This window comes from Zea mays, chromosome 3 (genome assembly GCF_902167145.1).
Source record: "Zea mays cultivar B73 chromosome 3, Zm-B73-REFERENCE-NAM-5.0, whole genome shotgun sequence".
NCBI classification, from domain to species: Eukaryota; Viridiplantae; Streptophyta; class Magnoliopsida; order Poales; family Poaceae; genus Zea; species Zea mays.
In genome coordinates this window covers 145787998-145858463 of record NC_050098.1, presented here as the reverse complement: position 1 = coordinate 145858463, position 70466 = coordinate 145787998, and the positions used below count along the sequence as shown (strand labels likewise).

General features: G+C 45.4%; 5 protein-coding genes and 1 long non-coding RNA gene across 6 annotated transcripts; 3 read left to right on the top strand and 3 right to left on the bottom strand.

The window, feature by feature from the left end:
• The first annotated feature begins 21446 nt into the window (after positions 1-21446).
• LOC100286180 (ring zinc finger protein) lies at positions 21447-23451 on the top strand. Its single transcript, NM_001159068.2, has 4 exons — positions 21447-21731; positions 21794-21937; positions 22013-22134; positions 22198-23451. The coding sequence occupies exons 1-4, from the start codon at positions 21561-21563 to the stop codon at positions 23018-23020; spliced, it is 1260 nt and encodes a 419-aa protein (NP_001152540.2). The 5' UTR covers positions 21447-21560; the 3' UTR covers positions 23021-23451.
• Positions 23452-23525: 74 nt separating this feature from the next.
• LOC103652245 (pectin acetylesterase 5) lies at positions 23526-30410 on the bottom strand. The gene is made up of 11 exons (NM_001414178.1): positions 29982-30410; positions 29704-29916; positions 29375-29454; positions 29177-29266; positions 28302-28426; positions 25287-25347; positions 25162-25212; positions 24978-25055; positions 24783-24888; positions 24544-24689; positions 23526-24303 (listed from the first exon to the last, which is right to left on the bottom strand). Exons 1-11 carry the CDS (start codon positions 30208-30210, stop codon positions 24178-24180), a joined length of 1305 nt encoding a protein of 434 aa, NP_001401107.1. The 5' UTR covers positions 30211-30410; the 3' UTR covers positions 23526-24177.
• LOC109944848 (E3 ubiquitin-protein ligase RHA2A) lies at positions 27088-28169 on the top strand. Its single transcript, XM_023301996.2, is given in 2 exon segments — positions 27088-27377; positions 27379-28169. Coding segments are annotated over 2 exon segments (687 nt in total). The 3' UTR covers positions 27776-28169.
• Positions 30411-32165: 1755 nt separating the features above from the next.
• On the top strand, positions 32166-33525 carry LOC103650683 (uncharacterized). Its single transcript, XR_002268098.3, has 5 exons — positions 32166-32522; positions 32602-32670; positions 32781-32882; positions 32972-33050; positions 33175-33525. It is a non-coding gene; the product is annotated as an uncharacterized lncRNA (long non-coding RNA).
• An 868-nt stretch (positions 33526-34393) lies between these two features.
• LOC100282740 (MON1) lies at positions 34394-40074 on the bottom strand. The gene is made up of 14 exons (NM_001155646.1): positions 39654-40074; positions 39486-39565; positions 39331-39402; positions 39201-39240; positions 38970-39071; positions 38716-38837; positions 38483-38615; positions 36921-37012; positions 36767-36848; positions 36019-36083; positions 35622-35909; positions 35454-35545; positions 34701-34765; positions 34394-34562 (listed from the first exon to the last, which is right to left on the bottom strand). Exons 1-14 carry the CDS (start codon positions 40014-40016, stop codon positions 34467-34469), a joined length of 1692 nt encoding a protein of 563 aa, NP_001149118.1. The 5' UTR covers positions 40017-40074; the 3' UTR covers positions 34394-34466.
• A 251-nt stretch (positions 40075-40325) lies between these two features.
• Positions 40326-52402, bottom strand: LOC103650682 (ABC transporter B family member 20). Its single transcript, XM_020550329.2, has 11 exons — positions 51635-52402; positions 51434-51488; positions 51173-51348; positions 50892-51092; positions 49863-50122; positions 49467-49777; positions 49151-49371; positions 48722-49062; positions 44077-44855; positions 43619-43860; positions 40326-42001 (listed from the first exon to the last, which is right to left on the bottom strand). Exons 1-11 carry the CDS (start codon positions 52022-52024, stop codon positions 40772-40774), a joined length of 4206 nt encoding a protein of 1401 aa, XP_020405918.1. The 5' UTR covers positions 52025-52402; the 3' UTR covers positions 40326-40771.
• Positions 52403-70466: the final 18064 nt, after the last annotated feature.

Sequence of the window (70466 nt, the reverse complement as noted above, 5' to 3'; positions counted from 1 at the left end):
AAGGACAGGGATAACAAAAGCTAGTCAATCCTTAGGTATAAAGGTGTAATGCGGGAGGTGAATTAAATAATGAATAGGACAGAGATAGGTCAAAGGACACTTGCCTCCACCAAACGACTGCTGCTCAGGGGCTTCTCCTGCGGGTTCCTCGGGCTCTTCAACTGGATCGTTCTCTATGCGAGCGCAAACATACATACATCCACATATTTAATACAAAAGAACAGTACACCATACAATAGAATGCAATAAGTAAACAGACGTTCTACGCAGGCTCGCGAGTACGGTTAAGAGAGAAAGAGGAAAAGACAGTCGAGAAACGATAACGTTACATGATTATAGATTTAGCCACTCGCTTAATGGAAGGAATTTAAGGTAGACACTATGTTTAGCATAAAGTAAAGTCATGTTTCATGTCTAATTATTATAAGCAGGTGGAGATAAATAAAAGGATGGTCGCGTGGCGAGACGCGCGACAAAGCTCTCTAAAACAAATTAAGAAGTTAACGAATCGTCGCGCGACCGAGCACGCAACAAAACACTTCGCCTTAGTTACGAGGAGACGTTAAGCGTCGCGCGACGAAGCGCACGACGGCATACGTCGACTAAACTGAGTCCAAAGTGGAACGTCGCGTGAATACACACGCGGCGCTACACCTTAAACAACCTGAAACAAAATGGATCGTCGCGCGACGAAGCGCACGACGCAGCACAAGATAGAATCTGAATTTAGACAAATCCGTCGCGCGGCGAAGCGCGCGACGCAACACGCTAATTAACGAATAATCATCGCGAACGCGGGCGAGCGAAAATACGGTCGGGCGAGACCGGGACGGGGAAACGAGCGGGCGAGCTGGGGCCAGGGCGGTTGAACCGGCCAGGGGGGCGGTTGAACCGGCCGGAGCCGAGCGGGCGAGCCGAGGGCGAGCCGGGGCGGGGCCGGGGAGGGGCAGGGGGCGAGGCCGAGCGCCGCCGGGGCCGGGGTCGGGCAGGGGGCGGGCGGGATCGCCGCCGGGGAGGGAGGGGGAGGGGAGCCGCGCCGAGGGCCGAGGGCCGAGCGGCCGAGCGCCGCCGGGGAGGTCGAGCGAGCGGGCGCCGCCGGGGAGGGGCAGGGGGCGGGCCGAGCGGGGGGCCGGGGCACCACCGCGCCGAGGGGCGGGCAGGGGGCCGCGCGGGGCCGGGCGAGGGCGGGCGGGATGCGCCGCCGACGAGGGGCGGGGACGGGGTCGGGCGCCGCCGCGCGGGCCGGGGCGGGGACGGGCGCCGCCACCGCGGGCGAGGGGGAGGGGCGGGCGAGCGCCGCCGCGGCCGGGGGGAGGGCGGGCGCCGCCGCGCGGGGTCGGGCAGGGGCGGGGGGCGCCGCGCCGCCGGCGAGCAGGGGCGGGCAGGGGCGCGCGCGAGCAGGGGAGAGGGAGGGCGCGCGTGGGGAAGAAGAGGAGGGGGAGGGAGAGAGAGAAGAGAAGGGGAGGGGAGCTCACCTCGGGGTCCAAAATCCGGTGATCGCCGTCTCCAAACCCTAGGGCACCACGGGGAGAGAGAGGTGGGAGAGGGAGAGGGAAGTTGTTGCGCGGGAGATCCAAATGAGGGAGAGGGAGAGGATGGGGGGCGCAGGGGGGGTTGGGCGCCAGGGGCGCGCAGGCCGAGGCGGGCCGGGCCGGCTGGGCTGGGCTAGGTTGGGCCGGGCCACCTCGCGGATCGAAAACCCACGACGGGCGCGACCACTAAACGAACTTAAAACGCGAATCAAAATCCGGAACGGAACGAGACGAACACTCAACATCAGACAAAGAAATGTGCTTCGGCATGATGCAACACCCATGACACTTAGGTTTTGGTTTATACATAACACGGACACATGCCGTTATACTGGTTTGAAATTGGGAAGAAGGGGCAAACGGGGAAAGAGAAAAGAGAGTAACGCCCGAATTTGGTGAGAGAAAAGAAGAAAAAATTCTACCCCCAAATTCAGGGCGTTACATAGACTAAGGCCAGAATAAGTTAACACGAAATGGGCGTGGAGCGGTGGCGAGAGTAGCGTGTACCCTCCGTGGCAAGAGGCTGGACGGTGGTGTATCTGTGCTCTCGGTTTGCGTGAACCTGATCTGGTCTTAAGAACCCCGGTGGCGGGTTGACATATGCAAGGGTTAAGTGCTACATATGTCGTGTGATTGGAGATCCTTAGCTGAGTATAATCGATTCGGATCGCCGTACCTTCGCGGTTATGAAGACTTGGTCACTGCCCTACACGTTGCAATCTAGTGAAGATAAAGGAAGAATTAAGAACTTGGCTAGTTCAGGATAAGTGTTTGAACTAGGTTAGAGAGAACTCTAGAGATAAGTAAGTTTACTTAACTTGACAAATAAAACTGGATTTTTAAGGATCCACTTTAGTAAGCATTTTTGCAAAACAGGGTCTTTGATTATTGAGAAGCCTTACCTTGACTCCCTTAAACCAGCATACCCTTGAGAGTCTTTTCTTTAGTCGGGTAAGACTTGCTGAGCAAATTCCATACTCAGGGTTTATCCCTTCGTTGTTTTTAGGTGAGGAAGTAGCAGATTTCTGTTGCTTCTGTACCAAGGTGGTTCCTAAGGAGGAGAAACAAGAGTGAAGATGCGGGAGGACTTGGTCCTCCATATAGAACTTTTGTGAAAAACTTATCGGGAGGAGTTTTTGCCTCCCTTGCTTATGTAATAATACTACTCTGCACTCGCTTATATTTCTGGTCTGTAATAAACAACTTGAGCTTACTTTTTTAAATAAATGTAAGTTATGTAATCGCTTCCGCATTTCTTTATCTCTGATGTTCTGTAATGTCTGCAAGACGGGTGAAACGTTCCTAGAAAGGTAAGAAAGAAGATATCGAACTTGTCAAGTAGTTCAGGGGCACCTACAGGGTTGTCTGAGGTCCGTGGGACAAGGACAACTGTAGGTGGGCCTAATTACTTGGGAGGTTCCGTCACAGCTGGTATCGGAGCGTAGCCCTTCTTTGTAGATATTATGAGGCATCTTCAAAAGGATTTTCTAAAAGTCTTACCTAAAAACTCTTTTCTCTTCTTACCTAAGTATTCTGAAGAGTTTATCTTAAAGACCAGATAGGAAGAGTGCAATGTATAGAAGGATGAATCAACTAAGGTTGATTCTGTACTTACACATGCATCATGCTAAGAATTATACTAATAAAATTTTCCCCCTTAGAAAGATGCCGCCACGTACAAGGAGAACGGCGCGCAAGTCAACTGGCCCAATCGGTGTGCCCCGACATCAACTGGCCCCTCAACATGAGGACAGTAGCAGCGGGAGTAATGATCCCATAGGGGATCTTGAAGCACGAGTAAATCAACTTCAAGCAGAAGTGCAACACAGGACCAACATATGGGTTGCGGATGGAGATAGAATAAATGAATTAAGAAGGGACATCCGCCACCTGCGGGATCAGCTTGCTGATCGGGACTTGGCGCTCGACTGGGCAGTTCAGTCTCGTTTGCTGGCTTGTGCTAAGGAAGCAAGGGCTCAAGCCCGAATCAAGGAACTTAGCTCAGCGGTCGACAACCTGCAGGTCTATTGCAATACTTTACATGAGGAAGTCCATGTACTGTATTCGCAATTACACCCTAGTGCACCTGCGCACCCTGTTGAATCGGAAGCCGGACCCTCGCATGTTGCAGGACACGCGTTTGGTGGTGAGTTAGACCTTTTTCAGCCCCCTCCTTCTATGAGGCTGGTCGACAAATGGTCTCCCACACCCGATGATGAGGCCGCCAAAAGCAATGGGAAGCAGGACTAGTGGTATAGTAGAAGTAGTGTAGCGTATTGTAGGTTGTACTAGTGTATAATAGGTAGTGCTATTGTATACTAGGTATTGTATCCTGTTGTAAGAGTCTTGAGTCTGTAACATTGCTTTTGGTAATGTAAAATGGATGGCTTTTTCTTTGGCATATCATATTGCTTTCAAATGTTGTTGCCACAGATGCCTTCCAAGACTCGAGCTCAGGACGGAGCTGGTACCTCCCTGGGGAGGGAATCTACACCCAATCCACCTCATGTTCCTCCCACACTGGCTGAGGTGATTGCCGCCTTGGTGAACGCAACTGCTGACAATACCCGCTTTCTAAGAGAAATGGCGGGCCAACAGTTCCAGCAGCCTGGTGGGCGGGGTTATCAACAGGGCCCCCGCGAAACTTCTTATCTGGACTTCTCGGAGACACGTCCGCCCTTGTTTGTTAAAGCTGAAGATCCATTGGAAGCCGATGAATGGCTTCGAGTGATTGAACAAAAATTCAGACTGCTGCGCTGTTCAGAAATTCAGAAGCCTTTATTCGCAGCTCAGCAACTGCGCGGACCTGCCAGCACTTGGTGGGGTAATTTTGTGGTCGTTCAACCGGCCAATCATCAAATAACCTGGGAAGAATTCAAAGTAGCCTTCCGCGAGCATTATATACCCGAAGGTGTTCTACATATGAAGCAAGAAGAATTCATGAAGCTGAAACAAGGAGGGGATACTGTTAACCAGTATCTCAATAAGTTCAATCATCTATCACAATATGCAATCGATCAGGTGAACACTGATCTGAAAAAGAAAAATTGCTTTATGAGAGGATTAAATGATCGACTGCAGAGAAAAATGGCTACCTGCATTGACTTGACTTATGGAAGAGCTGTCAGTACAGCACTGGCAGTAGAAGCGAAATATGCAAGTTCTGGAAAGATCAAGGGGAGTGGAGAAAACAGGCCTAGTCAGGGCCCGGTAAAGAGGCAACAGTTTATTCTCCGGCCTTCTAACCAGGGTCATCCACGTGCACCATCCTTCCCTTTCAAGCAGCCAATAATTATTCGTCCCAATAATGCCCCCACTGCCCCAAGTCAGTCGGGTGCCCCAAGCACTCGATTCCCTGCTTTGCCCAGCTCTTCAACCGGATGTTTCAACTGTGGCAAGTCTGGGCATTTCATCAAAGATTGCCCCTATCCCAAGCAAAATCAGGCAAATAATCAGCATGGATCGGGGAATTCATCTCAAAGCAACGGAAATGTTAAGGGCAAAAATTTCAAGAAGACGGGACACGTATACTATACACAAGTGGCCACTACACCGGACGGAGAGCCGATAATGATGGGTATGTTCCTCGTGGCCAATCACCCTGCAGTCATTCTTTTTGATTCTGGTGCTTCGCATACGTTCATTAGCAAGAAATTTGTGGAGCAACATCACATTGCATGCCATGAATCAAAAGAGGGATTTGAAATACACTCACCTGGGGGACAGATCTTTACTAGAGAAGTGGCCTATCAAGTGCCCGTATCATTGGCCAGACGGGACTTTCCTACCAATATGATCGTCCTGAAAGGCCAAGACATAGATGTTATTTTGGGTATGAATTGGTTGGCCAAGCATAAAGCAACACTCAATACTGATCAAAGAACCATCAGGTTGAGTCATAATCAAGAAGAAATTCTTTTGCCCATCCCTATTCCAAACAAAATTACTGGCAGAGTTTACGAAGTCATGGTACCGGAAATCAAGGATATCCCGGTAGTATGCGAGTTCCCTGATGTCTTTCCCGAGGATTTGCCGAGATTGCCACCTGAGCGGGAGGTAGAGTTTGTAATAGATTTGAAGCCCGGTACGGCTCCAATATCTAGAAGATCGTACCGGATGCCTCCTAATGAGTTGGCAGAATTGAAGATTCAATTACAAGATCTCCTGGAGAAAGGATTCATCCGGCCAAGCTCATCGCCATGGGGTTGTCCAGCCATATTCGTCAAAAAGAAGGATCAAACCTTACGAATGTGTGTGGATTATCGACCCTTGAATGAGGTCACCATCAAAAACAAGTACCCTCTTCCAAGGATTGGTATTCTATTTGATGAACTGACTGGAGCAAGGGTATTTTCAAAGATTGATCTCCGATCGGGCTATCACCAGATCCGTATTCGGCCTGAAGATATACCAAAGACCGCCTTCACTACGCGGTATGGGTTGTTTGAATATCTGGTAATGTCTTTCGGGTTAACAAATGCTCTGGCCCACTTCACATATTTGATGAACTCAGTGTTCATGCCCGAGCTAGATAAGTTTGTGGTGGTCTTCATTGATGACATTTTGATATATTCCAAGAATGAAGAGGAGCATGCCCAACATTTACGGATCGTGTTAACGCGCCTGAGGGGACATCAGTTGTATGCCAAGTTCAGCAAATGCGCGTTTTGTTGGAGGAAATTCAATTTTTGGGACATGTTCTATCTGTCAGAGGGATTGCGGTAGACCCCAGCAAAGTCAAGGACATTTTGGAGTGGAAACCCCCGACCACCGTTCATCAGGTCCGAAGTTTCCTTGGACTGGCGGGATATTACCGCAGATTTATACCGGACTTTTCTAAGCTTGTGAAGCCAATCACAAGTTTATTGAAGAATGATGTTAAATTCAATTGGTCTTCGAAGTGTGATGAAGCCTTTGAATAATTGAAGACATTATTAACCACTGCTCCGGTATTGGCTCAACCGGACATCACCAAGCCTTTTGATGTATATTGTGATGCATATGGCAGTGGACTCGGCTGTGTATTAATGCAAGAGGGCCGAGTAATTGCATATGCTTCAAGGCAGTTGCGCCGACATGAGGAGCATTACCCAACTCATGATCTGGAGCTAGCTATTGTGGTTCATGCCCTGAAAATTTGGCGTCACTATCTGCTGGGAAATGTCTGTCATATCTATATAGATCATAAAAGCTTGAAGTACATCTTCACCCAGTCAGAATTGAATATGAGACAGAGGCGATGGCTTGAGCTTATTAAGGACTATGAACTGGAAATTCATTATCACCCAGGCAAAGCCAATGTTGTGGCAGATGCACTAAGCCGTAAGGTTTCATGTCATTGTCTTACGGTGAAGACCTCTGACAACACTTTATGTCAAGAGATGGAGAAGCTAAACCTGGGAATGGTCCAACAAGGAACTCTAAATCAGTTAAAGCTTGAGTCAGTTCTCTTGCAAAGGATAATTGATGCCCAAAAGGATAATGAGGGTATGAAACACATTCGTGAGAAGTTAAGGGCTGGAAAAGCCAAATGTTTCAAAGAAGATGATCAAGGCATTGTATGGTTTAATAACCGCATAGTGGTGCCAAAGAATGAAGAGCTCCGCCAGCAAATTCTTGATGAAGCACATCTTAGCTGCTACTCTATTCATCCCGGAAGCACTAAGATGTACCAAGACTTGAAGCAACATTACTGGTGGACAAAGATGAAGATCGAAATTGCACGCTATGTGGCGAGATGTGACACCTGCAGACGTGTCAAAGCCATACATTTGAAAGCTGCCGGTCCATTACAGTCACTACCAATACCAACATGGAAATGGGAAGACATAAGTATGGACTTCATTGTGGGATTGCCCAGGACCGCAAAAGGGTATGACTCTATTTGGGTTATCATTGATCGACTTACCAAGATCGCCCACTTCCTCCCTGTCAAAGTAAAATATCTCGTCATTACCTATGCGGAGTTATACATTGCCCGTATTCTCAGTTTGCATGGTGTTCCAAAGACTATAGTGTCGGATCGTGGATCCCAATTTGTATCCAAATTTTGGGAAGAACTTCATAATTCCCTGAGTACTAAGTTGCTCCACAGTTCGGCCTATCATCCTCAAACCAGTGGACAGACTGAGAGAGTAAACCAGATACTTGAAGATATGTTGCGGGCATGTGTTCTGGACTTCTCACAGAAATGGGATGAATGTTTGCCCTTGGCGGAGTTTTCATATAATAATAGCTATCAAGAAAGTATCAAGATGGCACCCTTTGAAGCTTTATATGGACGACGGTGTCGTACTCCGCTAAATTGGTCTGAACCTGGGGAAAGGTACTTCTTTAGGCCTGATATGGTGAAGGAGGCCGAGGAAAAGGTTCAGAAAATTATTCATAATATGAAGAAAGCACAAGCTCGTCAGAAGGGTTATGCAGACAAACGGCGAATGCCCTTGTATTTTCATGAAGGGGACTATGTCTACCTGAAAGTTTCACCAATGAAGGGAGTATCGTGTTTCGGGGTCAAAGGGAAGCTTGCACCTAGGTACATTGGTCCATTCCTGGTACTTGAGCAATGTGGACCAGTGGCGTATCGACTACAGCTCCCCGAAACTTTGTCTGCTATACATAATGTGTTCCATGTGTCACAATTGAAGAAGTGTCTTCGGGTTCCCGATCGAACCATTGAAGTAACAGATGTTGTCCTTGAACCGGACTTGACATACTCTGAGCACCCTATTCGAGTCTTGGATCAAAAGGACAGGGTTACCCGGAGAAAAACCCTCAAGTTTTATAAGATACAGTGGAACCAGCATTCTGAAGATGAGGCTACATGGGAAACTCAAGACTTTTTAGATAAGAATTTCCCAGGCTTTTTAGCCTCATGTAATTTGTAAAGTATATTTAGTATTGTAATAAAGGAGTGATTCCCAAACCACCCTTGCCTTGTACCAGAAATAAGGAAATAAAAATGTGACACATTTCCTTTTCCATTACTTACCCTAGGACTTTTAATCTCGGGACGAGATTCTTTTATGGGGGAAGGATGTAACACCCCTGGTGTTACTGTAACTAAAACTTGAGCATGGCATCATAAGCATTGGCATTGCATATGTTTGACACACCTAGAGTGCATTTACTAGGTAAAAATTTCAAACCAGTTGTATTGTTTTGGTGTTTTGCAAACAAGACCCTGGAATAGGAAACTCAACCCTAAATAGGGATTAAAGGGGTAAGACCTAACCCAAGTTGAGAAAACCTAAAAGTCTTAGGGGAATAGTCATAAAATGTCCCCAAAAATAAAGTTGAACCACATTTATACCCCTGGGATACCAAAAACCCCATTTGGAACCCTGGAAAACCCTAAAACCAAACCCTAGGGACCTATGTGCAAAATTAGTCCACTTTTGGGCTAAAGTGCAAAAACCAGGTTAATAGGATATCCTAAGTCATATGGTTCACAAAAAGGTGGATTTGCAATCCAAAACTTGAGATTTGGACTTAAGTGCAAAAGAGCCATACTTGACCCTTTTTGGTTAAGTCTAATTTTCAGTGATATTGGCTCAACTTTGGAGCTCTACATCTTCCAAATTATTAAGAGTTTGCCCTAGGTCACCACATCAAAATTGTAGACCAAACTAAGGAGAACAACTTTGCCTAAGAGTGTAAGCACAGTTGTTAAGAAAATATTGGAGATAATTAAGCCTAAAGTTTGGCTGTCAGGCTGATTCCACTCTGAAATTCAGAAGTTCAGTGTAACAGAGCCAACTTTGAGTATGAACTCAACCTTGATCTAGTGCTCAAATGAGTTCAAGCCCTATAGTCAAATTATTGCTGGTTTATAGCTCTACAATTTTGCTGCAGAGCTTGGGAGGAGTTGTTATTGGAAATTGAGAGTAAATCATGCTCCAAGTTGCTCTGTCAGGTTAACTGAAATGGGACGCCATGGTACAGTGACTGAAGAAGAATCTCAGGTTTATCCCCTCGCCGCCGATGACCCTCGCGCCACGATTCCCGCCGGTGAGGTGATTCGTGCTCACCAGTGCTTGGATAACGCTCGGGGTCACGTAAATATTGCCGCCATGGATAAGCTCCGGTCAGTAAACTATTCCGGCTAGCTGCCGTGCCTCCCCCCCCTTGCTCACCGATCCCTCAGATAAGATTCTCACCGCCGTTGAGCCATCACCGTCGTCCGCCGCGTGTCCAGACGCTTTACCACGTCGCGGCTAACCGTGCTTCGCATGTCCGGTGATCGCCGGCGGTGCCGCCACGGTAAAAGCCACGTTGCGCGGCCACCAGTGACTCACCCCGTTTTACAAATCACGATCCGCCACTCAAATTCGTTGTGCTCGCGATCGCTCCCTATAAATTGAAGTCGCCGTAAGCTCCGTAAGGTCATCACACACCCAGCCACCCAGTATCGCCCCCAGCCGATCACCAGTGAGCTAGAATTTTGGTTTTTCCCCAAACTAAGTTTCCGTCGCCGCAGAATCATCCTCCCCGCGGCCAGATTATTCTAGGTTCGTTCATACACTCTGGTCGATTGTTCTAGCGTCCTTAGGTCCTCCTCAAGCTGCACGACTCCTTTAATTGAACCAGACCGCCACCCATCGCCAAGAACGCTTATGGTCATCCGCCTCACCCGCGGTCACCATGGTCAGGGCGTCTCTGTGTGTCGTTCCTGAAATTAACCTAGGGGAAACATTCCCTAGGCCCTGAATCTGGTTTAGGCCGAAGCTGGGCGCCGGTCTTGGAGCTATTTGGCCAGTGCGCGAGCTCGCCGGAGCTCTGCGCAGCGCCGTTCGTCGTCGGGGGTTTATCTGGTGAAGAAACAGAAGTTGGGGGACCCCTGTGTAAACCGTCAGCGACACGTAGGAATAGTAAAAGAACTTATTTCTAGTTAACCAAAAACTCGGGGTCCTCTGTGCAAAACGGCCAGCGCGGGCACGCGCGGGCACGTTTCTGCCTGGGTCTGGGCCGATTGGGCTGAAATCAGCCCAATACTATTCACCCTTTCTCCTTTTCTTTTTCAGAATAACTTTAGAAATCCATGGAAAAATGTAGAAAAATCCTAAAATTGTGAAACCAATTTTCCTAGACTTATTATTTTCCCTAGAGTTTAATAAAAATAGTTTTATGATTTTTAGAGGAAATAAGGAATTTTGAGGTATTTTAAGTAGTTTAAAGAAATAGTTCTGGAATTTTAGAAAATAGATAATAATCCCAAAAATGTTCAAAATTTTATATGAACTCCCCACATTATTTAGAAGCCTTGGGTAGAATTTGAATTGATTTGGACCATGTTTGATAACTAGAACCCAAAACCCCACCCCCTGCCCTTTGAACTCCTTTACTGACTCCGGAAACCCTAAGTTCGCGGAGTTCCGTGAAGGAAAGTTGTATTCAAGACTTAGATAATAAATCTTTATTATCTTCGCACTCACATGAACATTACATGGCATTCATTCTTATATATGTATATATATGGTTATGTTAGAACGCGAAGAAGAAGTGGAAGTTACTAAAGAGAAGACCTCACCACCCTCGGATTCTCAGGCAGGAAACTGCTTCTACTTTGATATTTGTGGATCCGAGCCAGACTCACCTACGAACGAAGGCAAGCCCCGGTGCATTTGCCACCTCCCTTGATGTTTTAAAATCTTTCTCACTTGCTTGCTGCATTAGGTGATAGGAGTTGATTGATAAAACAATTCTTGCATTACCTTCCTTGAACTTGATTACCTTCCTTGAAACACTATTTTTACAAAAAGGTTTTTTCTATGCTTAGTATTGCTCTAGAAAAACAAAAGGATTTGTTTTACAAAAAGATGTTTGGCAAAGTGGGAGGGTTGTTTTCAAAAATAAAACTTGATGGTGAATCCATCACGGCCGTGATGGATTCAACATCGGAAAAGATGTACCTCTGCCAGGTACCAAGTTTTTGGGTTGAAATGATTAAGCTGAGACCGGGCGGGTGACTTGCACGAGAAGAGAGTCTCGGTGTAGTGTCTCCGTCTGAGTCGATTAAGGACCTTGTCGATGTGGGCTTGATGATCGAGGACCCTTTAACTGGTCACATGCCTCGTCATGGGTAAGCCTTGCCTCGGGCAGACTAAGGCCAGAATAAGATAACACGAAATGGGCGTGGAGCGGTGGCGAGAGTAGCGTGTACCCTCCTTGGCAAGAGGCTGGACGGTGGTGTATCTATGCTCTCGGTTAGCGTGAACCTGATCTGGTCTTAAGAACCCCGGTGGCGGGTTGACATATGCAAGGGTTAAGTGCTACATATGTCGTGTGATTGGAGATCCTCAGCTGAGTATAATCGATTCGGATCGCCGTACCTTCGCGGTTATGAAGACTTGGTCACTGCCCTACACGTAGCAATCCAGTGAAGATAAAGGAAGAATTAAGAACTTGGCTAGTTCAGGATAAGTGTTTGAACTAGGTTAGAGAGAACTCTAGAGATAAGTAAGTTTACTTAACTTGACAAATAAAACTGGATTTTTAAGGATCCACTTTAGTAAGCATTTTTTGCAAAACAGAGTCTTTGATTATTGAGAAGCCTTACCTTGACTCCCTTAAACCAGCATACCCTTGAGAGTCTTTTCTTTAGTCGGGTAAGACTTGCTGAGTAATTCCATACTCAGGGTTTATCCCTTCGTTGTTTTTAGGTGAGGAAGTAGCAGATTTCTGTTGCTTCTGTACCAAGGTGGTTCCTAAGGAGGAGAAACAAGAGTGAAGATGCGGGAGGACTTGGTCCTCCATATAGAACTTTTGTGAAAAACTTATCGGGAGGAGTTTTTGCCTCCCTTGCTTATGTAATAATACTACTCTGCACTCGCTTATATTTCTGGTCTGTAATAAACAACTTGAGCTTACTTTTTTAAATAAATGTAAGTTATGTAATCGCTTCCGCATTTCTTTATCTCCGATGTTCTGTAATGTCTGCAAGACGGGTGAAACGTTCCTGGAAAGGTAAGAAAGAAGATACCGAACTTGTCAAGTAGTTCAGGGGCACCTACAGGGTTGTCTAAGGTCCGTGGGACAAGGACAACTGTAGGTGGGCCTAATTACTTGGGAGGTTCCGTCACAGCAAGAGATCCAAAACTTGAAAAATATATGGATACAGTTCGAAGGTTGGAGGCTTCTTTCGAAGGTTTGTTTGTCAAGAACATTCCAAGAGGCAAAAATGAGCATGCAGATATGTTAGCCAAATCAGCGACTCAGGGGCTCCCTCTACCTTCGGAAGTATTTTTTGAAACAATAAAGGCACCTTCGGTTGAACTCATGGAGAGAGCAGTGCTCGCCATTTCTCCAGTGCATAGTGAAGATTGGTGGACTGAAATCATATCTTTCCTCCAAGGTAACTGCCTCTCGGACGACGAAGTTTATAATAAAAAGATGGAAGCAAGAACAAGACCGTATATCATAATAGAACGGGAATTATACAAACATGGAGTTTGCTCCCCCCTTCTCAAGTGTTTATCCGGAACCGAAGGTATAGAACTAATGAAGGAGATGCATGTAGGATTGTGTGGATCTCATATTGGGTCTAGGCCTTTGCTAGGAAAGGTTTTTAGACAGGGATTTTACTGGCCGAAGGCAACTTCAGATGCAGCAGATCTGGTCCAAAAGTGCGAAAATTGTCAAAAATGTGCAAGGGACCAAAAACAATCTTGTCATTAACTCAGTTAATACAACCAACCTGGCAATTGCAAAGATGGGACATGGACTTGTTAGGCCCACTTCCACCAGCTCAAGGTAATTTGAAATATGTCATGGTGGCGATGGAATATTTTTCTAAGTGGATTGAAGCAAAGCCTTTGGCTACAATAACTTCGGTTATAGTCCAGAAATTCTTCTAGCAAAATATCGTTTGTCGCTTTGGTGTGCCGAAGGCTATAACTATGGACAATGGAACACAGTTTGATGCCGAAACTTTCAAAAAATTTCTGTGACCAGATTGGCACGAAGATTCATTTTGCATCAGTCAGGCACCCGGAGTCAAACGAGCTGGTCGAAAGAGCAAATGGTATTATAATGATGGGAATAATGAAGTTAATCTTCAATCAACCTAGAGGAAAGTGGCCAGAAGAGTTGATTAAAGTGGTGTGGAGCCACAATACAACTATATCAAGGTCAACAGGTTTTACACCATTCAAGTTATTGTTTGGTGACGAAGCTATAACCCCAGAAGAAGCTAAGGCAGGGTCAATTAGAACAGTAGCTTCGGCAAAGGACGAAGCTGATTATTCTGTGGCAAAAGATGTTATAGAAGGGACCAGACTTCATGTTGTGGAGAATATCAATAAATATCAAGCTGAAACAATAAAATGGCATGACAGAAAAGTACGGCTGAAAAACATTAAGCCAGGGCATCTGGTACTTCGGAGAGTGGCCAATCCAGACACAATAGGCAAGCTACAGTTGAAGTGGGAAGGACCCTTTCTGGTGGTATCTTCGTCAAGACCCAGTTCTTACAGATTGAAGGACATGGATGGCAACGACATTCCTAGATCTTGGAATGCGGATGAACTTCGACGATATTATGTGTAACTTGATGTAATCTTTTTCATTTTTCCTATGGCACCCTTTTCCTTTCCAAAAAGGGGGAGAAAGGTTTTTAATGGCGCCATAGTTTGTAATTTTTCCTTTCTTATCCAGCTCTACGAGAGCAAAATTCCCCAAAATATGTAAAATGTAAAATCTGAGCATGCACCATCGAGTGCAGAAAAAAGAAAAAAACAGGGAGAAGCTCGAAAGTCGTCCCTAAGGGGATGCAGAGCACGACGAAGCTACAAAAAGTTGTTCCTAAGGGAGCGCAGGGTAAGTTTTCTGCTCAAAAGTCGTTCCTAAGGGAATGCAGAGCCAAATACCACCGAAATATAAGGCGAAGAAGTTCAAAAGATGTTCCTAAGGGAATGCAGAACTTACACCGAAAAGTCAACGGTGATACCGCCAAAATAGAAGGTGAAGAAGTTCAAAAGACGTTCCTAAGGGAATGCAGAACTTACACCGAAAAATAAGCGGTGCAGCTGAAAATTAAACGGCAAAGAGATTTCAGTCATTCCTAAGGGAATGAGGAGTTTTGATGTGGCTTCGTAAGCGTGTGTTTGGACATTCATTTGCACAATACATCACATCATTCATTGCATTCATATACATTCATTTAGACATACATAGGATCATCATCATCATATCATACAGATACAGACAGTTGCTTCGGCTCTAAGGATAAGGCTTCGGTGAAAGGAAAGGAAGCAGATTTATGCTTCGTTGTGTACGAAAAGAAGGGAAGGTGTTTTTCGCCTTCGGCTCAAAAAATACAAGTTTCGTCCACATCAAAGCAGTTCATACATGGACGGAAAGGTAAAAATATATTACAAGGTATGGACAAATTTATAGAGTAGTATCTAATTCTTAAATTACAATATTCTTTACAAGAATAATTCAAGAGTTTCTCTAGAGTTTTTTCATAGCAATGTCTTCGGCTTCATCATCATCCGCTAAGCTTCGAATCATCTGCCAAGCTTCGGCTCATGGCTCCTCGGCTTCGTCATCCTGTACATAACAAAGCGTTATAAGGTAAATTCAAGTTTCAAGGAAAAGGTAAGCAAAAGGTATGAGTATATTATCGGCTTAAGGTGACTTCGAGCTTCATCACCAGCCAAGCTTCGTCCACCCTTCGCCCAAATTTGAGTTACGAATCTGTTCCCAATGCTTCGGGCCAGGCCGGGGATGTCATTCAAGTCCGCTAGTGATAAGCTGAAGTTTGGCCGGTTTACAATATTCCTGTGCGTGCAACCAGCCTTCATAAAAGCAACAGCCGTGCCACGAGAAGCTAACAGATCACAGAAGTCACCATGCCCAGCTATGAATTCATCAAGAGCATCAACTTCGCCATCAATATGATCGAAGATGCCTGGCAGGTCTTCAGCTGAAGGTTTAAACTTTTCAGAACTGGCTCCAACCGAGTTGAAGAGCTGCTTCAATCGTTGCACGCAACGGGTGCCGAACTTCAGACATTTATCTTGAAGTTCCTTCAATGACTTTTGCAAGTTTGAACTCTTTGCAACTTTAGCCTCAAGCTTTGCATCAAAATCCTTCTTCTCTTGTTCGAAGCTTTTTGATTTTGTGGAGAGTTCATTGTTTAATCTAGCAATCTCGGCTTGGGCTTCTGCCAGTGAACCCTCCATTGTTTGAATCATGAAATCCTTCTTCTCCAGAGCAGCTTCGTGATCTTTAATCTTGCCCTCTAAGCCCTCAATTATAATCTCATTTTTCTTGTCCTCGAGGTCTTGTTGCATCCTCATGGTTTTACTTAATAGTAGACTCTGAAAAAATAACCTTCATCAGAAGTAACCTTCATCTCGAAAGTAATAAAAAGTTAAGGTAAGGGCTTCACCTTAAAGTTAGAATAAAACAGGCTACCGGCGATATGTTGCCGCCGGTATCTGCTGAGGTCAGCCTCAAGCTTCGGAAAGCCAACACTCTTCGATAGAGTGCTGACAACCTTCGCCCCAATCCGGTCCCGGAGGCATCCTAAACTCTCTTCGGCAACGCCACCAAAGAGCAATGCCCCTGGTTGATAGCCGCATGATATTGCATAATCCCTCAGCTCTTCCTTCTCAGCCTTAGATAGCTTTTTGACCAAGTATGTCTTGAAAATAAAAATCCTTTTCCTCCGAAGTATCTTCGGCAATCTCCTTCTCTTTCTCGGGCACTGGGGCCAGGGTCTCTTCGGCAGTTGTAGTAGTTTCTTCCACGGCCATATCCAAAATCATCTTATCAATATCAGAAAATACGCCCTCAAGATTTGTGGCTTCGACCGCCGCAGCTTCAGCTATTGAAGCTTCGGCGGGGGCAGCTTCGGCAGCTGCAGTGTCTTCGGCAGTCGGTGTTTTTGACGCCGAGGCCGACGGTGGTGTTTCTTCAATAACATCAATAATAGTAATAATCCTTCGCCATTTTCAGCAGGCTTCTTGATTGCCGCAGGCTCCTCCTTCTTCTGTAAAAGCTTCATCAGTTGTGGCCCTAGCGGACTTAGCTTGAGAGGTAAAGATTCGGTCATTACCTTTAAAATTTCCTCCACGTCAGCAGCAGGAGGCGTTGAAGGAGTTTCTTCTTCTATATCAGCTGCTTTTTGCTTCGCAGCTGCAGTTTTTCTTTTCTTCGGCATAGCTACCTTCGGCTCAGGACTGGATTTTTTCTTTTTCGAAGCTTTCTCATCTTCTTCTATCATTCTAGCAGCTTGCCTTTTCATAACACTGACAACTCTTTTTCGCTTTGGCCATTCGGCACCCTTGCTTAACTGTTCATAGTCAGGATATTCAAACTTCAGGGCATCCATTACTCGGTTCAGCCTTCGTTTTGGTCGGGTATCGAAGGCCGCGGTCATCAATTGATCTTCTTTCTTAGTATAGTTGCCCAAAATTTCATTGCACATGGCTTCAATCATTTCCAACCATTCTTGGCAAGGCTCTTTGAAATGTTTCTTGAACTTGAAGTGATAGGGCAGTCGAACAAGTTCATTCTTTTCTTTTCTCCTTTAAGCTTCGGCATATTCCATTCCTTTAATGTCGGAAATACTCTATTGGCTAAGTATTCCTGCACCAAATCTCTAGTACCAATATGCTTAGACACAACTCGGAATTCGCCCATAGCTGTTCGGCATGGTGACCCTTGTAGCATGTCGCACAGGGGCCTAGTTAGCCCGAAGGTCAGGACCAGTGGGCTCTGAACTAGCTTCTCCTTCTTCTCATCAACCTTAACATAAAACCATTCATTCTTCCAGCCGGTTGGCCATTTGGTGCAATAGCTGATCACCGGAGTCTTCATATCTTTGCGGTAAGTAAAGTTGTAACAGCCGAAATTCTCATGTAGCCCATCTTCTCTAGCCTTCGTCTGATAATGAAGCTCGTGCACCCGGCAAAAAGCTTCGGCAAGTGGCCCCACTCCTTGGCTTCGAAGAGCCCAGATAAAGACGTTGAGCCTAACGATGGCGTTAGGAGTCAGCTGATGAAGATAAATTTCGAAATCTTCCAAAACATCCCCAATCATTTCATGCAAAGGAAACCTCAATCCTGCTTTCAAGAAACTTCTGAAAACTACCACCTCATCATTTTCTGGCTTCGGAGTAGTTTCTTCCCCACCAAAAAGAATCAGCTTCTTCTCGGCTTCCCCGAAGTAGCCTAGCTTTATCATCATAGTCATATCAGCTTCAGAGACAGTCGACTTTCCAAAGTCCAAGTGGCTAGGTTTGGATGGCATAATGGTGTTGTAATCTATCTCTTCTTCACCAGCATCACCCTCTTCAATATCAGCATGTTCAGCTTCGGCAGCAGGTGCACCTTCGTCAGAGGCACCCTCCGTCACAACCAGTCTCGACTGCCTCATTACTTCGGAGATTAGGGCAGTCTCAGCAGCTTCTGCCTCTTCTCCGTCGCGCGTAACTCTAGCTGTTGAGCGCACTCTGGCCATTTGATACTAAATTCCTTGCGGTTTTGACGAAGATGATGACTTTTTGCAATTTTACTGAAGCTCCCTCTTATGACGAAGCTAAAACAAGGCGATGTCTTGATTGAGAATGCGATGAATAAGCTTCAGCTATGGCCAAATTTTTCAGCAGCACAACAGTGCAATAGTTATAAATGTTGTGGTAACTTCACAACTACCCATCTGTTTATATAGTGTTGCAGCCTGCAGGTGGGAAGGTGAATCGTCAAGCCGCTCGCACACTCTAAACAGTCGCCCGCACCCACTGAACGGTGGACCACAGTGCGCGATAAGGTGAATCACCAGATTGCGCGTACCCGTCGTATGGTCGGACCACCTTGCACTCGGAATATTTAATCGTTTCTCGACAACGAGCTCAGGAAAGGTGTTTTTCGGACCTTCGGCATTCCGAAGCCTAAGAGATTTTTCACGGGTCGAGCTCGTCATGAAAAACGATCTAGCACCATGAAGGGGCTACTGTTGGGGGTCTGCTTCGTCGCCGAAGGTCCTGTATGAAGAAACACCTTCGGAAGAACAACACAGAAGCAAAGCCGAAGGTGCCATCCAGGGAGCTTCGGCATAGTGACACGCCTTGAGACGAAGGGTTGCACCGACTTAAAGATGAAAAGGCAGATTGACCCATGATAGTTTGTGTCATGATTGCAATCGATTGTAAAGGGTATGAATGTAATTTCACACAGGGTGCGCCCTGTGCCTATAAATAGATGAACAGTACCCCCGTACTGTTCACGCTGATTTGTATTCACTGGCACATCGCCTGGTTTTTCACCTTCTATCAAGCCGAAGGTACAAACGTAATTCAATATTATTCATATTTGTTCATATAATAAAAATATCTTAATAATGTTATATAATTATTCATGTTGTCTCTTATATTTCTTATGCTTCTTCTTTCATTAACACATGTTGCAATCATGAAGGTATGTCCTTCATGACCTTCGTTTGAAGATCATTATATCCTAAGGGAAATAATGCTTCGAAGGATGAAGGACTTTAAACTTTAACATTTTATGTTGTCTTGTTCTTAATTCATAGCATTTGAGAACAAGTCCCCAACAGCGTCATGAACAAGCAAACATACAAACTAGCAAGTATATCAACAAATATTCATTATAGTGGTCATGAATGGTGGTGGATGGGTGAATATAGTTTTGGGTAGAGTTTGTGTTGATGGAGTAGAGATGCTCACACGAAGGGTGTATTGGAGGTGAACCAACACTAGAAGTGTAGTCGGTAGAGCAGGGTAACTAAGTGGGTGGGGTTTTGCCTTGGCTCAGGGGTGCTGAGGGTGTGGAGAGAGAGAGGGTAACTGGTGTATTTATAGCTGGGTACATATGGTTTAGTACGGTAGAGTATGATGTCGAGGCTTGATCGTTTTCTTCTTCACCATCATCTTCTTCCTCCTCTTCTTCACTTGAGGAGCTTGAGCTTGGAGCCTTCTTCTTGTCTTTTATCTTTTTTTGTTCATCAAATGCAAAATCATACGACTTTGAAGAAGTTGGCTCCTCCTCTTGACCCATCTTGCATGACATTTCAAATGCCACAATCTTCCTAATCACAAGTGTCGGGGTCATTTGGCTCAAGTCCTCCAAATTGTGAAGAATGGTGATGATGATCCCATATTTTTGTTGAGGTAATAGAGAGATGATCTTCCTCACAATGTTCGCATCATCTAGCTTATTCATGTCAATAGAATTGAGCTCATTAATAACAAGATTTAAACATAAATACATGTCTCTAACAAGCTGATTTTCTTTCATAGCAAAAGAATTGTACGCATTCAAGACTAGACAATGTTTTTGCTCACGAACATTTCATGTATGGTCATAAAGCTCATGCAATTTTAGCCAAATCTCATTAGCAGTTTTCAAAGTAAATACTCAATTGAAGATTTCTATGCTAAGAGATTCATACAAGCAATTTTTGGCTCTAGCATTCAAATGAATTTCTTTTTTGTCACTCGCGGTGAGTTAATCGGGATTCTTAAATGGTTTCATTCTGTCGCGAGTGACTCTCCAAACACCTAGAACAACTGCTTCTCGATAACAAGTCATTCTAACACTATAATAAGGGAAAATAATGTCGTCGGAGTGTGGTGGACTATAGGTATCCATCCTCTTTCTCTAAAAGCGTCGAATCTATTAGTGGCGAAGGTAAAACATTCCAAATGAGCCAAACCGGGCTTTGATACCACTTGTAGTAACAGTAACATCTAACAGGGGTGAGTGAATTAGGACTTTTAAAAACTATCTCTAAACTAGGCCACAAATAAATCTCTAGAACAAAACCTATGTAAATAAATTAACTAGATTATGCAAAGTAGGTTTTGTGTATGTATTGCTATCTGTACCGCAAAAAAGAGTTATGCAACCTAAGTTCCAATCCTATATAACCTACACTAACACTAAGAATAGTAAAGATTGCAACTTAAGTAGAGAGAGTAAATATTGAAGATTAAAAAGCTAGTAGAGAAAACAAACTCTCATAGACGACGTCGTTTTTTTACCGAGGTATCTCGACAATGCAAGGTCCTAACTAATCCTCTTTGGTGCCCATACGCAAAGGGTAGCCCACGTGAGGGCCAAACACCATATACGAGTAACTCTGTAGAGAGCCGCGGGCATTCTCCACGCGCAAGTGGTGCTCCGCTTTCGGCTGCTCTCGGTCGTTCCCCACCGTCTTCACTATCGAGCTTTCGGGCGAAATGCAGTGAACGCGACGTTTATTTGTGACATAGTATGGAGATAGTTTTTAGAAGTCTTAATTCACTCCCTTTTAGGTGTCACAGTTTACTAGCACCTAAATTTTCTGGAAATAGAGCTGTCAACAGGACCAGGACCGCGCTTATAGTTTTTTAAACAGCAGGAACGCAGAAAATATCTCGATCGCGGGAGGTACACGCGTGATGATAGATTTGAGTAAACATGGTTCTTAAGCTAAGCCGCGTCCATCAAACGCGCCAACTAGGATGGTGCACCGACATCTTATGTTAATTTTAGTACAGATTGAAATAGGCGTCGCGGAAAGAAACGTGCACGTAGAGGTGGTAAGGTATAGCAATCCAAATTATTTTTCGCAAAATAGTAGGACCTTAATTAAATTTTAGTTAAAAATAAATAGAAACATAGCCCATCTTAATATGATCCTTAAAAATTTAGAGCATATTATCACCCCTAGTGTCAAGTGGAGTGACACTGTATAAAGTAAGTTTATTTTTTAAACCAAATAGAATCTTTATATAGGCCCTAGACGGGCTTAACAACCGCGAATTTTTAATTAGGTTATTAATGTACCCTGTGGTGTACCTGTCGATCCCATACGAGAGTATTGATCATTTTATATATTGAGTTCCAATTGTTAGAGATAGAAAAAAAATGATCACCTACCATGTTGGAAAAGAGAAGGAAGGAAAGATCCAAGAGCAGCACGCATCTTTCTTGTGATTGATTTTAAAAGCAGCAGACAGAAGAGCCTTAACTCTCTTCTTCCCCACCGGAAACCACCACCCACCTCCCCTCCTCGATGGGCCACGTCCTCAGCTGCAGCCGCGACGGCGCTGACTTGTTCCGCGCGGTGCAGCACGGCGACCTGGACGCCCTCCTCGCCGTCGACCCGGAGCTCGCCCGCCGCGCCACCACCATATACGACCGTCTGTCCCTGCTCCACATCGCCGCCGCCAATGGCCAGCTGCAGGTTCGATCGCTTCTTGTTCCTTTATTTTTCCTGTTGTGTTTCTCAAGCTGGCAGAGAGGCAGGTGCTCTCCATGTTGTTGTTCGATGACGGTGGCGCCGGCGGGAACGTGGACGTGCTGAACCGGAAGAAGCAGACCCCGTTGATGCTGGCGGCCATGCACGGCAGGACGGACTGCGTGCTCAGCCTGCTAGACGCCGGAGCAAATGTACGTAATCATCATCAGTTTACTATTTCTCTTCATCATGGCCATCAACTGACGAACGACGGCTTGCTGGCTCAGATCCTCATGTTCGACTCGGTACACGCGCGGACATGCCTCCACCACGCGGCCTACTACGGCCATGCCCACTGCCTCCAAGCCATCCTCTCGGCCGCCAAGACCACGCCGGTGGCCGACTCATGGTATGGCCGCCAGCCAAGACATCCTCATCCATATGCATCAAGCATGACATGCTTGGCTTGCAGGGGCTTCGCGCGCTTCGTGAACGTGAGGGACGAGCACGGCGCCACGCCGCTGCACCTGGCGGCAAGGCAGGGGCGGCCGCAGTGCGTCCGCCACCTGCTCCACGCCGGCGCCATCGTCTCCGCCCCAACAGCCTCCTACGGCTTCCCCGGCAGCACGGCGTTGCACCTGGCTGCACGCCGCGGCAACCTGGACTGCGTCCGGGAGCTCCTCGCCTGGGGCGCTGACCGCCTCCACAGGGACTCGGCGGGGAGGATCGCCTACGCGGTGGCCCTCAAGCACAGCCACCGAGAGTGCGCCGCGCTGCTGAACCCGGCGGCGGCGGAACCAATGGTGTGGCCGTCCCCGCTCAAGTTCATCAGCGAGCTCAGCCCGGAGGCCAAGGTGCTCCTGGAGGGGGCTCTCATGGAAGCCAACAGGGAGCGCGAGAAGCGCATCACGGACACCACAACCAAAACAAACAACGACGGCGGCCTTGACGACGACGACGAGCAGCTGTGCGGCATCTGCCTGGAGCAGGCGTGCACCATGGAGGTGCAGGACTGCGGGCACCAGATGTGCGCCGCGTGCACGCTGGCGCTGTGCTGCCACAGCAAGCCCAACCCGACGACCCTGGCACTGCAGCCACCCGCCTGCCCCTTCTGCCGCGCCACCATCACCCGGCTGCTGGTGGCCAACAGCAAGACTACTGCTACCTCCAACAGCTTCAGGGGACTCACCTCGGCCATCAGGTCCTTGTCCTTGTCCAGGATTGCTCGTGGCTCCGGGAGGGTAGCCGACAGCTCATTACCCCAGTCATTCTTTGAGGAACAAGGATCCAAATGATTACCAAGCCTCATTACCTGCAATAATCCACTCCAGTCATTCTTTGAGGATCAATCAAGGATCCAAATGATTATCAAGCCCAAGCAAGATGGAGTATTACAACAACTAATTAATGGTGCCCGATGCAATACAAGTAGATGTTTTTTTATACAAGGGAGGGAATGAGCAGAGTTAGTAGCCACTAAATTTTGGATTTGTTAGTCAATGATATGTTGTGTATTTTGTGTTGTAGTATATATAGGTGTGAGTCTGGGACATCAGCATTCAGCGTCATAAAGGCCGGAGCATGAACAGATTCAGAATGCATGCAATATGATGCGCATGGAGATATATGTAAAGGATGTGTTTCCTTTTTCCTAGGCTTCACAAATTGTTACGAGCCTTTAATATTAATTTTAGTTAAAAAATAAATATGTATAGTGTCTGATCTTAATCCGATCCTTAAATTTTATATTGTAAAATTTAGAGTACATTACCATCTCTATCCTTTCCACATCACACAGGTCACGTATCACCAGATCGCCTATCAGAGGTGATAGGTGAGGTCATGCGATGGCCAAGTGTGCGGTGTTCCATTTTCTATATGACAAGTGCACCAAGATATTTTCTATCTATCATTGATTAAGCAAATAGAGAAATACTAACAGAAGCCCAGTTGCCAAAATTCAACGCGACCGCAAGGCACGCGTGCTTTCAGACTGGACCCCCGGAGAACACAAACGCATCAACCAACCAGGCTCCGCTCACGGAGACAACATCCCTTGCCACTGTCATCAGCCAACCTGAACAACAACAACAAAAAAATACAACAGATGACGTGGTGAATACACAGCATGCTGTTGCGTTGGTCAACTTGTCAGCCTTACCTATCTCTCCATGCACAGCACAATGTCCCTCTCAAAGAAAACGATGGCCTACCCTGTTTCAAGGACAAGGTCCCTCTCGTCTCGTGACACACACATATATCCTACTGTATGTCATATCAACGCTCATTGTATAGAATTCTCTTTGTAAGTATTGTTCTCCTCGTATTTTAATAGGCCTCAAGTACAAGTCTCAGTCCGAACTCTGCTAATGATCACATTTAGCTCGACAAATATCAACTCATGGAGAGTCAATTACGAATTAAATCTACCACAACTAACACTGCAAGTCAGTTAATCTTCCTTGTAGGGCTGATCGAGAACCACATTGTAGCATGTCGGGTTGCAGGGATATTCACAATCTATTTCCTTCACCTCCCTCCGCTCAAAGAACCAATCTCCCACCGCTTCTGCGGCCGTCTGCATCACAATTCAGATTCAGATACTATATTAATTTAACCACAAAGACACTGACAAACCAACCCATCATCTACAGCATGTGTATGTATTGGTGACAGGCACAAAAAGTACAGTGGCGATGTTTATCACAGTTTATAAAATGTAAAATTAGAACAGCCACAGTGCGTGCACAAATTTGAATAGCCAGTTAAACCATGTCCATCTACATCTGTGACAAACATAACGTAGATATGTGTTTACCTTGTTGTTCACTCTAGCAGCTGATGGCGAATGCCAAGCCAAAGCTTTCATTGACTGACAGTGTATAAAGCAGGAGTCAATGAACATACCCCAGTCCCTTCTCTTCTTGAATTCATTTATAGCATCAAGCAGCGCTTTCCTGAAACCTGAAAATTCCTTATCCTCAGTATACTGAGTTGCAAGATGCAGGCCTAAGTGACACAATTAAACACAAGAGACACATAAGATTCCACTGCAACCTTGAAGAACTTCAAGCTGTTTTGAGCTACACCTGCTAATATCCATCCTGCAATTTTGCCATAGATTTTCACGGTCAGAACCTTCTGGAGACAACACATGCTCTACCTGCAAAGGAAGACCGAAAAGTTTATAGTAAGAGTCATATTGATTCTTATGAACTAATGGACTGTTCAAATGGATATTTATAATAGAACCTGCCAAACATCATATGCTGGATTGAGTATAAACATCGGGGTGGTGATGCTTTTTGCAACTTCTTGTGGGAAGAAGCACTAGCAGCAAGTAAGAGGAACTAATTAGCATACAGCAGCTTGGATAGTGAAGAGAGTCATTATTTTAAAGAAAGGAAATTATAACTTAAGCAAATCAGGGGACAACCTGCCCCGGTTCCATATCTGAGCTGCAATGAGGGAATATTTTACGCACATCCTGCAAGATAGTAGTACCATATAAAGTGCACTGATTGAATTGGGTTGGGTTAGGGTTGAGAGAGAGAGACAGACCTGCAGCCGAGCAACATCGTTATAAAAGCCCCGCATATACCTTCTTCCAGAAATGTCTTCTCTGCATAAGAAGGTAGAAGAAAAATCACTGTGAAATTCTTCTTTTTTCTCGAATATGCGGTAGAGATGCATGCCATTGCCGGTATTATTAAAACTACGTTTAAACGTCAAAACGCTAATTAAAGGTTAAAACCACATTTTGGCGTTCTAAACTGTAAAATGTTGTGTTTCATGCGTTTTAGACCATTAGCTACTTTTGGGCTCAATCTGTTAGTTATTTTTGGGTCCAATCCGGCTCATGGGTGAAGTTTTGGTAAGCCACTAACCTCTGTTTAGGTGCTGTTATGTGGAGAATCGCTGGTAGTCTTCTTTTTGTTTTATTATGGAATCTAGCCATTTTCTGATCTGGAATGTAAGAGGTCTTAATGACCGTGCTAAAAGAGACTCAAGTTAAATCGTTGGTGGTTGATATCAAGCCTTCAATCGTGTTAGAGTATATTAGGCAACACCGGATATGGATAGTTTAGGATTGATTGTAATCCCATGATAGCCTTCCTTATCTCTAGGAGAGGCGCCTTGCCCTCCAAGCCATGATAAACATCTCGAGGGCTCAGGCAATGAACATTACACATTATACACATTCTCTCCTTCCTTCATGGTATTACGAGTTTAGGTTTTAGATCCAACAGACGTCTTCCGCTGCCACGGCTGCGCCGCCCCCGGGGAGACTGTTCTCCGCCGGGGGCAGCGCCCTCCTAGGATGCGCGGCCGATCCCTATGACCGCCGTGTTCATCGTCCTCATTTCCACGGCGGATCCATCTGATCCCGCTGCGCGTCGCGTCATCCAGCAGCAACAGATCGGGAGTGTCACCTGAGGGTATGTGGATCCGCGAGATTGGGGCTTCTCCGTACGCCGTCGTGGTGACAGCCGCGGACTTCGGCGCCGGTCGGGCCACTCTGCGCGCCGCCATGGAGGCGGTAGCAAGCGTCGACATGCATGTGCCCCTCCTCCACTCCGTCCACCTCCAGGCCAGCCGCCACCCCTCCGCCGCGGACCGGAGCCGCACCTCTCATTGCACGCGGTAGGCGCGGGGCCGCTCCGCCCCTCTGTCACGGGTCGGGGCTGCGTCGAATCCTGTCGTGGGGTGGCTCTGCTCTTCCGCCATGGGCCGAGCCGCGGCTCCCGCTGCGAGGCCGCACAGTCGGACCTCCCCTAGCCTCGGAGCTGTGCCACGGCTCCTTGCCGCCGGGCCGCTCCTAAGTGGGTGATTAAATCAATTGACAAAATTTGATGGGGGTTTCTTTGGAAAAGGGGAAAGGAGGTTAATGGTGAAAGTTGTCTAGTGTCTTGGGAGATAATTACGAGGCCTCTAAGTTATGGTGGTCATGGTGTTCCTAACATGCAATTTAAAAGCTGGGCATTCCAGGCAAAATGGTTGTGGTTAGAAAAACGGACCCATCCAGACCTTGGCATGGGCTATCTCTCCCGGTGCAGCGGCAGGTCAGGCAGTTCTTTGAGTTATCTATGTTTACTGTGATAGGAAATGGAGCTTCTACTCTCTTCTGGTCGGATAGATGGTTAAACGGGAATGCTATCCATAACATTGCCCCAAATGTGGTCCGTATGGTTGGTCGTTGGGATTTTCCTTCCAGAACTGTGGCACAGGCTCTGGATAACTGGCAGTGGGTTAGCGAGATTGAAAACCCTCTTTCATTAATTGGGCTGCAGCAATATTTGATGTTATGGGATGCCTTGAGAGGGGTTATGCTTGTTAGAGCTGTACCCTGCATCTCTCTGTAATGGGCCTAGGCCCAAATACCCTTAATATAAATGTATTCCCCAACCCAGTTAGGGTTAGGGTTTCCTACTCTAACTTGGTACCAGAGCTAGGTTTAGATTTTTTTTCTGCCTTCCCTGGCCGCCAGCCACCGCCGGCACCCTCCCCTCTCTCCTACCCCGTCGGCAGCCCCCCCCCCACCTCCTCGGCGGCCACGCTCGCACCGCCACTCCCCGGCGGCCCCGCCCGCTCCCTCATCCTCTTCCTCCTCGACCACCTGCGCCGCCTCTCCTCCTGGCTGCTTCGCCTCGCGGTACACGGACGCCGGCCACCCTCGCCACCCCTGCGACGCCGCCCAGCGCCTGGAGGAGCACTCCCCCGCGGTGCGCTTCGACTCGCTGTCATGCGGAAGCGGAGGAGGGTTGACGGCGCCGCGCCCGCTGCCCGAGGGCTGCTGTGTCTGCCTGGGCGACTTCCACACCGCCGCCGAGGTGCGCTGTGCCCGGGGCTGCCGCCACATCTTCCACCGCGCCTGCCTCGACCGCTAGGCCACGCACGGCCACCGCACCTGCCCGCTCTACCGGACGCCGCTCCTCCTCCTCCCGCCGCTGCCCGGCTGCCCCTGCCCCTGTCCCTCCTCTGCCAGCGTTGGACGCTGCTCCTCAGTTGAATTGACGAAACTAAAGAACAGGCTTGTACTCGGCCAATAACAAACTTGCCAAATATCAATTCTCAACCAAGTCTAAAAACCAACCAAAAAACAATATTTTAGTGATAAATCAGATAGTATTAGAAAATATTAATATTAATTACGCCATAATGGTGTTAGAAAATACACGAATGTTGATAGATCATTCCAAATTCAACCAGGACAGGGAATCTTCTGTTCATAGAACTTGATTTATGCATCCTCAAGTAAAAAGGCAATAGTGGTGACAAAGAGCTAATTTGAACATAAGAAGTACAAAAACCACAGGTGTTAGCGTAAAAGAAAAAAAATACTAAAACTCATTTTGTACTCCCTCCGAATTTTTTATTTGATGTTTCTTAGTATGAAATTGTACTATCCAGTGTCAAATAAAAAAATGGAGGTAGTATCAATTACAATCTACAATTAACTTATGTCATAATTCTACTTGTTTTCAGCAAAGAAGCCAAAAGACAAGTCAATCTCAAGTGACACGGAGCAAATGAAATTATTTATGGAGCAAAAACACTAAAAAATACGTAGCATACACATCAAGAAAGAATCCACCATCCGCGAGGCACTTGACAGTAGGTGTGTTTGGTAGAAGTGCCCGGAAATCATCACAATGAATGTATGTAGAAAGGCCACCAGCCGAGCATCCAGTCAAAAAAGCCTACAAGTAGGGATATATTAGCAGTGCAATAATATCAGGATGGTCCAATTCACAGTCAAGTACATTGCCCACATGAGTGGCCACCAATGACATAATAACAATCTATTTGTCTAGCAATTTGTTTTTCTAACTTTCTAGGGCATAGGTTTTTCCGTCCTCTACAATTAGTTAAAGAATCAATGTGAATACCACAGGATAAGAGAATAAAATGTGATAGGGAGTCCCTTTGCCACAAGGCATAAAATAACTTTGGATCATAGTTTTTAAAGCGGTAAGGCAAGACAAGGCATTGGACCACCGCCTGGATGCCTAGGCGGCGCCTAGGCGACACCTAGGCGAGGTAGGCGGGCAAGGCGCCTAGGCGTTAGACCTCCGCCTGGACGTCTAGGCGATGCCTTAAGAACAGTGCTTTGGATTACTCCTATGATAAGTAGCCCAATGAAAGAGTAAAATGTCATGTGGTTGCTGATTCATCCTAGGCCCCAAACATCTTATGCCTCCAAAAGATGCCATGTAGAGACCCATAACTAGCTACAAAGGGAAAACCCCGTGACTAGCTGCAAAACGAAATCACTGTAACTATAGTGTAGTCTTTGTCACGTTCACTGTTTTGGACTGGGAATGAACTTTTTCCGTGTGTTCAAGCCGCATGGCAGGCCGTGGAATACATAAACATGCTAGATCAATGCACTGATGATGAATACCGAGTAGTATCGCAACAAACGCTGCTATTTTATTCGAAAGGCAAACCTGTTTCGCTCTGGCTAGCCCCTTAGACAGAAGTTCGGCCATGACTGCTTCCCAGATACGCTGGCCTCTGAAGAAGAAACCTGTATCATTCTGGGAAGGATCACATCACAGAAATATTAATCGGAATGTCTGGGAAGAAAAGAAAACACAGATCCAAATGTGAGAACGAGGAGTAAAGCGGATAGAGGGCAGGCACACCTTGACTTCTTCTTGGACATTTCCAGAGAATGATGCACCATCACAGTATCTTATTTTCACTTTGTTCCAGTTGTAAAAATCTGCGGGAAGTATAATTATTACTTATTAGAAGATGCAAGGAGTCGTGAACAGATGATTGTATTTGGTTGACGGAGCTGACTATTTTAGGATAGTATACTACTACTTATAGAAAGCAAACTTTGCCATATATTTTTGTTCAGAGGATGTGCGTGCTATGCTGTGGAGTTGAAGTGAAGTGACTGGAATCGTTAGGCACTGGTAATTAGTACTGGACAGAGGAGAGGAGAGCATTGGAGACGCATCAGTACCTGGATTTTGAGATTGATCGTCACTTAGGATGCCGACGAATTCAGCACGAGTATCCATGTGGGCAGAGGAACCGAGATTTGTTTTCTTACGGCGAGCACATGATTCGAAATTGCGGCACCAGCTTCCGCCCTCCAAGTGGAGGAGCCAGTTGTGGGATCCGTCCCCAAATCCAGGAAGGAAGTGGTAGGCAGGCGGCGTACCATCCAAGCACACTAGCCAAGCTGATGGTTCAGGATGGGGGACAAGCAGCGGGAAGCTGAAGAGGAGCGTGACTGACCTGCGCCCTTGTCGATGGCGCCGTAGACGAGGGTGATGTCGACGAGGGCCGGGAGGCGATGCCCGTAGGACGAGGACGGGGGCGGGGAGGGCGCAGGGCCTGCGGCGTAGCGGGAGAGCGTGAGCACGAGGGCGACGGCGAGGAGCGCGAGGGCGAATGTGGCGCTGCGTCGGCCGAGACGGCGCCACCAGAGGCGGAGCTGAACGTGGTGGGTGCAGAGGACCGGCATCGGTGCTGGTGGTGGATCTGAGGCTCGGCGGGCGGCTGATGCGACAGCAGCACAACACTAGCCTTTCTTCTTCTTCTCCGACGACGACGGCTCACGGTCATAGCTTATTAGTTTATTTGTTTTGTTTAAACGAGGCGAGGCGAGGTTAGAGTAGTGATAAATATAAATAAATGGCGGGCACATGGAAGAGAAGAGCGGCGGTGGTGGCGTTGGGTTGCCGACGAGAGGAGGATACCATTATTAACATTAATTAGCAGGGATCTTGCCTTGCCCCTCTTCCCGGAGTTATTTGACTTTGTAACATCCACGCGGCTTCGTCACTTTATTACTCCACAGCTGAGCTTCGCCAATTTCATATTATAGAGCACACACCCACGCCAGTCTAGGACTGTTAATCTCTCGCACTCTGTAAACATCTGTTTTCTTGCGCTTGATGAAGGGAGCACACACCTGTGTACTAATTTATCCCTAGCCGCGAAAGAGAACAGACGGGAGTAACTTAACAGACGGTGCCCGCGCTGGAGACTCGCCCGCGCCGCCGTCTGCATTCCGCGCGGCCATCTGCCACATGGTGCCCGCGCCCCCGTCTGAACAAGGATCTGGTGCCCGCGCCCCCGTCTGAACTAGGATCTGGTACCTACGCTGCCGTCTGTATCCCGCGCAGCCGTCTTGCTTCTGGTTCCCTTCACCCGGCTGCATGGAGGTACAAAGCTCCGCCTCAAGTCGTCCTTCATGGACGCATGAGCTGCTGCTACACATGAACCGCTGCGAGAAGGACCCGTCGGCGCCGCCCAAGCCGACGCACCCGGACCCGCCGCCCGAGAAGGACGACTTGAGGCGGAGCTGCTCGAAGTAGAGCACGCGCACCACCATCTAGATCGGCAGCCGGTCGTTCTGCGCCGCGTGGCTCGACGCGTCCTGCGACAGCTTCTGGCAGTCGATCAGCTGCACAGCCACTTGCACTCCAACTCCATCAGAGATGGATGCGCCTGTTTTTGTTTGGGTTTTTTTCCCTGCAGCAAAACATTTGGTCAGCCAACGAGTTCTCTTTTCTCTAGACACAAAACCGATCAAGAAATGACAAACCAAACAGCTTGTGCAAAGGATGTGCTTGGCCTGATTACAAAGGGCTTCAGGCTACCGTCAGAAATGGAATTCATTGACACTAAATCAAATATATTCTTATTCTATTTGATCAGCTAAACTTATTCTGTTTGATGCTACAAATGCCATGTTTTTTGTCAATTTTTATACAATTTAACTCCATGCATATACATTGATCTGAAAAAGTTTAACCAGACACAGATCAATGGTTGATCCGGAGCAAGGAGAGGTCCTCCACCCACCAGTCCTCCCCGCAGCGCAAGGCGGCGCAGTCGCACGTCTCCAGGTGCGCCAGGCCGGAGACCAGCTGCTCCTTGCCCGCGCTAGCGACGACGGTGTCGACGCAGCGGGCCACCAGCCCAACCTACTCCGCCACGGGGCCGTCGCACCTGCGCAGCACCTCCAGCACCCCGTCCAGGCTCCGCAACGCCACCTCGGCCAGGTACGCCTCCGCCCGGGCCACGAGGTTGTCCGCGTGGTGGTCCTCCGTCATCTTCAGGTACTCCGCCACGCACCGCAGCTGCGTCACGTTCGCCGCGGTTATCTCGAGGGACAAAATTGACTTTTACCGTAGCTCAGGTAAGATTAAAGAGGCCGGTAGATTAACAGTCCCAAACTGGCACGGGTGTATGCTCTATAATACCAAAATGACGAAGTTCAGCTACGGAGTAATAAAGTGGCGAAGCCGCGCGAACGGGTGTATACTCTATAATACCAAAATGACGAAGCTCAGCTACGAAGTAATAAAATGACGAAGCCGCGCGACGAGAATGTTACGAAGTCAAATAACTCCCCTTCCCCACAGCACAAGGAACAAATCCTTTTTACGCAGCGACAACGAGCCAGGCACCTCCACCTCATCCGCTGACAGACAAGAGCGCAATCACCCGCGGGCCTTGGGCTTGGGCCTTGGAATAGGGTACCACCAACCAATCAATCGAAGAAGAGGCCCGCCGGCCGCCGCGGTTTGCTCGCTATCGCTCCCTTGCTGGCTGCGGTGCGGGTGCGCCGCCGTCGACGAGGGAGTCCCTGGCTCCCTCCCTCCGGGTTCGAATTCGGGTTGCTTCCTTAGGGTTCAGTGGCAGTACATAGCATGGCCCTAAAGCTCGGCTGGAGGAGAGGAGGAGGAGGCTGGCTTGCGCTTCCATTGGGGAATCGGACCACCGCGTCTTCCTCCGCATGCAGCAGCTCCAACTTGTTCGTCGGCGGTATGGTAACAGCTTTCAATTACAGTAGAAGAAGAATTGGCAACGGATGATGCAGCCTTCCTTTTTATTTTCTCTGCAGGTCTTTCCTACGACACTAACGAGACAGCTCTCAAGGATGTTTTCTCTCAATGTGGTGATGTTATTGCGGGTTGCTCCTCCTCCTCTTCTATATTCTTCTTATGAAACTACTTTTTGGCTACGAAAAAAATCGATCTTTCTCTCATGACGATTCATTTACAATATATTTATGCACTGCAGCGAAGGTTATATGCCATCCCACAAGCGGCAAGTCGAAAGGATTTGGTTTTGTCAAGTTTTCTTCGCAAAACCAAGCTGACGCAGCATTGCAAAAGATGAACGGTCAGGCAAGACTATCTTCTTTCATATATATCATCATATAGGACAAGAACACCTGCCTGCCTCTCACCGACACAAATTAAGCTTCGCAGGTGCTTGATGGAAGGAAAATTCGGGTGCACTATGCAAACGGGACTGGATGACTTGTGATTTAGAAACAGATAGAAAATGGTATAGTCTATAATACAAACAGTATTTTGCACGATTGCACGACTATATGTATGATCGATCGTAGCCTTACATGTTCTCCGATAGTAGCAGCATCTTTTACTCTAGCTCTTTTTCTTTTTAATAGAGATGAGCAGGTGATGATTGATGAGCATCCAGCGGCTGGATCTTAAAAATCCGCATTCGCCATTGAAGTTTTGTTGAGATCTCGAAGCTGTAAAAACTCGGACGAACTCAAGCGAGACAAAGATTTCTCTTGGTGACACGGACTGTTATAAGATGTTTTCTGTGAGGAAAAAGTTAGTCTATCATATTTTTACTTGCCACTATTTTTATTTGGTTTGTAAAATAAAATGAGTTGATCCACTCATAGTTAGTTAATACTAAGGTTATCTTCAGTAACATCCTCTAAATTTTATTCCCTAAAAGAATATTTTTTGTCCTTTACAAATCACTCTAAAAGATTCCGTCCTCTATATTTTCACTCTCTCCAGCAACGTCCTCTATATCTCATCCTCTATATATTTTTATTTTTCATTTAGCAGCTATATTAATTATAATCAATATTCTATCGTACTCTCCACATGAGTCCCATCATCTAGAGTCCGCCTCGTACTACTTCCACCTTGCTGGGTGATAGAGGAGCCTCCAAACATAGCGGACGAGAGACGAACGGTAAATTTTACCTTTTCGTTTAGCGCATGCTGCTAGACGGATACCGGATACTATCGTCCTCTAAATATGCTGGACAGAACTCTTTACAGAACCTTGTTGGAGACAGCCTAACATGAGAAGTGAGGTCATCCCACAAAATTTGAGAAATAAATTCATAATACACACCTCAGCTTAGATTTGGATGGAACCATTTCTCAAACTAAACACCCCCTTAGATGCTCTATGATCAAGCTCTGCATATGTAGGCTCACTTGGTATCTATGCAATCAGATACCCTCACAAGAAAAAAAAAAGATTATTTGCATCAACACAGCCCAGGGTTTCCTCATCTAGAACTAGAATACAGGACGCAGCTCAACCAAGCAGACTTGCATCAACATCCCCCTTCTCTATAAATTTGAAGACCAGCAACTGCGGGCAGAGGTTACATGGTATTGCTCTACTCCTTCCCTCAGAATAGACCCTTCCCAAATTAATAAATTTAACGGGCTGCTACAAACAGATAGGAAATGGTGCCGTAGACATATAATGATAAGAAGAAAAAAAACCTCCAGTTCATCAGACAGATAAAAAAAAGGAGCACCATTCCTGAGAAAATGTCAAAAGTGCGACAAACTTAGCCCCCTCATACACCTCCCCAACAACGATGGTACTGCCTGTGTCGGTACAAGTAACATCAAAAAAAACTTTCAACAAAAAAAATGTAACATAGGCATAACAAGTTATTACACACAGGACAACATATCACCAGGAAAGGGTGCTTTCTCCATACACGAATATCTCATTTTCTAAATCCCTCACCCATTGGCATACTCTATTGCACATCTTGATTGCTTGAGTCTGCAAACAAGTACAATCCAAGTTAGACTATTATCCCTATACAATCATGATAACTGCATTATACAAAGATGACTGCGGCTGTGTTGTGATATGATCCATACAAAAAAAACATCAACAACTGCATGTACATGCACTGACCTTATCAGCCAGTGGATTAAAGGCTGCATATAGTTCGAAATCCTGGGTTATCCAGCAAAATAGAACTGCAAGAAAAGGAAAAAGGTAAATGAACGACTTGTCACATTAGGTATCCAGATGATTATGGAACTCGACAGAGCAAGCAAATTTGACATCATCTTGACAGATACTGTATTGCACTCTTGTGATAGAGGATGCTTGATAATAAATTATTTCTCCGCTGCATCATATTATGATATTACCAAGCGTTTGATATCTAAACAGGTACAGATGAACAGGGGGGAACCATGCAATTCTAGTGGGCCCTCCTTTACCAGCATCTTAGCTTAGCTAACTAGCTCCAGCGCACACAGATGAACAGAAACCTGAAAATTGGAATGTATATGCAAACTTCTGCAACTAGTCAACTGCCCCGTAAATCAGTCCCCCTCCCTCTATATATGCAGACACTGACAGTAGATGCATCCAGTACTCCTGTGACATTACATAACCTATGTACTGTACAGTTCAATCAGTTTTGCCCAGTTAAGTCACTATGACAGTATGGCATATTGTCATAGTTTACCTGGCCTTGATGAGAGAATCCTGGTGGTTTCGAAAACAGTGCCTAATGAAATGTGTATGTTTTCTAGAATAACTGAGCATCCAAATTTACTAAAAATGAATCACAATTTTCTATAGTACGGAAGTATTTTGTTGCTAGTGCTTCCAAATAGTGGGACTTGAATTTTGGGGGTGTTACAATCAACTTACCATAATCCTCATCTCTTCTGAATTGAGTTTTGTGTGGACCAGTTGCTTTATCATGCATGGATGCATACAATTTTTGGTAAGCTTTGTACAATCTGCACATATGAGGTTGTCATACAAAGAAGAATCACTATTGTAAAAGTGAATGTGTAGTAGCGTCAATATTCATACCCCTTCTTCTGCTTTTTGTTACTTATGGGTGAGGGAAATTCTGATGACACAAACTGGTCAAGGTAAATGCTTTTATATATAAAATGCCATAGTCCACCTGGTCCTCCAATTGCCATTTCAGAAGACAAAGATTGTGAACTAATGTCTTGAGAGGACTCTGGAGGGTGTGATGCAGATTGAGAAGACGGGTTGGTTGGGAGATCCTCAACACGCAATGCATTCTCATGTAAAGATCTTTGGACTTCGATGAGGACATTTGACTTTAAAAGAGCATTTTGAATGTGGGCCCTAGACATTGTTCACAAAAGAATAAGTTATGTCAGTTTATTTTTGGTGGCACACATTCAGACACCTCGTGACATCCAAACCATGCTTAGTCATTTATTAGCTAGCTCACCTGGAATCTTTGAGATCATAAAAAGCATCTGATCGTGTAGTAAGCAAAGTCACATATGTATGTTCCTGTCAAGAAGAGACCCACATTTAAGCTGCAATGCTTTTAGCTTCTATACCAGTTATTATGTAAGAAAAGAGAGATTGTGCATATGAATGGCTGAGGTCAAATTCCTAGTTACTCCTACATTTTTGTCCAATGTCATGTTCATTAAACAAGGGGGAGAATCATCTCAGTGTGCTCTTATCTGTGGTCCACTGCTTGTTCAGATCCTCAACACATTGATTTAGTTATCTACCCTAGTCCCTGTATTTTTTTTTTCAAAGCCTCGTCTCCTCACTGCCAATACCACACTCAATTTCCCTCGAACACCAGTAAAAACACGAACATTTAGAACCAGACCCAACGTGTCATTGGCTAGCTTTGTTGGTGGTATAGATGAAGAGTGACCCTGAAATGGACGTATTGATGAAAATCCCCTAATCTGTCACCAGTCAGTATTGACAATTTCTAAACTAGAGTTCAGCAAGAACAATAAAGGTCGTGGTAGCATGGGACTATGAAATGCAAAATGTCTCTGCACAAGCTCGAGATGACACCCAAGTAGTCTGAGATAAAAAAAACTATGTTGTCCTCATTTTATTAATGACAAACATAAACCCCTAATGTACCTATTCTTGTAAGCAATGTATCTCGTGCTGATAAGAATGGTAAACCAATACAGTTATTCACATGTATAGATTTCACTCACGTCAAAAAAATGAACATAAGCATGCAAGTAGGCCATAGGATTGTATCTTGGCAAACATATGGGTACAAAAGACTCTGAAGTTCTGCATAAAAAACAAACTGTAAGAACATTATTCAAGGTTCAAATCCTTCATTTCAGAGTATGTCATGATTACCTAAAAGATCCAGAGGACAGAATGAAATTCGCAAGTAATAAAATATCATCAGGATGCAAAGTTGCCTTTTGTGCTCCAACAAGACTAATAACCTGGAAATAATCAAGAACGATATAAAAGAAACATAAAAAGAACAGAACTAGAGAAATGAAAAAGGAAACATCCCTAAAGATAGTAACTAGCGGTAGTAAGAGCAAGAGCATAATCCTCATCCATTCACCTCGCACAAGTTATTAATTTGAGTTGAGATATTAGAGATATCAGATACCATTGTATTTCTACACAAGTAGCGACCTTACACTGAAGTTCACAGAACTTTAGCACAGGTACATCTAAAGGACAAATCTGCATGGATAACTGAAAGAAAATAAGTGCACAGATGTATGCACCTCTAGAAGGTGTGTGCGGAACTCAAAAGTGTGTTCACAGATAACTAGAAACACAGTTTCACAGTACAAAATGGAAACACACCTACGTATGAACCTGTTGAAGGTGCAAGTGGAACATAAAGTGTTGATAAATAACTATCATAAGGTGTTACCAGAAAAGGACTTAACTCCCTTATCATCCTGGGTAGGGCTGGAAACGAGCCGAGCCGAGCCAGGCTCGGCTCGGTAGAATAGCGAGCCGAGCCAGGCTCGGCTCGGTCACTTAGCGAGCTCGATAATGAGGCTCGGCTCGGCTCGATATAGGCTCGCGAGCCGGCTCGGCTCGGCTCGGCTCGCGAGCCTGTACACTCAAATACTCAACAACAGTAATTATAGTCATTAGCTCAAATTTGAAGCACAATATGTTCCATATAATAAAAAATTATGTCCCTGCACTCTAGTTCCTTGTGAATTGTGACCAAAATAGCACACTTACACACTGGTCAACGGAGATACGAGTAAGCAGTAGTTTGGACCGAGCCTCGAGCCGGCTCGCGAGCCTCACCGAGCCGGCTCGGCTCGGCTCGTTAGTGTAGCGAGCCGCAGAATTAGGCTCGGCTCGGGCTCGTTTAGGCTCGCGAGTCTCACCGAGCCGAGCCGAGCCTGATCGAGCCCGAGCCGGCTCGCGAGCCTCGAGCTTTTTTTCCAGCCCTAATCCTGGGTGCTTGGACTATTTGGATCCATCGGAACAAATGTGTCTTCGATAGATTGTCTCCATGCCTCACCTATATCCTTACTTTGGCAGATGAGGAGAGAAGTCGTTGGGAAGCAGCTGGGGCGAAGGGCATATGTTCTCTGGCTGCCTCTGCAGCTGCTCCCTAGGGTGGTGTGTTGTTTTTTCTTTCACATGATGAATTCTTTTTTGTATGCTATTTTCTGGCCCCCGTGAGGAGGCCTGCTGATGTATGGTCTACTTTAGACCTCTTTATTCTATCTTCTTAATTTATAAAGGGGTGCAGTTCTCCTGCGCGTTTTCGAGAAAAAAGATAAATAACTATTATGGAAACTTGCTTTACACTACATATCAACGAAGTGTCAGGATTTGATAACAAATGAACGTTAACACTTAATTTGTGGTTATCAAGCCGTATATAATTAGTATCAAAGTGCAAGCTGTCATGGAGTTGGACAGACCTTGTGCTCACACATCAATAACGCAAATAGAACCCCTGAATCAGCGATGTCCTGCAAAACTGCACTAGCTGCCTGCCTTGTTGATTGAGCAAGAGGAAGACATGTGTAGGCATGAAGAAAAGTAGCCGGATTCCTGTACATTTGTTTCAATGAAACTCCCAGAGAGCGCTACATGTTCAAACACTTATGTGGCATAAAATGAGTCCCAAGCGAAGGAAAAAAAATTGACTGACCAGCTGAATGCATGTATAAGAGATAGGAAAACTGCATCAGTGCCACCAAGCAATGTTGCCATATCGAATCTGGGGTTCTTCTCAAAGCACTTATTGACTGACTTTGTCAAAATAAGCAACAACTGCAAAGTCATATTTTCAGAGACATGTCAGTACAAGGATGGCGAAGGCATGTCTGCATAAACTTAGCCAGGCTAGAAGTCCACAAATAAAGAAATAATAGTATCAACAGATGAATGCAGCAGCGGAAGCACCTGACCATACATGAGCTCTAGTTGCCCCCTCAGTCCTTCATATGACTCTTCTGTGCAGCTTATACAAACTAAATATATTGGCCCCTTCACAAGGAAAACTATCTGAAAGAAAGCATTAAAGAACTTAGTAGCATGCAGCATTAATTATTCATCTCGAAGGAATAAAGCATGTCTTGCAATCTAAAATAAGATTTAATACGACAGTATACATGACAAGGAAGGCAAGCGGACCTGATGTTTGCCAGCTCTCACAAATTTGATATGGTCGCCACTGGAATGAGAGGACGTAAGGTGAGGCAGAGTTAAAGAACGGCAGACAAGTAAAATTATTGCTATAACAAACGCAAGGCCATATACATACCTGTTCTCGACAAAGGAAATGATTGCTTGCAGCGTAGCAGAAAATCCGGCTAGCTTGTGCTCATCCCCATACCTGAAAGTTGCAAAGGTGGTAGCGGTGTCATGGTTTCATAGTACATGCAACGTCCCTGTGAGGGAATTCCTGATCCTCTATACCTGGAATATATTGGCTTGCCAGAATTGCTCAGAATGAAGAAATGTTTTTTCCTCTTCCTCCACGAAGAGGAAGCATCGTCCTGAAACATGAGAGCGGCAGGTCCACGGCCGCTTGAGGCGAAGCCCAAGTGGGTGATGGGGATTGACGGAGGTCTGTAACGAGCTCACCTCGTGGGGATGCTTCTTGCCGCGCGCCCAATCCTGGTCGGGGTCGGGGTCGGGGTCGGCGTCGTCATCAAGGCTGCTTCCGCGCTCGCCAGCGTATCCGCTGCTTCTGGGGCTGGGCTGGGAGACATCGTCCCCATCCTTGTCATCGTCGTGGAGTCCCTCGGGCGCCTCCTTCCACGCGGAGGTGCTGCTCCCGCCTCTGGACGCGGAGGTGAGGTAGCCCTCGTCGTCGTCGAGGATCTCGGCGGTGTGGAAGTCCGGGGGAAGGTCCCTGGTGCCACAAAGGGAGAGGGCGGCGAGTCTGGCCGCGGATTCGGCTGGGAGCGACGGGGCATCGTTGGGGTTAGGGTTGGGCGGGTCCATGGCTGGCCAGGCTTCTCCAGTCCTCCCCTCCCCCGGGAAAGAACGAGTCGTTTTGTTTTGGGGAAAATGGGATCAGACAGATGCCAGATAGATCCCGCATCCGCCCCCTGTTTGTTTGATTTGTTGTTGGCGACGGTGTTGCACTCTGCCACTCTGAGCCCAGGCCCACACAACCATTCAGGCTCACTGGCCTTTCTATCTGTTTCGAGCTGCTTCACCGCTTAACTTGTACTATATTATATTTTATATATAGATGGGGCAGTTAAGCAAGAGGTTACACAGCAATCAACCAAAAAGAAAAGGTACACATGACTGAAAATGTAGTTTAATTTTCTGCAAATAACAATCACAAGAGGTTACAATGATGCTGACTACCACAAAACCATCTCCTAGCATCATCATGCTTGCTTAGACTAGACAGTTACTGGCGAAACAATAGTGCGCGCTTCCTCCTCCCACCACTGCTCTGATTACAATTACAATTCCAGTTCCAAACTACACCCAAACCCAGCATCAGCAAGACCAAATTCTAAAGGCTACCACAAAAGAAAAAATAAGCTAACAAAAACTACACCGAACAGGGTAACACCCTTCCCAGCCTCGTGATCACCAAACACACACTGAAAAAAGAATTAGCGATTACCAAAAAGGAAAGAAAAAAAAAGGAATGGCCACAGGGCATCTGGTCAGTGAAGCAGAGCTGATTAGCTTAGCTCCACGGGCGGGCTAATGTACACCATCTACAACCAGAGCCGCTATATTAGTCTACGCTGGCGAAACCCTTTGCTAAAATGAGGCTGCATCAGCTTCACATACAAACCATTCAACTGCACCAGCGAATCATGACTTCCCTGCTCGACGATCCTACCACCATTTAGCACAACGATGCTATCCACATGCTTCATCATCGCTGCCCTGTGTGCGATCAGAATCGTTGTTTTGTTTCCCATGATCAATGTGTCAAGGGCTTCCTGGACCACCCTACTCGACTCAGATTCGATAGCGGAGCTGGCCTCGTCAAGCAGCAAAATGGGCGCATTCTTCAACACCACACGAGCAATGGCAATGCGCTGCTTCTGCCCGGGAGTCAAATCCACCCCACGCATTCCCACATGTGTATCATAACCATGAGGCAGACTACTGATGAAGTGATGGGCATTCGCGATCCTGGCAGCTTCCTTCATCTCAGATTCAGTTGCATTGTGCCTTGCATATATTATGTTCTCTCTTATGGTTGTTGAAAATATAACAGGATCCTGAGGAACCAACCCCATGTGGCTCCGCAGCCATCTCAAGTTGAACAACTTCAAATCACGCCCATCCAACAAAACTTGCCCAGCAGTTGGATCGTAGAACCTCTCGATCAAAGAAATTATTGTGCTCTTCCCGGATCCTGATACACCTACTACAGCAACAGTCTGTCCTCCACTCACTCTGAGGCTAAAATTACTCAGAACCATCATCTCAGGGCGCGTAGGGTAGCAAAATTCAACACTCCTAAATTCAATGCTCCCATACACGTTAGGTGGTTTCAGGCCGCTGGCATCATCTGGATCAATCTTGGGTACACGATCAATAATTTCAAATACTGAGGTCAGGGATTTCCGGCGTTTCAGTATATAAGGGGCAAGGCCAAATGGTTCCACCAGTGCGAAAGTCGCAAAAGAGAAGACAATGTACTCCTTGACAGCTGTTACGAGACTGAGATGTCCGTCCTTCACAGCAGCGGCTGTATACCACAACAGAAGTGCATTGCATGCGAAAAGAAGGAACTGAGAGAAGCCAAAGGCAAAACCAATGCCCATCCCATGTATAAAGCTTTTCTTGAGAATATTGCCAAGCTGCAATCTATAAAGTTCCATTATCTTGTTACCAGCACAAAAAGCCACCACAGTATAGATATTCCTCACAGCGTCTTCAAGAACCAAAGAAGCCTTCCTGTGCATCTCCTGAATTCCTCTGGAAAAGCCAGAAAGCCACATTTTCTGCAGAAGAGCAATCCAAGTGTGAGCCCAATCAAGCAGTTCGACGAGGAGGTTTACTATTTGAAGCAAGGTATTAAAATAAATGCATGTTATCAAACATTTTTCAGTTTCATAGAGCAATGTTCAAAAAGTGTGTTTAAGCGCCCGCCTAATCGCGATTAGGCGTTAAGCGATGCCTTAGCGCGGCACTTATGCCATAGGCGCTGTTTTCCGCGGTGGGCGCGCGTAGGCGACGCCTAATTTGCGTTGTGCGCGCTGAAGCGGAAAAATGCGGGTGGAAGCGGGCCTGGGCGCACGGAAAAGCGCATGAAAGTTTAAAAGAAGGGCGGGAAAAAGAAGGGTGGAAAAGGACGACGGGAAAGAAAAGACGTGCGGGAGGTGGGAGCTGCTGGCATGCTGCTGCATGTGAGAGAAGGAAACAGGGCGAGAGCTGCCGTGTGGGAGAGGAGGGAAACGGTGGGAAAGAAAGAGCTTGTGGAAGCTGCTGCTGCCGCCGGTCAGGCCCTCTTCCCCAGTCGACCAGGTCTGCCGTCACCGCCTGTCCGTTTGTCCTCTTCGGCTCTTCCTGTCTTCCCCAGCCGCCGCCCACCAGGGTCAGCGACGCCATAGTTCTGCTGCTCCTCCAGTCTTCCAGTCTCCCCCTTTGCTATTTATCTGTTGCTCCTCCATCTCCTCTGTTCTGTTCTATGTCTAAGACGGATGCTTTGACTTGGAAGCTTAATTAGTACATGCTTTGTATAAGATGTCTTCATCTGAGCCTAGCTAAAACTCCTGATTCCTAGCTAAAACTGTTTCCTATAAACACTTAAGCTCTCTAGGAGCTAAGCAGTGGCCTAACGCCTAGCGCTTAATATAACCTTGTCATAGAGACTAGAAGTCTCACTTTCTTCAAAGTTATTAGAAGCACAAAAGGTACTGCCGGACCTGGCACAGTGACCTTAGTGCAGCTCATCTGTAACTGCAAGATTAAGTTTTGATGCAATTCAAGGGATTGATAAGGCAAATTTATGGTTTGATAAGGCCAAAAGAAGGGGTTTAATACTGTTGTGATTTTGGGTGCTTGGACCCTGTGGTTTCAAAGGAACAAGTGTCTCTCTAATGGCGCCTCTCCTCTCACCAATGTTCAATACTACCTTCCAGGAGGAGATGAGAATCTGCCAATCCGGTGTCTCCCTTCCTTGTCTCATAATTGAGATGGGAAGGTTGTTTGTAAGGGGCTGTTATTTCTTCTCTCTGCACTATAAAGATGTGCAGCTCTCATGTGTGTTCAAGAACAAAAATATTTGATTCTGTTCCACATTAAGTTCCATAAAATATATACTTCAAAACTTAGAGAGCCATAATAAAATACATACATACAGGTAAGGAAAGGCTTTACTTCCATATAATAGACCTTAATATGTTGAGGAGGGGAAGACCCAGTGCCGGAGGCTCCCACGTGAGTGGGGTCTAGGGAAAGGATAGACTGAGGCGAGCCTTCCCCATGTAAATGCGGAGAGACTGCTTCAAACCCATGACCTGGTGACTCAGTGAGACAGCTCTCACCATTGCGCCAGGCCCGCCCTTCTTAGGAATATAGTAAAATTATGTTGGATGTTGAAATGGATGAGAGCTAACCTGTGCAACCGCAGAAATGATAAGGATGGGTAACGTTGCCAATGCAACAAGAGCAACACGCCATTGTAGTAACATACCAAGAAGAAGTGCAACAAGAATGGCCGATGTATCCTGAATGAATATAGAAAGTCTGTTACTGAAAGCAGCGCGGACAAATGTTGCATCATTTGCAAGTCTCATTGATAATATGTCTGCACTATTTTCTTCGTCGTCAAACCAACCAACTTCATTGCGCAGAATTGCTGGAATACAATAAACAGAATTTGAGAACTCTGATATTTCAACAATGGTTTACTATAATCTATACACAATAGAACTTAGCAGCATTGTTTCTTGTGTTCAATACTCATGAATATGTGCTTTATTTATGGATGTTAAACTAGATAGTTTATAAGAGCTGAGGTTGCACCATCAAATATGGGACTACAAAAGTAACATAAAGGAAAAGACGGTCATACCAGAAAACATCATCCTTCTGACACGCTCGGTCATTTTCTCTCCCATTATACCAAAGTAGAAGTGCTGCAAGAAGTTGGCTAGTACAGTAATTATACCCATGCCAACAATGAATGAGCAGTACTTATTCACTTCGGCATGTACATCACGGACCCCTATTTTGTAGTAGGCCACTACTATAAGAGATATTGTATAAGCAAGAAGAGGATTAAATGAACCGAAACAAGCAGCCCCAGCACTTCCTAACAGAGCATAAAAATATTCCGCAAAACTAAGCTCTGCAAGCCTCCAAAAAGATGGTGCTTTTGTGTGCTGCTGCTTGGAATCCTCAGCATGAAAACTATCAAAGATGACAAGAGGCCGGCTGAAAGTTTTTGAGTGGGAGCGCTCATTTTTTGGATCAGAAGTCAACAATGGAGATATTGGAGATTCTGGGTCTGATGTATTTGACGACTGTCGATGCAGCGGGACATCAATTTTGGGAAGATCAGGCAATTTCATTTCAAAACTGTCCTGCCTTTTGATGGATGGAGCTCTCTCAGATGCAACCATTGGTAGCCTGGCTTCTGCCATTTGCTCTGAAGGGGGGCTTTGAATATTTGGTGATTCATGTGAGTTATGATTGGCATCTGAAGTTCGGAATGTGAGAAAGCCATGTGTTTTCTGAAGTGATGGCGATTTTGACATCTTTGGAGAAGATGATTCTTGAAAGTTGTGACCTGCTGACGAATCCCTTTCAATTTGGAAGGAGCTTGGCTCTTTATAATTTCTCATCGGTGTTCTGAAACAGTTCAGGAGAGAAAATTGTCTTGATTAGCCCAGAAAAAACTTAGATCCCATTAGTGAATCAATAAAACAAAGTACTAATTCACATATAATGTAGCTATGTAAAAGAGGTGCATCTAAAGAGCTGAATTACATCGAAATCAGAAGCCAACATAAAGTAGCATAATAATAGTTGAAGTGGTCCTAACCGTGCAATTTATGAATATATACTAGATGCTAACAGCACTTTTACGAACTTTACTGACCATTTAGACAATGCTTCACACAAGTAACTCAGCCCTAATCCTAGTGTGAATTTAAGTTCAAAATGAAGTCACTTGCAACAAAACCATTAAATTCTAAGCAAAGCCACTGTAGGCAGGCTAATTCAAGTCACATGTAACAATCAAACAAAAGCAAACACAGATAATTAAAGTATATAGATTATGCACGCCAAACCATACATCTAGTCTAGCATGAATAATAAAAATAAAATAGGGATAGTGGTAATGAAGTTACCACAGTTACTAGGTAAACATAAACTCAAAGATTGCAATGGTTTAAATGAGAAAAATACATCATATCATAAAACAAAGAACAACCATTATAATGACAAGGTACCTGGAGAAAAATAAAGTAAAAAAGTGTGTGAGAGAGATATGTTGTGTAGGCTATTGTATATTGAATGAATAGAGTGCCAACCGGTTACAGATTATATAGGGGGAGGAGGAGATCATGTGGCTTATGGAAACAACGCTAGAGTGATCTCCTCTATCAATCAGAATCAAACCTTCCTAGTGTGGGCTGATACAGATTGATCCCCTACACCAATCAGGGTATCTCCTACCATAACTAGCCTGGATTCTATCCATAACAATCCAGATTATTATCCTTGCCTAGCACACATCGGTAGAATACGAAGGTACTGCTAACACCCCCGCAGTCGGAGCATCGTAGGAATGGATGTTCAGACTCACTGGACCAAAGCTCCGTGAAGACCGAAGAAGGTAGCCCCTTGGTGAAAATGTCAGCATACTGTGAAGATGTTGGAACATGAAGAACACGGATATCACCGAGAGACACGCGCTCACGAACATAGTGAAGATCAATCTCCAAATGTTTGGTGCGCTGGTGCTGAACAGGGTTAGAGGACATGTAGACAGTACTGATGTTGTCACAGTAAACCAAGGAGGCGCGGCGCAGAGGGGCATGAAGTTCCTGTAATAGCTGTCAAAGCCAGGTAGCCTCGGCGACGGCGTTAGCAACAGCTCGGTACTCAGTCTCAGCGCTAGAGCGGGATATTGTTTGCTGACGCTTCGAGGACCAGGAAACGAAACTATCGCCTAGGAACACGACAAAGCCTAAAGTAGACCCACGGGTATCTAGACAGCCAGCCCAATCAGCATCGGAGTAAACCACTAGCTCAGTCTGGGCAGAAGGATGGAGCAGCAGGCCGAGATGAAGAGTGCCACAAACGTAACGAAGGATGTGCTTCAGTGCAGCGAGGTAGGGCTCTCGCGGGTCGTGCATGTGAAGACAGATCTATTGCACTGCATATGTGATGTCTGGCCGAGTGAAGGTGAGATACTAAGGTGAGAACCTAATGTGGGCACCTGGTGCTACCATGACTTCACCCTCCCCACGCCCAGCGCCCGCAAAAAATAGTGTGGAACAAGAACGAGCACTCGAACCCACACCCCTCTGCTCCAGAAATTTGGGGCTAACCACCAGACCACACGTACCTTAGTGTTTAGAAATAAACAAAAAATATAATTGTAGCCTGCCTAGGTTGTTTGGAGACACGGCCGCACTAAGGGAAGTGCGACAGCCTGTGGCAATCATACCCTTAACAGATCTTGAAGGCTAAACTAAGGAAGCTGATCCTAGGTACCATATAGGACAGCACAACCTACTAAGCCTGACCAGGTATCCATACCTATCCTCCTCACGCAAGAGGAGGATGGAAGGCAGCCCAGATAAAGGAAAGTACAAATGTATGGAAATATTCTAACATGCAGAAGTCGTCGGGTGGGTAGGTGGCGCCATCCGTGGTCCGGGCCACATTTGCATGGATCCAGACCAAGGATTGTAGAAGTTGGGCCAGGTGGTCGTAGAGGCCTGCCTAGGTTGTTTGGAGACACGGTCGCATTTCTTCCCAGCGCGCTTGTCGCGCTTGGCAGCGCTGCTGGAAGGCTGCTGCAGGTGGGCTGCATGTTCCTGCTTGGGCGGAGGCCTGATGGAGCCGAAGGCGAGGAAAGCGGTGGCCGGCAAGGAGGAATGATGTGTTAAGGTGAGTTCCTCAAGAAGAAGATCATTTTGTGCCTCGAGGAAGGTGGGAAGAGGTCATCCGTGCCGAAGATGAAGGTCGATGTTGGTGAAACACTCGTTCAGACCGCGCATGACGTTGAGGACGAGGGTACGGTCATGAACGGGTTCGCCAAGGTCCCCGAGAGCGTCAGCCATCCCTTTGAACTTGTGGCAGTAGTCGGTGATGGAGAGATCGCCTTGGCGAAAGTTGTTAAATTTCGTGTCGAGGAAGAGGGCCCGAGTCCTGCGGTTCCCAAGGAACTGAGACTCAATGGCAAGCCAGGCGACGCGGCCAATAGCGTCGCGGATGAGGACTGCATCAGCGAGGTCAGTGGTGATGGTGCCGACAATCCACGACTTGACGACGTAGTCCATGCGAACCCAGTCAGGGGAAGTGGGCGCGAAGTTGTCGGTGAGGACATGGTCCTCCAGGGTGTACTTGCCGACGGCGAGGAGGAAGAAGTCGTGCCACCTGGTGTAGAGCATGGAAAAGATGTCCAGAACCACAGGGACGAGAGCCCGAATGTTCTGGACGACGACTGCCTGAGCGTGGAGATTGATGAGCGCGGCTGCCTCATGGATGAGAAGAGCAACGCGAGCATCAGGAACTGCAAGTTGGGCGTCGAGGTCAGACTGGTGAGATGCGACGTCGTCGTCGGGAATGTCGTCGAGGGGGTCAGCCGCGGCACGAGCCTGAGCGACGCGTGCCAGGGCGTCGCAGATGTGCGCATCGGCAGCATCGTGCTCCCTGGTAGCATCAGCGGCCTCGCGCTCAACGTCACGAGCGCGCGTAAGAGTGGTTGCGCATGCGAACTGCGCTGCTTGGAGGCGTTGGGCTTCCTCCGCGCCGGTGACGGTGGCAACAGAGTTGGTCTGAGTGCCGGCGGGGGCACCAGGCGCCGAGGGTTAGGGCGGGCGGTGGGTGGTCGTCGTCCATGGAGCAGTGCGCAGGTGCAGCAGCTGTAGAGATACAGCGCGCAGGTGCAGCGACTGCAGAGTTTAGCGGAAGGTGGAAGGAACGGGAATGTCCCGAACTCGTGATACCATGTGAGAGAGATATGCTGTTTAGGCTATTGTATATTGAATAAATAGAGTGCCAACCGGTTACAGATTATACAGGGGGAGGAGGAGATCATGTGCTTATGGAAACAGCGCCAGAGTGATCTCCTCTATCGATCAGAATCAGATCTTCCTAGTGTGGGCTGATACAGATTGATCCCCTACACCAATCAGGGTATATCTCCTACCATAACTAGCCTGGATTCTATCAATAACAATCCTGATTACTATCCTTGCCTAGCACACATGGGTAGAATAGGAAGGTACTGCTAACAAAAAGCATGATTGAAGTATTTAAACCACTAAGGTAGAGCAAATAAGGTAATTAAAAAATGATGGTGGCAGTTAAGCAGATTTTATTTTAGTACATGCCTGCATTGGCATTGAAAATTACACTAAACAAAGGCATTAGCTATTGATAGAGAGAATGAAAAAAGTTGGTCGTGTTCTGACTGAGAACCAAAAAACAGAGCTAAGGACTCAGCAAGTTGCTGTCAAGAGGATGGGTTGACAAACCTCTTTGGGAGTTTTGCGGCTTCTTCACACCTAAGAAGTTCTGCATAAAGACCATCAAGGTTTAACAATTCTTCATGTGTCCCCATCTCAACAAGTTGACCTTCCTCCATTACTGCTATATAATCAGCATTCCTGATAAGACTGAGGCGCCGAGCTATGATGATGGTAGACCTCCCAAGCATTAGAATGTCTAGTGCTTCCTGGACTGCTTTCTCTGCCTCAAAATCAAGAGCACCAGTGACCTCATCCAGTAGAAGAATTGATGGATTTGAGAGCACAGCACGAGCAATGGAAAGTTTTATCTTTTGTTCTTCTGTCAGAGAAAGGCCAGCCCGACCAACCTGTCATATTAATTTTAATCAAATAACCATGTTACAGTTGCTAAAAAGCGCAATTCAATAGACAACTGTGATATAGCAGCTGTAGAACCTGTGTTTCATATCCTTTTTCTAGTGAACTGATGAAAGCATGCACGTGAGCTGTTTTAGCTGCCTCTTCAATTTGGTCAGTTGTGGCACATCTACCATATGCAATATTTTCCATGATGCTCAAGCTCAACAAAGCTGGTTCTTGAGTCACAAGTCCTATTTGGCTTCTTAACCACTCTAGCTTCAAATTCTTTATGTTCTCCCCATCCAAAAGCACTTCACCTGTAACATATAAGTATAGTCCCACAGGTAAACATAAGCCATAATTGATGTAAAAAAATAAAATATTAGGTACTAATAGATGCCAACGATAATACCTAAGGTTGGGTCATAGAAGCGTTCCATTAGAGGAATTATGCTGCTTTTTCCTGAACCATTTCTGCCAACAAGAGCAACAGTTTTTCTAGCAGGTACAGTGAGGTAGAATCCACTTAAGATGGGGATTTCAGGGCGGGACAAGTAGCTGAAGTAGACATTGCGGAACTCGATGTTGCCTTGAACTGAAGACAAGGTACTACCATCCTGGTTCACAGTAGATGTTGAACGGCTTATCATTTCATATAGTCTGTATGCAGCTATACGTCCTTGCTCAAAGGAATAGAAGTTTGTTGCTGCTTGATTAAGTCCACTACAATGAGTTAAAAGCTTTGATGAATATTAGGGTACATTTTTAAATTAAACTAAAAACAAACTCTTAAAATCTACATTCTTACAGTCCACTCAAGATAATAGCAAACAGTGCTACTACAACTTCACCACCATTAGCTCTTCCATGAGAGATCAGGAACCTCCCAACCCAAAGTTGTAAGGCACAAGAACATATGGCAAGGCCATATGTAAATCCAAGACCAAGACCTTGCACCAAACTTATAAGGATTCCATAGCGCAGTGTTGCTTGAAGTGAAGTAGCATAAGAATATTTTGCAAGGGTCTCATTTGTGAAGGAATACAAGGTCCTAATGTACAAGATTGCCTGCAAAATAAGCATTGATGCTTAGTTTATTTTTGAGCTTCCAGTAAACCAGTAGAACAGAAACAGTGGATTTTCCTAGCTAAAATAATGCACCAAGTCGTTGCCTGACTTAAAACAAGTCTGCACTCTGCAGTTTTCAAGGCCTAGGTGCTCCATGCAGACATTATCCTATATACATCTCTGTGTGTGTGTGTGCGTGTGCGGGCGGGCGTGTGCTTATTTGTTTCTGTTACCCTTGTCTTGTGGCGCTTTCAAAATTCAAGAGGCAATCTTGTGAGAAACCTAGCCTAATGATGCACCCCTACAAGCAAGTTCAACAGATCCTTGAGTCTTATTATGCGACCATACATATAGGTGCAGTTTGGTGGATGATTTAATAATAGACATTAGATAAAATCTTCATTTTGTCCAATCTTCGAACCTGATTGTGCAACATCATGTTAACTGAATAAAGCTTGCTTTTTAAAAATAAATTTTAACTTGCCAATATTGTGTCACAACCATAACTAGTATCATGGAGAAAATGTAGATAGCAGAAAGAAATATCTTCAGTCCAAACATGCTCTTCATTGAAAAATAATGACAGTTTTGAGAAATATTTTCAATCCATCTTAATAGTTTATCCTTGTTTAATGACCCAGCATTGAAAACATTTTTCCTGTGAAATTACCATTCAGAGTTTCAAGCTTGATTGTGTAAATATTGTTTGTTTTGAGGAAGTCAAAAGAAAGAAAAGGTACTCAAATTGCAAAATCAGTATGCCACACACCTGTTCAGCAATGCTTGCTGCGTCACCATAAGCATCCTGAATATTTTCTGCAAGCCTATGGAGAAATATATTTGATATTCCTCCTGCAGCAACGATGAAGGGCCCAGTTGCTAATGTCAATAAAGCTATTTGCCAACAGTTGACCAGACCAATGACAAGACCACCGAAAAATGTAGCCATGTTGTGAATGTAGTTTCCAACCTAAAAACGACAAATCACTCAGTAACCATATATATGTGACAGACACAAATGAGCATGGAAGGTTTGGCACAAGAACTAACTTTCTCACTCAGAGCTGACTGAATGAGCAAGACATCACTCAGTACTTGACTGACAATATCACCGTTGTTGCCGTATGTATCAAAGAAACTCATGTCCTGGTTTAAGAGGACTTGAACATACTTTGATCTAATCACTGCCGTCTGTCTTTCCCCGGTCAAAATCCAGCACGAAACCTCTGTAGATGTGAGAGATTTGGTAGATTTACTTCCACTCTTGTTAACATATCATGCGACAACCAAACATGTATAAACTCGTCTTACCTATCCATGCGGCAAAGAAAACGCCAATGGCTATATAGAGGAAGTACAAAGCGTGCTGCAGAGGAAACAACTGCTATTAGGGAACAGCTCAAAGAAGAAGGAACGATTAGGAGGTAGAAAAAACGTTGTTTATGTTGTTCTCAGGTATAAGTAGCTAACAGGGTGGGTAAGAAGAGGAATGAAGAGCGCATATGCAATTGCCTGGTTGATATCGTGGAAGAGGTCGTGGGTATGCCGCCCATGGGCATGAAGCGAGTTGATGGCTTTGCCGAAGAGGTGGAGGTAGACGACGAGCGCGACTCCGTGTGCAGCGGCTGCGAGGCTGCCGGCGACCATGAGCGCCCAGTCGAGGCGGTCGGCGCAGGCGAAGAGGCGCTTGAAGGGGACAGCGGCGGGCGGCGGGTCCGGGTCGTCGTCGGCATCGTCTAGGGGCGGTTGGGCATCGTCGTCAGGCGGCGGAGCGCCGTCCCCTCCGAGGCCGAGGTCGGCGGCGTAGGGGGAGGGCGACTCGGGCGGCTCGGAGGTCTCGGAGACCGGCGTGAGCGGCTGGACGTGGGGCGGGGACCAGCCGAAGAGTCCCCGCGAGACCATGGGCGCCGGCCGGAGCAGAGCTAGCTAGGGTTGCTTAGAAGTCAGTGGACTGCGTTTGCGGCGAGGGTGAGAGATTTGAATAGCATGCGACGCGACTGGGAGACTGGGTCCGGGAAGGAAGGAGGGAGGCAGAGAAGCAGTTGCGGTGTTGAGTTCAGTGGAGGTGGCCGGATGGGTGGGTCACCAAGGGAGCTCTGGGGATGCGACGACACACCGCGCGGCCGCCGGATCGCTCGGGGGACGGATGAGCGTTGGCGGCGGCCGTGGATCGATCAGGTCGGACGCTGCCGGCGGGACGGTGGCGATCGCTGGTGTTGGCTGGTTCGGTTTTTTTTTTTTTGTCAGCGCTAGGTTTAAAAACTGTAGACCAAATCACGTACAGCACGAAATAATTCGAACTAGCGTCGACTAAGGTAGTGTTTGGTTGAGGAGCCAAGTATAACGGAGCCGTTCCATCCCAGATTCTAGGAACGGAGCCGCTCTGTTCTGTGTTTGGTAATCTGGAACGGAACGACTCTGTTTTTTGTTTGGTTTCAGAGTGAACGGAACGGAGCGTGACTGTGAGAGCGGGATGGGAACGGAGCGGCTCCGTTCGGTTGATTTTTTGGAGTGGAATGGTTCCGGATCTGAGGAGAATATTCCCTAATTGGAGCCATTCCGTTCTAGTTACTTTGTAACCAAACAACAACAAAACTGGGACAGAACGGCTCCATTCTACTTGGCTCTTCAACCAAACAGTACCTAAAAACGGGTTTAGACACAAATTCTAGCACGAAATAAAACATTTAGTTATTTATAAGATTTTTTTCTTCTTGGTTTGACTCCCCTTACATTCAAAATAGCTTTTAGAGCATCTTCATTAGTTTCTAAAAAAAGATTCTTTAAATTTAGATTTAGCAAAATGCTAAACATATATTAGGGGAAAACAAGCTAGTCTCTAACATTTTTTTATTCTTAGATTATTAAATATTTTTAAATTATACTAACTTAGTTTTTCTAAACATATATTAGCAAAATGATAAACATATATTACTAACTACAGCTTCAAATTTAGTTTTTGTCCCACCTGGATTTAAGGACAAATTTAGTTTTTGTCGCACCTTTTCTATAATTAATTTTTGTGGTTGATGATCAACACAAACACGTGGACTAACTATTTTATCTAGAATTCATGTATTACAGGTGCATAAGGTTCAACACAAACCAATATAAAAGGTTGTTAGGGACTCAATTTGAAAGAAGCAAAAGGAATTGAGTGTGCTAAAGTTTGGCCCACCGGACAGTGTCCGGTGCACCAGGACCGTACAGATGTCAACAAGCCACTCTCGGGAATTCCAGGACGCGCTCCACTATAATTCATTGGATTGTCCGGTGTGCCACCGGACTGTCCGGTGAGCCACCGGAGCAACGACTATCTGCGCCAACGGTCGACTCTGATAGCAGGAACAGTGCAGTACCGCGCAGAAGTCAGAGCAGCAGAGTCATAGGGGCATCGGACTGTCCCGTGTGGCACCGGACTGTCCGGTGCCGTAAGAGGACAAAGCCTCTAACGATCGACCAGCTCTGAACCCTAACGGTTGGGTGACGTGGCGGCGCACCGGACAAGGAACAGTGTCTGTCCAGTGGCGGACCGGACTGTCCGGTACGCCCATCGCCAGCAGCCTCCCCAACGGCTACCAAGGTGGTTCAGGGCTATAAATACCCCCAACCACCACAACCTTTGGCATCCAAGTTTTTCAGAGATCACATTCAATACAAGAGCTAGTGCATTCACTTCAAGACAGATTTCCAAAGATCAAACCCTCTCCAAGCCTTGAGTTTAACTCAAACATTTAGTGACTTGTGAGAGAGTGTGTTCGTGTTCTTTTGTGCTCTTGTTTCTTGGATTGCATTTCTTCTTTTTCATTCTTGTTCTCAAGTGACTTGTAATCAAAGCAAGAGACACCTAAGTGTGTGGTGGTTCTTACGAGGTCTTAGTGACCCGATTAATTGAGGAGAAGGTTCACTCGGTCTAAGTGACCGTTTGAGAGAGGGAAAGGGTTGAAATAGACCCTGTCTTTGTGACCTCCTCAACAGGGACTAGGTTCTTTGGAACCGAACCTCGGTAAAACAAATCACCGTGTTCACTCGCCTTTATTCTTGTTTGATTTGTTTTCCCCTCTCTTTCGGACTTGAATTTAATTCTAACGCTAACTCTGGCTTGTAGTGTGTGTTTGAAGTTATAAATTTCAGGTTTCGCCTATTCACCCCCCTAGGCGACTTTCAATTGGTATCAGAGTCAGTGCTTCATTAAGAGTCTAACCAACTTGAAGTGATGTCTGGAGATCACGCCAAGAGGGAGATCATGACCGGCGACAAGTTCGCAAGCTCGGGATGACTCTCTCAAGGGAGTCCGACAACAAACACGAGGAGGAATCTTCTTCCTCCATCAAGTCGCATCGGAAAGGTGACAAGAAGAAGAAGATGAAAAAGGTGGTCTACTACGAGACCGACTCTTCGTCACCCTCCACATCAAGCTCTGAGTCATCCGTCGCTTCTAAGCGCCATGAGCGCAAGAAGTATAGTAAGATGCCTCTTCGCTATCCTCGTATTTCAAAGCGCGCTCCATTACTTTCTGTTCCCCTAGGCAAACCACCATATTTTGATGGTGAAGATTATTGTATGTGGAGTGATAAAATGAGGCATCATCTAACCTCACTCCACGAAAGCATATGGGACATAGTTGAATTTGGAGCGTAGGTACCACAAGTAGGGAACAAAGACTATGACTCGGACGAGGCCGCCCAAATTAGGCACTTTAACTCTCAAGCCACGTCTATACTCCTTGCCTCCTTGTGTCGAGAGGAGTATAACAAGGTGCAAGGGTTAAATAGCGCCAAGGAAATTTGGGACGTCCTCAAGACGTCGCACGAAGGGGACGAGGTGACAAAGATCACCAAGCGCGAGACGATCGAGGGAGAACTCGGTCGATTCGTCCTCAACAAAGGAGAAGAGCCACAAGCAATGTACAACCGGCTAAAAACCATGGTGAACCAAGTGCGCAACCTCGGGAGCACCAAGTGGGATAACCATGAAATGGTCAAGGTTATTCTAAGATCCCTTGTTTTTCGTAATCCTACTCGAGTTCAATTAATACGTGGGGATTCTAGATATAAACTAATGTCTCCCGAGAAAGTTATTGGCAAGTTTGTGAGCTTTGAACTTATGATCAAAGACTCCAAACACATTGTTAACTTGGAGCAAGGCGCTACCACCACACCCGAGGTGCAACCCGTCGCATTCAAAGCACGGAAGAAGAGAAGAAGGAGTCTGCATCAAGTAGGCTTCCAATCGACGCCTCCAAGCTTGACAACGAGGAAATGACGCTCATCATCAAGAGCTTCCGCCAAATCCTCAAACAAAGGAGGGGGAAGGACTACAAGTCCCGCTCCAAGAAGGTGTGCTACCGGTGTGGTAAGTCCGGTCATTTCATAGCAAAATGTCCAATTTATAGTGGAAGTGACAGGGACGACGACAAGAAAGGGAAGAAGAAGGAGAAGAAGAGATACTACAAGAAGAAGGGCGGGGATGCCCACATATGCCGGGAGTGGGACTCCGACGAGAGCTCCACCGACTCCTCCTTCGACGAGGACGTCGCCAACATCGCCGTCAACAAGGGGCTTCTCTTCCCCAACATCGGCCACAAGTGTCTCATGGCTAAGGATGGCAGGAAAAAGAAGGTACACTCTAGAGCCACCCCAAATATACAACATCTAGTGATGAGGGTAGCTCTAGTGATGATGAAGATAATTTAATGTCTCCCTTTGCCAACCTTAGCATGGACCAAAAGAAAAAATTAAATGAATTAATTGAAGCCATTAATGAGAAGGATGAACTCTTGGATAACCAAGAGGACTTCCTCATTAAAGAAAACAAAAAATTTGTTAAACTGAAAAATGCTTATGCTCAGGAAGTAGAAAATTGTGAAAACTTAACTAGGGAGCTTAGCATTTGTCATAATTCAATTTCTAGTCTTAGAACTGAAAATGGTAGTTTAGTTTCTAAAGTTAAAGAATTGAATGTTTGCAATGATTCCATTTCTTATCTTAGAGATGAGAATGTTAGATTAAATGCTAATATAGAATAATTAACTGCTTGCAAACCATCTACATCTATTGTTGAGCATGTTTCTATTTTTACTAGATGTAGAGATGTTAATGTAGAAGCTATGGATGATCACCTTGCCATGATTAAGAAACAAAATGATCACATAGCTCAACTAAGTGCTAAAATTGCCGAGCATGAGCTCGAAAATGAAAATTTTAAATTTACTCGTAGTATGCTTTATAATGGGAGACGCCCTGGCATTAAGGATGGCATTGGTTTCCAACAGGGGAGCAATGTCAAGCTTAATGCCCCTAAAAGATTGTCTAATTTTGTTAAAGGCAAGACTCCCATGGTTCAGGATAGTGAGGGTTACATTTTATATCCTGCAAACTATAATGAACATAAGATTAGGAAGATTCATGCTAGGAAACCTCATAATGTTTCTCACCATGCATTTATGTACAAAAATGAGGCTTCTAGCTCTAGGCATACCACACATGTTAAAATGCCTAGAAAGAAAACCCATGCTGCATCAAATGAGCATAATGTTTCTTTTAAGACTTTTGATGAATCATATGTTTTAACTAACAAATCAGGCAAAGTAGTTGCCAAATATGTTGAGGGCAAACACAAGAGCTCCAAAACATGTGTTTGGGTACCCAAGGTGCTTGTTTCTAATGTGAAAGGACCCAAGACCGTTTGGGTACCTAAGAACAAGGCCTAAAATTGTTTTGTAGGTTTATGCATCCAGTGGCTCAAGTTGGATAATCGATAGCGGGTGCACAAACCACATGACAGGGGAGAAGAGAATGTTCTCCTCCTATGAGAAAAATGAAGATCCCCAACGAGCTATAACATTCGGGGATGGAAATCAAGGTTTGGTCAAAGGCTTGGGTAAAATTGCTATATCACCCGACCATTCTATTTCTAATGTTTTTCATGTAGATTTCTTAGATTACAATTTGCTTTCTGTTTCTCAATTATGTAAAATGGGTTACAACTGTCTATTCACTGATATAGGTGTTACTATCTTTAGAAGAAGTGATAATTCAATAGCATTTAAGGGAGTGTTAGAGGGTCAACTATATTTAGTTGATTTTAAAGATAACAAAGCTGAACTTGACGCTTGCTTAATTGCTAAGACTAATATGGGTTGGCTCTGGCATCGCCGACTTGCCCATGTTGGGATGAAGAAAATCCACAAACTTCTAAAGGGAGAGCACATTTTAGGACTAACCAATGTTCATTTTGAGAAAGACAGAGTTTGTAGCGCATGCCAAGCAGGAAAGTAAGTTGGAGTCCATCATCCACACAAGAACATAATGACGACGGACAGGCTGCTCGAGCTACTCCATATGGATCTATTCGGCCCGATCGCTTACATAAGCATCAGCGGGAGTAAGTACTGTCTAGTTATTGTGGATGATTATTCTCGCTTCACTTGGGTGTTTTTTTGCAGGAAAAATCACCAACTGAGAGCACCTAGATAGCCACTTGGGGGGTGAATAGGTGATCCTGTAAAATCAAAGACTAAATAGCCACAAACTTGATTGTTAAGGAGTTAGTGAAATCAAGTGGCTATGGAACACACTCGTGCGAACAAAGCAATCACAAGAAGCAACACACGAGACACGCGATTTTTTATCCCATGGTTCGGCCAAGTAACACTTGCCTACTTCCACATTGTGGCGTCCCAATGGACGAGGGTTGCACTCAACCCCTTTCAAGCGATCCAATGATACACTTGAATACCACGACTTTCTTTCTTATACTCTTTCTCCCGTTTGCGAGGAATCTCCACAATTTGGAGCCTCTTGCCCTTACAATGATGATCCCAAGAGAGACACAAAAGTAAGGGAGGAGAGCAACACACACAAGACTCAAATACGTAGCACAACCACGCACACAAGTGAAGAAGTGAGCACACAAACACAGCGCGAGGAGTTTACAACTCGAAAGTGCTCAAATCTCAAGAACTATGATCCGATTGCGTGAATGCAGAGTCTAGGTGCCTTAGGATGTTTCTTGTAAGCTTGGTATTCTGCTCCATGCGCCTAGGGGTCTCTTTTATAGCCCAAGGCAGCTAGGAGCCGTTGGAGGCCAACTTGGAAGGCCAATCTTGCCTTCTGTCGAGTGGTGCACCGGACAGTCCAGTGCACCACCGGACAGTCACTATAACAGTCCGGTGCGCGATCTCCTTCCAAATCTGGCGCATCCGACCGTTGGTCCTCGGGATCGCTTGGCGCACCGGACACTGTCTGGTGTGCCCAACCGACCATTGGCATGGGCCACGTGTCGCGCGTTGATCGCGCGGCCGACCGTTGACGCTGGCGACCGTTGGCTCACCGGACAGTCCGGTGCACCACCGGACAGTCCGGTGAATTATAGCCACGTCGCCTTTTCCGTTTCCTGAGAGCGGCGAGTTCGTCGCGGATGACTCACCGGACAGTCCGGTGCACCACCCGACAGTTCGGTGAATTATAGTCGTACAACTTCGTCGATTCCCGAGACCGGCTACTTCACCGTTGACCAGCCTGGCGCACCGGACAGTCCGGTGTGCCAGGCCCGAGCTGATACTTGGTTGTTCACAGCCAAGTCTTTTCCAATGCGTTCCTTCTTTTGTTGGCCCTGTTTCTAGCACTTAGACGAACATGTTAGTATTCAAAAAACCAATTTACTAAGTCTATAAACATACCTTGTTATATGATTTGCACTTCTCACTTTATTTAGCACATAAGAACTTAATCAAACATGTTGGGCATTTAATCACCAAAACATTATAGAAATGGCCCAAGGGCACATTTCCCTTTCTCAAACCCAAGAGACCCTAAAAGGATTCTTAAGACGGGCTCAAAACGAGTTCGGATTAAGGATCAAAAAGATAAGAAGCGATAATGGGACGGAGTTCAGGAATTCACAAATTGAAGGTTTTATTGAGGAAGAGGACAGAGGGCATCAAGCATGAGTTCTCTTCTCCCTACACATCTCAACAAAATGGTGTAGTGGAGAGGAAGAATAGAACTCTACTGGATATGGCAAGAACCATGCTTGATGAGTACAAGACACCGGACCAGTTTTGGGCCGAGGCGATTAACACCGCCTGCTACTCCATCAACCGGTTATATCTTCACTGAATCCTCAAGAAGACATCATATGAACTCCTCACTGGTAAAAAGCTCAATGTTTCATATTTTAGAGTCTTTGGGAGTAAATGCTTTATTCTTGTTAAAAGAGGAAGAAAATCTAAATTTGTTCTTAAAGTTGTATAAGGCTTTTTACTTGGTTATGACTCAAACAAAATGGCATATAGAGTCTTCAACAAATCCACTGGATTGGTTGAGGTTTCTTGTCACATTATGTTTGATGAGACTAATGGCTCTCAAGTGGAGCAAGTTTATCTTGATGAATTAGATGATGAAGAGGCTCCATGCGTCGCGCTAAGGAATATGTCCATTGGGATGTGCATCCTAAGGAATCCGAAGAGCCCACATAAGCAGAAGATCAACCGTCATCTTCCAATCAAGCATCTCCACCAACACAAGACGAGGATCAGGCTCAAGATGATGAAGATGAAGATCAAGAGGATGAGCCACCTTAAGAGGAAGACAATGATCAAGAGGGAGATGAAGATAATGAAGACAAGGAAGATGATCAAGAAATTCAGGGTCAAAGACCGCCACACCCAAGAGTCCACCAAGCAATTCAGCGAGATCACCCCATCAACTCCATCCTTGGTGACATTCATAAGGGGGTAACTACTAGATCTCGAGTTGCTTATTTATGTAAACATTACTCTTTTGTTTCCTCTATTGAGCCATACAGGGTAGAGGATGCACTAAGAGATCCGGATTGGGTGGTGGCAATGCAAGAGGAACTCAACAACTTCACGAGGAATGAGGTATGACATTTAGTTCCACGTCCTAATCAAAATGTTGTAGGTACCAAGTGGGTATTCCGCAACAAGCAAGATGAGCATGGTGTGGTGATAAGAAACAAATCCCGACTTGTGGCCAAAGGTTATTCACAAGTCGAAGGTTTGGACTTTGATGAAACTTATGCTCCCGTAGCTAGGCTTGAGTCAATTCGAATATTACTTGCCTATGCTATTTACCATGGCTTTAAGCTCTATCAAATGGACATGAAAAGTGCCTTCCTCAATGGACCTATCAAGGAAGAGGTCTACGTTGAGCAACCTCCCGGCTTTGAAGATAGTGAGTACCCTAACCATGTGTATAAACTCTCAAAGGCGCTTTATGGGCTCAAGCAAGCCCCAAGAGCATGGTATGAATGCCTGCGAGATTTTGTTATCACTAATGGCTTCAAAGCCGGAAAAGCCGATCATACTCTCTTTACTAAAACTGTTGCAAAAGATTTGTTTGTATGCCAAATTTATGTTGATGATATTATATTTGGGTCTACTAACAAATCAACTTGTGAAGAGTTTAGTAGGATCATGATTCAAAAAATTGAGATGTCTATGATGGGGGAGTTGAAGTATTTCCTAGGATTTCAAACCAAGCAACTCCAAGATGGCACCTTCATCAGCCAACCAAAGTACATTCAAGACATACTTAAGAAGTTTGGGATGAAGGATGGCAAACCCATCAATACACTCATGGGAACCAATGGGCATCTTGACCTCAACACGGGAGGTAAATCCATAGAACAAAAGGTATATCGGTCGATGATAGGATCTTTACTCTACTTATGTACATCTCGACCGGATATTATGCTTTTTGTATGCATGTGTGCAAGGTTCCAGGCAAATTCTAAGGAAGTTCACCTTAGGGTCGTGAAGAGAATCATGAGATACTTAGTTTACACTCCTAAGTTTGGGCTTTGGTACCCTAAGGGATCCACTTTTGATTTAATAGGATATCCCAATGCCGATTGGGCAGGGTGTAAAATTGATAGGAAGAGCACACCAGGGACTTGTCAGTTCCTGGCAAGATCCCTGGTGTCATGGGCTTCAAAGAAACAAAACTTCGTATCTCTTTCCACCGTCGAAGTCGAGTACATTGCCACAGGCCATTGTTGTGCGCAATTACTTTGGATGAGGCAAACCCTCAGGGACTATAGCTACAAATTGAGCAAAGTCTCTCTCCTATGTGATAAATGAGAGTGCATCCGCATGGCAGATAATCCCATTGAGCATAGCCGCACTAAGCACATAGACATTCAGTATCACTTTCTAAGGGATCACCAACAAAAGGGAGATATCGAAATTGCTTATGTTAATACCTGTTGGGGGCCTTCGTCTTTCGAAGGTCCTCAAGAACATGATTTAACAATGTTTCCCGAGTGTAATATATGAACAGGTGCCTTCGGACTCGGATCAGAACCACACAGTGTGAAAAGCACGAACAATACGAAGGTTGACAAAGCGCCGAAGCTACGTGCAAGGGAGCTTTGGCATAACAGCAGAAAAGGGAACCGACTTAAAAGGGAAAAGGCTATTTAGACCTTAGTGGATTACCTTAAAGTTTTTAGCAAATGTAAAGGGCATGGATGTAATTTTACACGGGCTGTGTCCCGTGCCTATAAATAGATGAACAGTACCCTCGTACTGTTCACGCTGATTTGTATTCGCTCGTGCGTCACACTTGTACTCTTTTGCCTTCTATCAAGCCGAAGGTACTTTTTGTAATTCAATACTGTCCTTATCTTTCCATGATTACACAATGAAGAATGAATAACATGATGTAATTATCTGTGTTATTTTTCATGTCATATGTTTCTTCTTCTATTTTAACATTCACTTCAATCATGAAGGTATGACCTTCATGACCTTCGTCTGAGGATCATTATGTTCTAAGGGAAATAATGCTTCGAGGGACGAAGGGCTTTAACCTTTAACATTTTGTGTTGCCTTGTTCTTAATTCATAGCATTTAAGAACAAGTACCCAACATTGGCGCCCACCTCCGGTGAACCCTTTTCGACCACCTTCGGCAAGCATTGACCTTCGTCATGCTGCCAAAGAAAGCTTCAGCGCCAGGGGCTGCTGCATTACAGCCACTGGACCCAAATCAAGAGACCCTTTCTCTTCGAGAGGCCCGAAGCCAGAAGAGGAAGGCCACTAGTCCAACACTCCAGGAAGAAGAGTTGGATCAAGAAATCAGAAACATGGAGATAATCCATCAGCAAGTACAAAGGAAGAAGGAGAAGATGGCCCGATTGGCTGATCTTCAAAGGCAGATCGACGAAGCCACTAAAGAAGTATGCCATCTTGCTCAAGACGAACAAGATCGAAGGCCCCAACACAGGGAGCTTCATCAAGAAGGCTTGTTCAACGACGATGGATGGTATGATGGTTTTAATCATGATACCTTTACCTTTGATGATGCTTCTCCCTTGGCAGCAGAACTGCAGGCTATCCTATGGCCCCCATCATTCAAGCCACCTCATCTCCCCATGTATGATGGGCATTCAAATCCGAAGCAGTTTTTGATGAGTTATGAAGCAACTATATCTTCATATGGAGGCAATGCAACCGTCATGGCCAAATCCTTCGTCATGGCAGTTCGAAATGTGGCTCGAACATGGTATTCTTCTCTTCAACCAGGGACTATTACTTCGTGGCAGAAGCTCAAGGATATGCTAGTGATAAGTTTACAAGGCTTTCAGACGAAGTCAGTCACAACTCAGACCTTGTTTCAATGCACGCAAGACCATGAGGAGTATCTCCAGGCGTATGTCCGAAGGTTCTTGCATCTGAGAGCACAAGCTCCCATAGTGCCCAATGAAATTGTCATTGAGGCCATGATTAAGGGGCTTTGTCCAGGACCTACTGCCCAGTACTTCGCTAGAAAGCCTCCACAGACTCTGGAGAAGCTGCTTCAAAAAATGGATGAGTACATCAGCGCTGACAATGACTTCCGCCAAAGAAGGGAGGAAGCTTACAGGTTCTCTGAGATGACCAGGGGCTTCAGAGGAAGAATCCACCCGAGGCATGTTAGGTCAATTCACAACTCTACTCAGAGTGATGACAGAGGAAGTCAGCTGCAGAGGCCGCAATATACTTCACAATCTTCGGGGCAGCAACAAAGCTCTTTTCGGCCGCCAGCTCCAAGAGGCAGAGGCGCCAGAGGCTTCGGAGGAAGATATGGGGACCAGCTCAGGAAGATTTACTGCCTATTTTGTGGTGAAGACAAGGGCCATACTACAAGAATGTGCCAAATCACCATCCAAAAGCAGAAAGAGATTGCAGAAGCCGAAGCCCGGCAAAGTCAACCGAAGCAGGTCTTGCACACTGCTTCGTGTCATTCACCCTACATACCAGAATATTTGGGTAATCATCCTGCAGCTTCTGTTGCTTCGGCTAGCCAGCCACAAGCTTCCTGGCCACAGCTTCCACCTCCGCCGCCACTACAGCCTGCTTATTCACGAGGTCAGCAGCCAGAAGGGAGCCATCAGACTCATCAGCAGCGAGATCTCAGGGAGGAATCCGAAGCTCGCACAGTCAACAGTATTGTGCCAGAATCAAAACACATCTATTGAGAGATATCCTACCTCTGAAACATCTTTACATTCATTGTCATTTCCTTTTTAATAAAGAACAATCAATGTAAATCTAGTCTTCTTGTTATTTTTAATTTCGTTCTTGTCATAGTGAAATATATCTTTCCCACAGACTCACGAAGCTAAAAAACTGTTGAAGCTCAAAAAGTCATCCCTAAAGGAATGCAGAGCTAAAAGTCGCATTGCAAATTTTACGCAATGTAAGTTTGCTGAAGCTACAAAAAGTCGTTCCCAAGGGAGCGTAGTGTAAGTTTTCTGCTCAAAAGTCATTCCAAAGGGAATGCAGAGCCAAATTCCACCGAAATATAAGGTGAAGCACGAAAAGTCAACTCGAATACCGCCGAAATAGAAGACGAAGAAGTTCAAAAGACGTTCCTAAGGGGATGCAGAACTTACACCAAAAAATAAGCGGTGAAGCCGAAAAATAAACGGCAAAGAGATTTTGATGGTTCCTAAGGGGACGCAAAGATTGTGTTTCAGTGTGGGTATGTGTCTTCGGTATTAGCATCATATCATCGCATCATAACGCATATCATCACATCATACATCATATCACATCAACAACATCAATTGGAAACGAAACCGACCTTCGGGGAATGCTTTATAAAAGAAATGAAAAGATGCCAAGGCACGAAGTAGGCTGAGAATTATAGCTTCTTCGGTTCTGATGTGGAAGAAGGGATCTATTGTTTATGAAGCATTGATGTTTTTACAAAGTATGGATGATTCTTACGAGGCATAAAAACTCTTCTTTACGAATCATGAAAAGAAGGGAAGGTGTTTTTTCGCCGAAGGCTCAAAAACGGTACATACATAAAGTTTCATGCATCGCAAAGAACTGAATTACAAATGTTTCACATTTTCCTTTCGAATTTATAAACACCAAATATTACACACATAGTTCAGCAAATGTTACATCAAACATTCCAGAGATGTTTTTATACTAACTACTATTCTTCCTTCAGAACTTTTTCTGCAACTTCGTTAAGAAGTTTGGTAACAACTTCGTCGATGATAGGTTCGGCCATATTAATGACTTATGTTGCTTTCCGCTTTTCTAGGTCGGCCAGTGAGTCGAACGGTTCCGGTGGAGGAGATAGCTCAAATGCGATAGAAAAAATCAATTAGTTCGAAGTCACGAAAACAAATGACGAAGCTAAAAAGCCATTAAGCGATACCTATCCGTCTCTCGAGTTCTGCGGCTTTCTCAGTTTTTTTTCTCTGCTTCTCGAGCATCGTGAATATCTTTTTCGCTCTTTTTCATTATTTCATGGGCCATTTCTCGGCTGCCATTCTCCCAGATATCAGTGAAAAACTTTCCGCCCAGAAAGCTTGCTTCGGCAGAGGGGTCCTTCGTGTCATCCACGGAGAAGGTAGCTTTGGCCTAGGCCAAGGTTTTAACACGATCACATCCTGCCTTCTCCAGGACGGCTGCAACTCCTCTCGCACCAGAGAATGCGCAGACATCCCCACGATCGCTTAAAATCCCCTCAAAAGCTTCGGCTTCTTCGCTGATCCACTCGATGACACCCTCGGGGTCGCCTCGTATGAAGTTATCTTCGTTCGAGTAGGCGCCCACGTTGGCGAAGCTATTCTTTATTTTCTTCACGCACTCCACGGATTTTTCAAAACATCTTTCCTTGGATATGCGAAGTTCATCAACTATTTTTTTGTAAGTAGTTCTTCCAATATTCACTAATATCTCGGTTAGCCTCTGCGAGACCGCATTTTTCTTTAACTTCGAACAACTGTTTCCGAAGGTCTTCAATCTCAGCTTTTTGTGCTTCGGATTCAGTTTTGAAGTTAGCTTCATCCTCCTTTACTTTATCCACTAATGTAAGTAAAATTTTGTCTTTTCCGTGGCTTCGTTTCTTAGTCTGATAACCTCTGTTCGAAGGTTGTTGAGAGCAATAGTGCAACTCTCGTCCTCAGCGTTCTTTTGCGCTCTTAGGGCATTGCTAAGTATTAAGCCCTACAAGAAAGAATAAAAGAATTAGCATGAGAATAAACAGTTTCATTCCAGAATTCAAAAAGCTTCATCATTCACAATCTTGGTACCTTCAGACTGTTGTATGCAAGACTATTTGCGAGATCGTCCTTCGTCATGGCACAAAGGCTGACTTCGAGTTTCGGAAAACCCATACTTCTGGACATCTCCTAGAAAACGGACAATTCTTTGTTGTCTGGGAGGTAGTACAAGAAATCATCTTTGTCCGTACCGTTAAATACCAAGGCCCCCTTCGGATACTTTAGCTCTCGGGCATAGTGTTTAGCTTCAAAATTTTCTTCTTCGGATAGTCTCTTTCCCGAAGCATGTCGAATGATATAATCAAAATTTTCGGGCATAGTATCTGGAATTGTTTCTTCGGCCCCCTGCTCGGTTGCGGCAGGCTTCGTCTCAGCAGGCACAGAGGGCCTCGCCTCGGTTTCAGCCTGGGTTATTGTAGCTTCAGCATCTTTCTGCCTAATATCAGTTTTGGGTTGAGCTTTGTCGATTTCAACAACCCTTTCTTTAGGAGTGAGTTTTATGGAGTCAGTTGTCTCCAGTACATCTAATACATTCACCATCCTTCTTCTCCTGGGAGTTATGACAGTACCCATTTGTACCTTTGGTACTGTGGCTTTTTCTGGAGGGTTCAAAACCTTTGACACTTTTGTTGTTTCTTCAGTTTCTGGCTTATCAGCCTTATCAACCTTCGTCTCAACAAGTTCAGTCGAAGCTTCCTTCGGTATTGTAGCTGGATCTTCAGCCTTCTGTGTAGAGGAGATGGGCTCCTTTGGTTTAGCAGTTGAAGAAGTTTCTTCGCCAAATTCAGGTACCATGGCCGGTTCAATATACCGTGGCCGGCAGGTAAGGACTTTTAGTTTTTTACTCTTCAGAGCAGCCTCGTCTGGAGCGGCCGAAGCGGCAACCTTTCTAGAAGTTGTACCCTTTCTTTTCTGCCCTCGTGGGGGGTAGCGATAGTCAGGGTATACAAATCCAATAGCATCAAAAACTCTATTTAATCTTTTTTTTTGACTCCTGAAGGTCGCAGATAGTGCATTGTCCTCGGTCTTGGAATATGCTCCAAGTAATTCATCGCTAGTATTTTCAATGCACTTCAGCCAGTCATCATTTGGTTCGACAAACTTATCCCCAAACCTGAAGGTATACTTCAATCGAACCAGGCCACCTTCGCTAGGGTTAACAATGGTTTCTCTCGACATTTCCCAGCTGTCTATAAGTGGCCATATCCTGTAAGCTATATGTTCTTGAAGTAAGTCTCTTATCCCAATAAAAGAGCAAACTGTGCTAAAGGCCCTTCTGCAGGCTTCGGCTGCCTCATCAATCTCTACCTTCAGCTTCCAGAGGCCGAAGCGGGACCAGATGGGACGCATGATGATCTCTTTAATGTCTTCTCTCGCCTTTAAATCATTTTTTACATAGAACCACTCTATCATCCAGGCTCCGAGCCATCTCTTCTGAAACACTGACACTGGGTAACTTGCGCCGGAGCGAGCAACAAAGCTATAGCAACCAAAATTGTTATGATACTGTTCTTTACCCATGGCCTTCGTCTCATACGAAAGTTCATGCATACTGCAAAAACACCTTGCGCTTGGCTCCAGACCTTGACTTCTCACAACCCAGATGAAAATCCCCATTCTAATAACTGCTTCTGGGGTGATCTGGTGAAGGAAAATCTGGTATATCTTCAAAACTTCAACCACAAACCTGCTCAGTGGGAACCGAAGCCTAGCTTTGAAGAAGCTTCGGAAAATCACAACTTCATTTTCTTCGGGAGCAAGAACAACCCTGTCTCCGTCAGTCCTCACAATAGACATATCTCGAAAATACCTTCCTCTCATGTTATCAAGATGACTCTATTTGATGGTTGATTTTCCAAAGACTGCATGACTTGGCCGCCAGGGCCGATCTTCAGAGTCTTCGCCTCCACTCTCCACATCATAGCTGTCACTATCACCAGTATCTTCAGACAGGCCTTCCAGTATCTCCTTAGTAATCTTCTCCGTGTTTGTTTTTGCTATTGACTCAACAAATCCAGCATTCTTCTCCTCAAGAAGCTTCTCCTCTTCGGTTAGCTTTGTCTCAGCAACTGTCTTCTTATCTTGAGACATCTTCTCTTCGGAAATGACGAAAATGTATCCTTCAAACCGAAGCTAAAAAGCTTGAGAGCTATCAAGCGCTAGTAAGCAAAAGTTATAAAATTGAGAAAATAAGGCAAATGGCACAAGCAGTGTATCAAGTGCAGTCGGTGTGAATTCCTATTTATACGCCCAGTGCGCTCCAAGTTGGAGGGCCCTGTCTGTCATTGACTGATGTTATTCTAGCAAAGGGAAGGTGTTTTTTGGACCTTCGGCTTAGGGCCTTCGTCCATGCTGCAATCTGAATTCGTTATTCTAACAAATTAATAATGCGAGGGGCTACTGTTGGGGGCCTTCGTCTTCCGAAGGTCCTCAAAAACATGATTTAACAATGTTTCCCGAGTGTAATATATGAACAGGTGCAAGGGAGCCATTGTTGTGCACAATTACTTTGGATGAGGCAAACCCTCAGGGACTATAGCTACAAATTGAGTAAAGTCTCTCTCCTATGTGATAAATGAGAGTGCATCCGCATGGCAGATAATCCCATTGAGCATAGCCGCACTAAGCACATAGACATTCAGTATCACTTTCTGAGGGATCACCAACAAAAGGGAGATATCAAAATTGCTTATGTTAATACCTGTTGGGGGCCTTCGTCTTTCGAAGGTCCTCAAGAACATGATTTAACAATGTTTCCTGAGTGTAATATATGAACAGGTGCCTTCGGACTCGGATCAGAACCACACAGTGTGAAAAGCACGAACAATACGAAGGGTGATGCAGCGCCGAAGCTACGTGCAAGGGAGCTTTGGCATAACAACAGAAAAGGGAACCGACTTAAAAGGGAAAAGGCTATTTAGACCTCGGTGGATTACCTTAAAGTTTTTAGCAAATGTAAAGGGCATGGATGTAATTTTACACGGGCTGTGTCCCGTGCCTATAAATAGATGAACAGTACCCTCGTACTGTTCACGCTGATTTGTATTCGCTCGTGCATCACACTTGTACTCTTTTGCCTTCTATCAAGCCGAAGGTACTTTTTGTAATTCAATACTGTCCTTATCTTTCCATGATTACATAATGAAGAATGAATAACATGATGTAATTATCTGTGTTATTTTTCATGTCATATGTTTCTTCTTCTATTTTAACATTCACTTCAATCATGAAGGTATGACCTTCATGACCTTAGTCTGAGGATCATTATGTCCTAAGGGAAATAATGCTTCGAGGGACGAAGGGCTTTAACCTTTAACATTTTGTGTTGCCTTGTTCTTAATTCATAGCATTTAAGAACAAGTCTCCAACAATACCCAAAACCAATTAGCCGATATCTTTACCAAGCCACTAGATGAGAAAACCTTTAGCAAACTTAGGACTGAGCTAAATATACTTTATTCTCGGAACTTTGATTGAAACATTGCACACATAGCTCATTCATATACCTTTGATCATGTCTCTTTCATTTGGCACAAATGCATATTTCTTATTCTCTTGTTCCAAGACTAAGACTACTGTGCTTTCAAGTATATCTCTATGACTAGTCTTAGATCGAAAGGGAAATAGAGTATTCGGCAAAGACAAGGCTTCCACTCCAACTTTAACGATATCATTTACTCTTTGCCGTTACTCCCACAAACTCTCAATGGTATGACCCTTCACTCATATTTATATTACCATTTGGGAGAAAGATGCAAAGAGGGCTCTCGACTTCTCCGGTTTTGGCGATTCATGCCAAAGGGGGAGAGAGTATTAAGCCCAAAGCAAAAGGACTGCACCACCACCATTTCAAAAAATTTTGAAATGAAGTTTTTAATTGGTTTTTTCTCAATTGGTATCTATTTCAATTGATGTATTTTCAAATTAGTATATGATATCAATTGGTATCTATGTTTCACTTGATTTGTGAAAGTAAAATTTCAAAACCCTTTTGAAAGCTAAGAGGAGAATTTCATTCAGGGGGAGTTTTATTTAGTCAAAGGAAAAGCATTTGAAATAGGGGGAGAAATTTCAAATCTTGAAAATGCTTCCTGCAGTCTTATTCATATACCTTTGACTATTTGCAAAAAGACTTTGAAAAGATTTTTCAAAAGAATTTGCAAAAACAACATGTGGTGCAAAAGTGGTCCAAAATGTAAAATAAAATAAAAAGAAATCCATTCATATTTAGTGAGATTTTCAATTGGTTTAATTCCAAGTAACCTATGCACATTTTAAATGCAAACTAGTTACAATTCTGCACTCTATATTTGCTTTGGTTAACCTTTTCCTATAATTAATTTTGGTGGTTGATGATCACCGAAAAGGGGAGATTGAAAGGGAAATATGGTTAACCTTTTCCTATAATTAATTTTGGTGGTTGATGATCAACACAAATACATGGACTAACTAGTTTGTTTAGAATTCATGTATTACAGGTGCATAAGGTTCAACACAAACCAATGAAAGATTCAAGTTAGGGACTCAATTTTAAAGAATCAAAAGGAATTGAGTGTGCTGAAGTTTGGCACACCGGACAGTGTTGAGAGTACCTTGATGGGGGGGTGAATATGTGATCCTGTAAAAATCAGCAACTAATAGCCACGAAATTAGGTTATAGAGATGTTAGTACGGCTAAGTAGCGAGCTCTTGCGAACACACAAATAATCACAGAAAAGCAATCACAAGAGACACGTGAGTTTATCCCGTGGATCGGCCAAGTAACACTTGCCTACTTCCACGTTGTGGCGTCCCAATGGACGAGGGTT

Excerpts from the sequence above, each read along its gene's own strand:
- LOC100286180 (NM_001159068.2), top strand. The coding sequence starts at position 21,561 with ATGGGCCACGTCCTCAGCTGCAGCCGCGACGGCGCTGACTTGTTCCGC. Across the intron at positions 21,732-21,793 it reads CCGCCAATGGCCAGCTGCAG|GTGCTCTCCATGTTGTTGTT; the intron begins GTTCGATCGCTT and ends GCAGAGAGGCAG. Across the intron at positions 21,938-22,012 it reads TGCTAGACGCCGGAGCAAAT|ATCCTCATGTTCGACTCGGT; the intron begins GTACGTAATCAT and ends TTGCTGGCTCAG.
- LOC103652245 (NM_001414178.1), bottom strand. The coding sequence starts at position 30,210 with ATGCCGGTCCTCTGCACCCACCACGTTCAGCTCCGCCTCTGGTGGCGC. Across the intron at positions 24,889-24,977 it reads CAGCATATGATGTTTGGCAG|GTAGAGCATGTGTTGTCTCC; the intron begins GTTCTATTATAA and ends CTTCCTTTGCAG. Across the intron at positions 24,304-24,543 it reads CTGCTAGAGTGAACAACAAG|ACGGCCGCAGAAGCGGTGGG; the intron begins GTAAACACATAT and ends ATTGTGATGCAG.
- LOC100282740 (NM_001155646.1), bottom strand. The coding sequence starts at position 40,016 with ATGGACCCGCCCAACCCTAACCCCAACGATGCCCCGTCGCTCCCAGCC. Across the intron at positions 39,072-39,200 it reads TGAGAGCTGGCAAACATCAG|ATAGTTTTCCTTGTGAAGGG; the intron begins GTCCGCTTGCCT and ends GCTTTCTTTCAG. Across the intron at positions 35,910-36,018 it reads TATGATCTCAAAGATTCCAG|GGCCCACATTCAAAATGCTC; the intron begins GTGAGCTAGCTA and ends AACAATGTCTAG.
- LOC103650682 (XM_020550329.2), bottom strand. The coding sequence starts at position 52,024 with ATGGTCTCGCGGGGACTCTTCGGCTGGTCCCCGCCCCACGTCCAGCCG. Across the intron at positions 51,489-51,634 it reads TCTTCCACGATATCAACCAG|CACGCTTTGTACTTCCTCTA; the intron begins GCAATTGCATAT and ends TTTCCTCTGCAG. Across the intron at positions 49,372-49,466 it reads CTTCTATGACCCAACCTTAG|GTGAAGTGCTTTTGGATGGG; the intron begins GTATTATCGTTG and ends TATATGTTACAG.